The sequence below is a fragment of the Tiliqua scincoides genome, chromosome 1 (genome assembly GCF_035046505.1).
Source record: "Tiliqua scincoides isolate rTilSci1 chromosome 1, rTilSci1.hap2, whole genome shotgun sequence".
Lineage (NCBI taxonomy): Eukaryota > Metazoa > Chordata > Lepidosauria > Squamata > Scincidae > Tiliqua > Tiliqua scincoides.
The window spans coordinates 161,296-233,188 of NC_089821.1; the positions used below are offsets into that span (position 1 = coordinate 161,296).

At 46.4% G+C, this 71,893-nt stretch overlaps 1 protein-coding gene across 3 annotated transcripts; it reads right to left on the reverse strand.

The window, feature by feature from the left end:
• Positions 1-329: 329 nt before the first annotated feature.
• Positions 330-49,833, reverse strand: MIA2 (MIA SH3 domain ER export factor 2). 3 transcript variants are annotated; one of them, XM_066612992.1, is made up of 24 exons: positions 49,717-49,833; positions 49,546-49,626; positions 49,405-49,426; positions 49,248-49,336; positions 47,894-47,965; positions 46,809-46,892; positions 42,443-42,514; positions 40,578-40,682; positions 38,213-38,335; positions 35,833-35,956; positions 32,818-32,864; positions 32,221-32,311; positions 30,223-30,361; positions 21,855-21,956; positions 20,919-20,979; positions 19,684-19,719; positions 14,129-14,196; positions 11,785-11,867; positions 11,077-11,205; positions 8,163-8,321; positions 6,470-6,601; positions 2,669-2,742; positions 1,883-2,105; positions 330-842 (listed from the first exon to the last, which is right to left on the reverse strand). In XM_066612992.1, the coding sequence occupies exons 1-24, from the start codon at positions 49,828-49,830 to the stop codon at positions 679-681; spliced, it is 2,394 nt and encodes a 797-aa protein (XP_066469089.1). In that variant the 5' UTR covers positions 49,831-49,833; the 3' UTR covers positions 330-678. The 3 variants fall into 3 exon arrangements, with proteins under 3 accessions (XP_066469089.1, XP_066469084.1, XP_066469096.1); XM_066612987.1 differs by having other exon boundaries at positions 46,782-46,892; XM_066612999.1 differs by lacking the exon at positions 11,077-11,205 and having other exon boundaries at positions 46,782-46,892.
• Positions 49,834-71,893: the final 22,060 nt, after the last annotated feature.

Consider the following 71,893-nt stretch of genomic DNA (forward strand, 5'->3'; position numbering starts at 1 on the left):
ATATATGCAGTATTATCTTCATTTTAGATGTCAAAAGGGTTTTGTGGCTCCTGAGGTTTTTTTTCCTCCAGAAAATGGGTCCAAACAGCTCTTTGAGTGTTTAAGGTTGCCGACCCCTGGTATATACCCTCGCCAGAGCCCAATGTCTTCCTAAGTATTTCCTTTCCCAGAAAGATTCAGAAACCTGGTGTGTGGAGTACAGAGGCACATTTGGATTTCAGGTTGTCTACACACATATCACACTAAGCAGGCCATGAGAAAATGTAGAACCACTGCCATGAGGTCTACTTCTTGACTTGATAGAAAAGAGGCATTCAATATAGTCAACATTTCACAAGTTATTAAATCTTTTAATTTTTCCACATCTACCTTATTTAGAAATGTTCTCTTCACATGCAATGACTTTCTATGAGATTGGATGTGGCCAAACACATCTCAATAGTTCTTACATGGGATAAATTCTTACATCTCCCAGATACGCAAATTAAAAATAATTTAAAATTGTTACTATACAATGAAAATCAATTTATTCACAGTTAAACCATTATTTACAAAGCACTCTCCTGAGAATTATTTTATGAAGCTTCAATTTGAGCAATAATACAGAGTTACTTAAGTAACAAGTTACTTCACAGCAAATAATTCAGCTGAGACTGAAAGAATTACTTCAAGAGAGCCTCAAGTTTCTTCCTGGGATTCTTCATTATCTGCGGAGGACACTGTTGATGGCTGTGTTAACTCAACAGGCAGTTCATTTCTGTTATCAAATAGTGGAGGTGGAAAAAATCCAGCCCTTGGAGGTGGATATTGAGAAAAAGACCTCACTGGAATTGGACCTCTCACTGTTCAAGGAAAGATTAAAAGTCAAACTTCAATTCAGAACAAAAGAGATTTTTTTAAACAAACAAAACAAAACTCCTTACATGCTACTACTACCACTACCACCACCATCACCACCACAACTACAATTGATTTCCACTGAAATCAATAGCAGTTATAAACAGAAATAAGAGAGGAATGACATTTTAGCACCTGAGCCCAACAGACATGTGGTGTAAAGTTCAGTTAAATCTTCCACAAAAAATAGCTTCATTTTTGTAATGCTTTGAATAATGGAAATAATGTGCCTCTTAATAGCTATGGGATGACAATCAGCAAACGACTTGGGACTAAGTCCTACTGAAAGCAACTGAACGGGCCTTGAGCAGCATTCCCTCTAAGTCAGTGGTCACCAAACTCGCGATCACTGAATAACGAAAAGGCGGTCCCTGTTCAGACCTGGCTGCGCATGACTTCTACCGAGATCAAAGGACAGTGACATACTGGGCAGTTGTGTCCCAGCAGGCTGTGCAACAGGACGTCCAGAAAGACGTGGCTGCCCAGAGCATCCCTGTCCCCCGATCTCAGTAGAGTCATGTGGTGGCCTGATGGAATGGTAAGCTCCAGTCACGGGGCAGAAGGGTTACGCCCTGCTCTAAGTGGCGTGGCTGAGCAGCTCACAAGGGAGCCCCAGGCAGCTTCCGTCACACACTGAAGTCTGATGTCAATGTCAACCTCATCACCAAGTGTTCCAGAACTGCCCTCCCACAGCTCCATGCAGTGCCCGTCCCCCGTCCCCCCAAAAAGGTACAGGAAACATTAAGAACATCAGCCTACATGATCAGGCCAAGGACGTCCCACTTAGCCCAGCTTCCTGCCTCTCACCCAAGTCTGCCAGATGCCTCAAGGGGAACGCAAGACAACAAGACTGAACAGAAGTGCAACTGAGTTCCACTGAAATCACTGCCCACCTCCAAGTTATTCATGTTTCCACACCTATTTCTCTGAACGTATGTAGTGACTTGTTTAGGGGGAAAACAACATGCGCAGATGACATGCATACCTGGCAGAGGAAAACGTGGCGTGCTGTCAAAGTCTCTTGGGAAATATTCACGAGGTCCATATATCATACGAGGAGGCACTGGTGGGAAGGGAGAGCCTCGCCTCAGGAACGGCCCTCTCGGGTCCACTGGCATCAGAGGAGCTCTCAGCAAGGGGAGCGGAGGAGGCGCAATCCCGGGTCCAAAGCTCTCGCTTTCAGCTGGAAGAGGCTGGTCTGACACATTCTGTGGAATGGGGAGATTATTTTTCTACAAGCTACTAAGGTACACTAGACCTTTTCAGCCACACTAGATGCTGTTCCAGAACCACCTCTCAGAGCGCGATACCAGAGTCTTTCGAGACTGAAGGTTGCCAACATGTAAGGTACCACTTTCAAACGGGCAGATCAAAGCAGTAGCCTAATCCAAACCAAACCAGGAATGTGAGCCAACAGGAATGAGCTGGACCCTGCACACAGGTGAGTGAAAACCAGAAAGGACTGCATTAAGGCAAGAGACAGCGTCGTTCCTGTGCTTCAAATACAGCTCTGAGAGTCATTCAAGACAAAAAGTCCCTTCACTTTGAATGCTCTTTCAAGTCTGCAGACTCAGCCAGTTATAGGATTTCTTAACATTCAGTATATGGAAATACCTACAAGGTACTAAAGCAACAGTAAAATACAGTGTAGTAAAACAGATATGAATCATTTTAAGAACGTCAGTACGAATTTCATAATATCTGATTTTGCAATAGAAGGAATTCAATAGAGGTCATTTTTTTCAGTCTTTTCATTTCATCAACTACTCACACTCTCATTCAGATGATCTTTTATTCCATTTCCGCTCAAGTCCATTCTTGAGTTATTCTCAGATACTGGTCCATCTAAGAGTGAGGAAAAAGCCCAATTTACATTTTAGGATAAGGAAACCTCCTTTTCTCCAAGGAACAGGTAGGTGTAGAAATAAACAATGGTTATGAGAAAACTCCCCCCCCCCCATTTTATTGTATTTCTGGTCATGCTACTTTTATATCAAGAAACAATTCACAGGCCTTCATATATGGATGCCAGCATGCAAGATGTTCTTCCCTACAGGCTTTATTTCAACTGTGGTCAAGTCTCAGACTCTTTTTTTGGTATACGAGTACATTCTATCACCAGTCACACATCCCAGAAGGAAAATTATAATCTTACTTTGTTTCTCTAAAATAATTCAGTTTGGTAATCTTGTCAGGCATGTTTCCATTGAATCTAAAGTTTGTGTTTGTTCTCTTGAATGCAATCCAGCAACTTCTGTATTTTGTACCGAAACACTGAATTACCTATATATTACATTAATTTATGTAAACCTCATTTTAAGTTGCCAGACATCCTCTGGTGTCAGGGGGTTAATCTGTACTTTAGCTGACACTGGTGTCCCTGTTTGCATTTGATTTATTGTATTGTGCACATATCCACTGTAAAGTGCCTCCTTCAGGATGCCAGCTATCAACCCCCTGATGACATTTGCATTTTAAGCTGATACCTACATCCTGATCCTCATTCAAACTTCAGGTACACATCTACACATGAAACCAGAATCCCTCAAGCTCTGTTTAGCACCCAGCAATCACAGATACCCATGCTTACTTCCAACTCTGCACCTAGTCAACTCTCCTAAACCAATACAGAGTATTTTTCACTAGAATTTTGTCCAATGGTCACTCCCTGAGTGTTTACTCACTGCTCACAGAAACTGCTGCTCACGAACCAGACAGCCAAACTTTGTGCTTTGAAATTTCACTTCTCTCACCCCCCATTTTTCTACCTTTCCCCATCTTTAGCTAGCAGCTGAGGTTGGCAGAGCAGGGAAACCTTACAACCTCCCTTTTTTTCTGATTCCTTCAGATGCACCAAATACACTTGCACTACACACCATTATACGCCACTCAGGTTAGGGTATTACAACAGTTCTCTATTAATTATTGTGGGTATCTATTTTGTGTCCCTTTTAATAAAGCTGTAATCATTTATTGAAAGATTTCTCTCAGTCTCTTCTTTAAATAAAAGAAATTTCTACAGAATGCTGGTTTACATCCAGTCTTAAGATCCCAATATTCCAATAGGGCTGTGTAATAATTTCTGGACACAATCTGGTAACACAACGTGGTAAAATGCCATATTTTCCTACATTTTATTAACATAACTGCTGAGTGAGTATGAACTGATACTTCCGCGTGCTTTGAAAACAGTTGCATCCCTGATCAGATTCCATTTGAATTGTTGCCTTCCTACTGGAACTAAATAAGTTTTAAGGTCACACAAAGCTACTTTAGAAAACATGAACGGCTACGTTCCAAGGCGTTCCTTCTTTCGAATAACCAGGACCGGCCATACTGTTTAGGCGCCATGGTGGCTGCCAAGCAGAAAGGACATTTATAGTTTCCTGTTCTCTGCGGAGCCCAGGTGGTGCACGTGGGGGGAGGGGTTCCCAGCAGTCTTCCATCCGGGGCTGACCAGACCGAGGCTGCTTAGTTTAGCAAGGCTCCTCTGCTACAGACCTCACCTGGGGCCATTCGAGTTAGTGAGCTTTGCTTTCCAGCCTGACTCAATCTTTAGACCCACATGCAAGAGGAAGATGTGGCTTCTGCGACAGAACGAGCCTGGTCGAGCCACAGCCTCCCATGCACTCCCCTCTACTGTGCACAACAGGGTGACTGGACGCTTCTGCTTTCACATTAGGAACGAAAGGCAGTGTCAAGTTATCTCCAATTCTGGGGTAACTGCACTTTGTGAACAAGTGCTATGACATTCCAGGATACCAAACAACAACAGATGATCACAAGGATGGAGCCATAGCTCCAAGACAGAGGTCCTCCTGGTGCAGAAATCCACAATGCGGGTGCTGGACTATCGCCCTGCTCTGAATGGGGTTGCACTCCCCCTGAACGAGCAGGTTCACAGCTTGGGGGTTCTCCTGGACTCGCAGCTCCTCCTGGATGTCCAGGTGTTGGCTGTGGCCAGGAGTGCCTTTGCCCAGTTTGGGCTGGTGCACCAGCCGCACCGTACCTGTCTGGGGCAGATCTGGCCACAGTGGTCCATGCCATGGTGACATCAAGATTAGATGGTAACACGCACTACGTGGGGCTGCCCCTGAAGACAGTCCGGAAGCTACAGCTAGTGCAGAATGCAGCGGTTTGTGTCATTATTGGAGGTCATCGGTTTGACTCTGTCATGCTGGTGCTCTGGCGACTGCACTGGCTGCCCATTCGTTTCTGAGTTGAATTCAAGGTGCTGGTTTTGACCTTTAAAAGCCCTAAACAGCTTGGGACCAGCGTATTTGAGAGACCACCTTCTTCCGTATTGTCCGGTCCATTCTCTGAGGTCATCAGAAGGGGCCCTGTTGGTTGTGCTGTCATTGAGAGTGGTGAAGGGGGCGGCAGCCAGAAACAAGGCCTTTTCGGTGGTGGCGCCTGCACTGTGCAATTCACTCCCCTTTGAGTTGAGAACAGCTTCTTCGTTACTGACGTTCCAGCGGGGTCTGAAGACTTTTTTTATTTAGGAATGCCTTTGAGGCCCTATAAGGGCTGCTTTTATAAACTATGTCTTTTACTATGTGTATTTATCTGCTGACTGCATTTTATCTTGTTTTAATTGTTCTGTTTGAATGTTCATTTGTATTTTGTTTTGCTTTGTATTTTAAGCTTGATTGTTAGCACTGAACATCCCTGTGCCTGCAGGAGGCTCCAGCTTCAATCCTTGACATCCCCAGACGGCCTGGAAAGACTCCACTCTGAAATGCCCAACAGCATCTGCCAGTCACTACAGACCACAGAAACCTGGGCAGACCACTTAGTCTTGCCTGGCATATAAGCCAGCTTCACACTTCTCCCTCTCGCAACTAGAGGGGTGATAGGAGTGGAAGGATCTGCAGTTCTTGGAGGATTCTTCCTGTGGTGTGAAACTGGCTCCTGTGACATGTGGACAGACCAACATTTCATGCATTTTGAGTCAAGAGTCTTGGCTAAAGGGATTTTGTTGCATAAATGCAGGTTAAGAACATTTTCCTTAAAGTGTGACCACAGCAGATGTACAGGTAAGTTAATGGTGTTACCTACATTAAGTACAGGATACAAGTTTGATTAAAATACAAAAAGGACAGAACTTTCTTAATAGTATTTTTCTTTCTATTTTTTCTTTCCAATATAATACTTTCATAATAATTTTCTAAACTTCTCATGTGGCTTGGGGGGGGGAGTGTCATGAGCATGGATTACAGCTATTATTATTATTATTATTTTATTAATTTATACCCTGCCTTTTTGCCCAACGGGCACACAAGGCGGCTTACAAACAATTTAAAATATAACATTAAAAACAATCATTAAAACAACTTATAATAATTAGAAATCTAAAAGCAAACAAACCCCGAATGACATAGAACATTCCTAGCAAAAATGCTACCGTTCTGCTGGCACTGGTCGATATGCTGCTAACCAGGGAACAAAGTCCTTGAATGTCTGGATTTCAAGTTCTCTGCGTTTTAGCCCTGACAAATCTGAAAGATTACTTACTGCTGCAGCCAATTTCACAATGAATGCCTTCAAACACTAAAAAGGCAGCCATTCCTACCTGCTTTGTCAAAAGAATACATGCTGTAACTTCCAAGGTCTGCTGGTCCTGAAAGCCTGCCAGTGTTTGGAGGAGCAGAATAAAATCTTTCTGGTCTTCGAAAAGGAAGTGACGGCTCATTATACAGCTGACCTACCATTTAACAAAAAGTGCAATTCAGTAGATATCCTTATTAACTATGCAAATTAGTCACTTTCACCTTGTATTCCTCACGTCATGTCACTCGTGTCTTAACTGACACAGATGACCCCCAGGACCCACGGATCCCTGTCCCATTACCTTTGGTTATGTTGAGTACATTCCCCTGAAGTGATAATCATTAATCATTAATAAGAACTATAAAACCATTGGGGGAGGGCAACTATTAAACTAAAACAGGCACAGATTGATTACATTCTTCCTAAGTTATAAGGTGTCTTGCTTGAACAAAAGCTATAACCAAAAGCAGGGGTGCTCAATAGGTGGATCGCAATCTACCAGTAGATCATGAGGCAAAATGAGTAGATCGCGGAGCCCTGTCTCTCCAAACTGTTAATATGTCAGTTTGTCTAGTGACTAGACGAAACTGACATATTTAGCTGACACTAAACTGAAACTGACACTTTAGCTGCTCTTCAGGCATGCAGCAACAAAACTGATGAAACTGACTAGACTCCAGCAGGGGCTCCATATATTAAAGGGGGTGTCTGTCAGACGCTTCCTTCCCCCCTGGTAGATCTCCGGGCCTTGCTGGGTTTCAAAGTAGCTCTCGAGCCAAAAAAGTGTGAGCACCCCTGACCAAAAGGCTTTCAGACAGAGGAGCAGGCAAGCTAGCGGCCTAGAAACGAGACTAACAGCAGCACAAAGTGAATGTTTGCTTTTAGTCTCCCTTCTAGGCTGCAGGCTGCTTGCCTGCTCATCTGACTGGAAGCCTTGTGTTTATAACATTTGTTCAAGCAAGACACCTTATAACTTAGGAAGAATGTAATCAATCTGTGCCTGTTTTAGTTTAATAGTTGCCCTCCCCCAATGGTTTTATAGTTATTAATGATTTTATTTATTTAGATTGTATATTTTAGTGTAACCCTAACCCTTATCCATAGTGTCCACTATCTGCAGCAAGGGGCAGGAATGTATCCCCCCCAAGGATACTGGGGGACATCAACCTAGAGTGCCTACCCTAATTGGATAAGAGAAATCCATCTAACTTCCATTTATGGAAAACTTGCACCATGGCACACCATGGCACAGGAGTCTTGAAGTAGAGTTACTGAAATAGGCTGTGATCCCGAACAAGTGGAAAGGATTTCCACTCACCCACCCACTCCCCTCTTCTGCCAATTCCACCCTCCTCCTGCAGCAGCTCCCTACAGCACATTCCATACTTGTGGGTCTTCCAGCAATCAAGAGTACCTTTTCAGAGACTGCAGCAGTTGAGGGAGGGAGGAGGAAAGTCCTAGCATGTGAGCAGATTCCCACCTGCACTGCTCTGGGTCCATCCCATTACAATACACACATACTTTTATTTCTCCCAGTATCTGTCATATTCTGCACTTGAACTGAAACACAGCTGGCAGAGAGGTCAACGACCCTCTCTAGATTTACCAGTAAAATCCATGAAACATAAATGAAACAGGGCAAACTTCATTTAGTAACTACAATTTCATAAAACAAAACCATGTTTGCCAAACAAAGATGGATCACGTTCAGATACCTGCAGGAGGGGGAATTATCCTGCGATCTCTATCCCAGGGAGGTGACAAAGACCCAGTGTCAGAAGGTGGTCGGTGGGGATCAGGCAACCTGTCAGAATTCAACTCGCCTCTTGGATTACCAGCTTCATTAATGCCAGAACTCCCTGGTCCTCTGGACCCTAATGGAACAAGCCAGCAATGAATTCAGTCAGTGGAGACATTTCCTGGAGCACTTTTCACTGTACCTGCAAGTATCAAAGCCGGGACAGTCCAACACTTTGAGGGGGAAAGATCACCACATGCGGCCTCAGAAGCCCCTTCCCTGGGGGCCTCACTGCAAAATGGTGCTCTTTCCAGGAGGGAGGCAGCTGCTCCATCACTCACAACATGTATTGTGAGCACTGATTTGGAAGAAAAAGAAGAACAGAACAGAACTAGCCCTGCAACAGAATCCATATTATATTCTGATTCCTTTCACTGAAAAAGAACGAATGGACACGCGTCAAATGCACCCTGATCAGTGCTGGCAACGGGCTGGTAAAAGGATCATTTCCTCCAAGCCTTCCTGCTCTGTTCCCAGCAGCTTATTCAACCACTGGGGATGCAGTCATTTTCTCAACCATTTTCGCCCCTAAATCAGTATTTTGTTTCATTGTAGCGAAAGAAGATAGCTGAAAGAGATAAGAGGAATTTCTCCTTCCTCTTTTCAAAAACACATTTTGAAGAAGAGCACAAGAATTTAAAGAAACCTGGCAAAGAAGGTGACAGGGTGACACCTGAAGGCACTTTTTAAAAAACCAATGATTCAGGCCAGGTGGTCCAACACACACCCCATGGACCACATGTGGCCCATAAAGCCTCTTTTGGCAGCCTTCAAGAAACCCTACCGTACCCACTGCTTGCTTCTCCTGCTGCTCAGCAGCTCTCCTCGGTAGCTCAGAACCTGGACGTGCCTGCTGCTGATGTCATGTCACCACCAATTACTTCCGCATTTGCACCGGGTGGCCCCAGGGTACTGCGGCCCCCTCAGCAGCAAAAGTTGGACAGCCCTGAGGCTGTTGGCTCATTCTTTAGCTCCCAAGCAAGAGTAGGTCTCACTTATTTGGTTATACAGTTTGGGCATCCTTTATCCAAAGTGCTTGGGACCAGTTTAGATATCTGATTTTTCCGTATTTTGGAATACTTCCATATACATAATGAGAGATCTTGGGGGTGGGACCCAAGTCTAAACACAAAATTCATTTATGTTTCATATATCCCTTAAACACATAGACTGAAGGTAGTTTTATACAATATTTTTAAACAAATTTGTGTATGAAACAAGGCAAAAAAGAGAAAAAAGAATCATGCTGGTGCTCAGAGAAGTTCCATATTTCAGCATATTCTGTATTTTGGCATTACGGGTAAGGGATGCTCAACTGTACCAAGTCAGACACTGAACCACAGCAATATTAGAATACAGTTGCACTTCAAAGCTCCCATCTACCTTCACCAACAAAAGCCAGGAAAAAATGGAATCACCCCTCATACATCATATGGCCAATTTTCACTTATTAAAACCAAAACACTTCCTCTTGGTCTTCTGCTGAGGTCCACAAGCCAAGGTTCAAAGAGAGTCAGGCATTCCTATGACAAAAGGGGTGGCAAGACCTGTGCTGCTGCTTCTCCCGCCTTCCCAGATTTTAGGAAGTGCCATGGGATTCATTTTTAATTAACAAAGGGAATAGTCAGTGCTGGCTTTTAAAAACTGAGTCAAAGCACCTTTGGCTTTTTTTCTTGTTTTGTTTTGATTTAGCTGCCTGTCAAATGTGCTTTTGTTCTTAAATTCTAAGACCTTAAAGCCACCATTACTGAAATAAGCTTTATAAATTTATCCAGTTAGTAATCATCATAAACTAGCCACTAAAACCATTAAAACAAAAGAAAACCGCTAGTGTACACAGTCAACCCTCTGAATCCATGGAGGTTCCATTGCTGGAACCCCTGCAGATGCCAAAACCTGTGGATCTCTAAATCAGCAGGTCAGGACGCTCCCTTGACCTCAGAAAGTAAGCAGAAGCGCCTTCTGGTTGTGTCCAGAGGTGCTCTGAGGCTCCCCTCGTAGGTGTGCCTTTCTGACACCTCTGGGAGAAGTCAATTCCAGTTACATCCGGGAGGTCAAGCGGGACCCCCCAGTGCAGGTTCAGAACCCAGGCCGAGTCAAATTGGCAGGTTCTGAACCTGTGGATAAAAAGGGCCCACCTGTAGGCTGCACACGGTTTATTCATTCAGAAATGAATGGAAAGGTGTAAAGCCAAAGTATCACAAGCAGAAGAAAAACAGCTACTAGCGCTGGTCCACAAATGCTTGCACTAGTGGAAGAGATTGCCCAATACCATTAACAGGCAAGTTCAGCTGTCTTCTGCTTCTACAAGTACTCACACCAGTGGAAGAACCCCTTGGGACTTTGTTTCACTTTTCTCACAAAAAATTCTAGCACAAGGGGGAAATATGCCTGTCCATGAGCAGAGGACATCACCTACACACAGAAGGCATCTCAATCTCAAAATCACTAATCAGCATGAAGCATTTATTGATTTACTTTGTTGAATAAACCACTTTGTGAACTACTTTTTGTTGAAAAGCAGTATATAAAAATTCTTAATTTTAGCATAAAACCCTCAGACAGTATACTATTGCCAATATTACCCCTAACAGCCTAATCCTTTGCATTTCTACTCAGAAGTAGGTTCCATTGTGTTCAATGGGGCTTACTCCCAGGAAAGTGAATATAGGATTGCAACCCAATTTATACATTGGACAGCAAAAGATTAAATTTAAACTTTGAAGGGATCTTTTTAAGAACACTTTCACAGGTCATTAACAAGAAAGGAGGGATAGACGAAGAGGAGAGAGAATGTGTGATAGTTAAGGTTTCAAACTTAAGAGTTGTACCTCTTCCTCCTTCACCTGGAAGCACAGGTGAGAGTCTTAAGGGCCCCTCCAATAAGGTTGGGGGGGAAAGAAAAGCTCTCGTTTCAGATGAAGGTCTGCCCATTGGCGAGGGTCCATATGGGGAATGCTCTGGAATAATTAAAACAAAATACTAAAATTCACAAGATCCGTGTTAGCTGGCATCAATGAAGAACACAGTTTACTCATGGGCTGTGTTTAATACTAACTTGGAACACAACAAAGTCGATCTGTTGACTTTATTATCCATTCTACAACAAGATAGCTACACAAGTCATCTTTAGGAATCTTTAAATAATCCTTCATTTTTTAGAAATTTGAAAATAAAAAAGAAAATTTTTACTAAGTATCAAATGTATAGTTTTGGTGCTACAATTGCACTGAAGTGCAAATGCAAAAAGAGCCAGCTAAGTAATTCTGGAAATTAAGATGCATGTGGAAGTGGAGTCAAGTGGAGCGTGGGAGGCGAAGGGTCAGAGAGAGGCCAAACCCGGAAGGAATCCAGCTGGAACTAGGAGTTCTATGAAAGACTAGAACTATTCAATTGTAAAAATCCCTGCGGGGGTTTAGAACTGCCTGCCTATGTAAACCGCCTGGGATTAAAGTCTGAGGAGAAATCTGACGACCAAAGAAAGGCGGTATATAAATACCTGTATAAATAAATAATAAATATGTAAAAAGGTACTGTACCTCTGACGAACGGTCTAATTGGAACATCAAGAGCATAAGGGTCTTTTTCCAAAAGACTGTATTTAAATTCTGCTTCTGTCAGTCTAAAAGAACAGGTAAAATGTCGTCAATTCTTAAAATGCAACCTTCATCATGAATACCAACTGCCATACAGCATGGCTTTTCCTATAACTCAACTTTCAACTTTAGAAACATGCAAAATCTAATGAACCAGATTTACAAATATTAGTTGTTAATTATAAGTGGTCTGTTTAAATAGAACACTGATCTCATCCTGTGGATCAAGTAATACCATAAGTACTGGCGATACAATGTAGTTTCCCAAACCAGGACATCTTTAGGCTAGAGCAGTGATTTTCAACCTTTATCGTCTCATCTCATGGCACAACAACAAGGTACTAAATTTGTCAAGGCACACCATCAGTTTTTGGACAATTGTCAAGGCACACCTTTCTGTTGGTGGGAGGCTCATATCCCCAATGGCCCTATTAATAAATGACCCTCCACCAAACTCCCGTGGCACACCTGGAGACCATTTGCAGCACACCAGTGTGCCACGGCACAGTGACTGAAAATGGCTGGGCTAGAGAAAAGACCTGCAGGTTGTGTTCCACTCATGCCACAGGGACTTCCTCTTCCACCCTCTCTCTCTCCCAGCCCGGTGAACCTCCCCAGAAGCTGCTCCGCCAGGTCAAGGAACTGCCAGACCGACACGAGATGTGAAGCACAAAGGGTTGCCCCACATTCTCTTGGAATGGGGCGGGGGGCTTGCAGGAGTGCAAGTGCCTCCACTCACAGGCAGGACTGTTCTGAATCCTAGTCATGCCTATGCTACAGATACATCGGGTTTATGTTTAGAAAGGCAGGTGGGAATTTTAACATTAGTTCATGTTCTCACACATGCTATCAATTCAACAATCTATGAGCAGGACTATGAGCTTCAGATAAATCAAGGGATGTTTACTTAAGGTTTCACTGAAGCATAAGACTTACCATCCAATCCTAAACACATTTACTTGGACACTCATCCCATGAATTAGCAGAACGTACAGTGGGCCCTCCAACAGCAGATGCCTCCCTGGGCCTCAGAACACCTTCTGGATGCAAATGGAAGTCACTTCTGGGCAGGCCCTGAGGCGGTGGGAAGGTTAATGAAGTGGACTTCAGGCCCAGTGTGACCTATGAATGTTACTGCAGCACAACAACCCTGCCCCCACCTCAGGACTCCAGCATCTGTGGATTATGGTATCCATGGGGGTTTGTGGAGCCAATCCCCTATGGATACCGAGGCCCTCTGTACTTCATATTAACTGTGCTTACTACTATGAGAGCCAGGATGGTGTAGTGGTTCTAGTGCTGGACTTAGACCTGGAAGATCAAGGTTCAAATTCCCACTCAACCACAAAGCTTCCTGGGTGACCTTGGGCCAGTCATTCTCAGCCTCACCAACCTCACAGGGTTGTAGTGAGAACAAAAAGAAGGGGAGAAATCATGTACACCACCCTGAGCTCCTTGGAGGTAGGGCAATATAAAAATGAGAAAAATAAAAATAAATAAAATACTGCCACATAAATCATGTTTTCAGGCAATTTGATCCTATAGACCAGTGGTTCTCAAACTGGTGGGTCACGACCCACCAGTTCATATAAAGGTTCCCCTGTCCCTTTAAGGGGAAGGGGAGATCCCCAGGATCGCGTCCCTATGGGGGGCGAGGGGGGTGCTTTTGACATGTTACGTAGGCAGGGCTGCAGCAGGCTGCAGGAGACGTGGGGAGCCCTGCGCAGCCCTCTGTTTGCAGGAGGTGCTTTGCTCCTGCTGTTTCTGAACGTTCCAAGCCTTGGGAAGCATTGTGGAGGACTGCGCAGGGATCCCCATGTCTCCTGCAGCCTGCTGAAGCCCTGCCTACATAATGTAAGTCAAAAGCACCCCCTTCATCTCCCCTTAGCGACAAGATCCTGGGGACTGCATCACTGCCCTGGCCCCTCCCCCACAAAGACTTGCTGAGGGAGTAAAACTCCCTCAGCATTTGAGAACCACTGCTACAGACACACAGAAACAGGCAAACTGCCAACACACAATGGTTTCTTCCACAGTGGAGTCTGTGGCATCCCAGGATAAGATCCCATCCTGCAATTGTTAGTCAATCCCATCAGAACCTGCTACTATCATTTTAACTGGGCAAAGCCGAACCCAGATTGCTGCTTTGGTGATGGCCAAGAAGTCATCAGGGTAGCATAAGGGGGCATGACAACCTGAACCCTGATTCCAGGTAGTGACAATACAACACATTATGTAGCCATCAACCAAGTCATTTTTTTTCCAGTTTGAGCACTATGATACTTACTTTTGCCTATTGTTTGAATTTTCCTTTTTCATATCATTGAGGAATCTTTCAGCTGCCCGGGCTGCTAGCTTTAAAAGTAAAATCCAGGTTGAATACCAAAATTCCTTAAAATACAAAACCTTTACATTTACAGCCTAACAAAGTAGAAGCCTCCTACAGTAGTTTAAATGGCACCAAGCATGACTGGCACATTTCTAGACTGTGGGTAAGGTACACACATAACACAACACTCTGTAAACCGCAGCATAAGCCTGTTCCTGTGGCTGAATTTAGGGTCTTAAGCATTCTCTTATCTGCTCTTTTGAAAATATATGAATCGAGAGGGAGGGGCCAGCCAACAGCTGAGCAGATGTGTCTTTCTCGAACTCTTGAAAGGCACTCTGTTTTTTCCCAAAAACTGCGGATCTGAGGAGATCCGAGGATTGTTTGTCAGGAGAGAAACTCCTTCACATGATGGCACGATTCCTGAGGTGATAAGGCCTGGCCAGGGGCTTTCCCAGGAGATCCCGCCGTCTTGGCAGCAATGGTGGAGAATTCATGCTGAATTCAAGCTGAAGGCCCCAGCAGGGAAAGATGTTGAAAGCCTTAAGTAAGTGTTATTCAGTTTGTGTATGCCTGGTGTGGACTGAGTAATTGATTGCCTGATTTGTTTTCTTGCCATGAGAAGAGAAGAAGGGGGGAAGGTTCCCCCCCCAGTTGTATATCGGTGTGAGGAGAAATCGTAGAAGAGATTTACCAAGCTTGTTATGGATATATGAAAATATACAACTTTGAATTTCGGTGGATTGCAAATTAACTGTCCTTGGAAAGTTTGTGGATTGTTTGTTGCCTTGGTTCGATGCTGTTGTTTGGGATTGCTTGAAAGAGCGGCTGGATTGCCTGAAAGAGCTGGCTGAAAAATCTGACATTCCTGTGGATTGAGGAATGGCATTGCCAAGGCTACAACTATAAACAAGATAAGAGAAATGTAAACAAAATAAGAACAGTGCTCTAGTGACATCTAGTGGATTTAAAAAGACATTGCAAGAATTGGATTTGTGTCTATATTGAAGGAAGCTGAGGACATCTAGTGGCCTTAAAGAACATTGCAAGCAGGCTTTATAACTTTTTTCTGTTATTGTTGATGAGTGACTAGAGGATTGATTGTTGATGTGATGCAATGTGATGTATGGATAATTGAAAGAGAAAGTGAAAGTGATTTGTTTGATAACAAATATTTGAGCTTTACAGGAAGGAAGAACAAAGATGGTGGGCAAAACAGTGAAAGTCCGAGGCTCACCAGCGTCTGAGACGGGACTTGGAAAATTAGCACAAGAGGATCCGAAAGGGAAAGACTGGAAACAGACTGTGCAAGACAAAATAAAAAAACTGTTGGTAATGGTACAGTAACTAACAAACCAATCTGTACCAGCTCAAGTTAGTGTGGATGCTTTAACCAAACAATCAGATGAACTTAGTGGACAACTGATGGAGATGAAAATTACATCAGAAGAAAATAAACAAAAGATTGAAAGATTGGGAAAAAAGATCAGAAAAGATCAAGTTAAATATCGTAGATAGAAAAAAATCAGCATGACGCGGAGACACCATAAATGGAAATTCAAATGGATAGTGCAGCTCAAGTGGTGAGGATACAAAATATACCAGAAGAGAAAGGAGAAGATAGGTCACGACAGATTGTCAGATTAATATCAGAATGGACTGATACACCGATGGAGGAGATATCTAAAGAATTGGACTCAGTGAGAAGAGTGAGCACTTTTTATCTGAGAAAACACAAATTACCAAGAGAAATCCATGTGAAATTCATCAGAACCTTTTACAGAGATAATTACTGAAGGCCTCACAGGAAAAGGAATGGACAATTGATGATAACAAAGTCAACATTTTGAAACATGTTCCATGGAGAATGAGGAAGAAGAGAAAAGAATATGAAAACCTGACAAAATTCTTAAGAGAAAAGCAAATAGCATACAGATGGCTTTCTCCGGAAGGTATGTTTTTTCAATATCAGACACAGAGATATAATATAAATTCAATAATGAAAGCAGAAAACTTCTTTAGTACAGTGATGAAAGACGAGATAAGAAAGAAAGAAAAGGAGGAAGAGAAATCGAGAAGAAAAGAATTAGAAGAATATAGACCAGAAATGGAATCGGATGAAAAGAAATCAGATGATTTAGGAATAACAGATGAATCAGAGAGGGAAGAGCCTAGAGGAGCGAGTAAGAGGCGCTCACCAATAGCAGAAAGAAAAAGACAAAAAGAGAGGAAGACTAGTAAAAAGAAACGTGATGTCTAATGAATAGGGCTTAGTTGGTGAATAAAAAATTAGAAGTTTTTGTGGCTTCAGATGAAAAAAAGAGGTGTTGCCATTTAAGTTAAAGAAAGTATGAGATGAAAATAAACATATGCATTACAAGATGGATTATTGCATTTTGAGATGCAAGAAGAAACAGTAAAACAATGCATGATAAAATGGGCACAAAATATAGGTAATAATATCACAATAGATCAATGGATCTCCTCTATGATCCCAAAGGATCTCCTCTATGGAGAACTCGTGCAAGGAAAGCGCCCTACAGGTAGGCCACAGCTGCAATACAAGGACATCTGCAAGAGGGATCTGAAGGCCTTAGGAGTGGACCTCAACAAGTGGGAAACCCTGGCCTCTGAGCGGCCTGCTTGGAGGCAGGCTGTGCAGCATGGCCTTTTCCAGTTTGAAGAGACACTTGACCAACAGTCTGAGGCTAAGAGGCAAAGAAGGAAGGCCCATAGCCAGGGAGACAGACCAGGGACAGACTGCACTTGCTCCCGGTGTGGAAGGGATTGTCACTCCCGGATTGGCCTTTTCAGCCACACTAGACGCTGTTCCAGAACCACCTTTCAGAGCGCGATACCATAGTCTTTTGAGACTGAAGGTTGCCAACTACTAGATCAATGGGAACAGATCAGGAAGCATAACAATAAATTTATTAGAGTAGCAAATTTTATATTATTTTAGATATTATAGATAAAGAAAACGATGTATACCTAGTTATTACGATTTTAACTGTAGCAAGGATTTTATGTTAGACATTTGAAGGATTTTAAAATACCAATGAAAAATGAATTAATAGAGAAAGTGATGAATGTGGCAGAGATGGACAGGCTTTCAGAAATTTTGGTTTGAGTAATGGAAAAACCCTTTTATACTTGGTTGAAAATGAAGTTTTAGAAATATATGATAGGGCATTTAGATGATTGTATTACATATAAATTTGATATGATATGATACATAAATTATGGATGAAAAATGATTTTGAGAGGTAAATTTATAAGAGGAAATTGATTAAGATATGTAATAATTAATTAGTTTTAGTGATATACGATGGTGATGTATGATTTCCTGCACCCTTTGTTTTTTTGTGTGTGTGTGCAGTGATTTCTTTTGTTGTGTGTTACATATTGTGTTTTTGTTTGTAGCTGTTTTTGGAAAATTAAAAAAATTTAAAAAATGTATGAATCAGTACATTAAAACTGATGCAGCTCTCCTCAGCATTCTGGTTCAGAGACTATTTATAAGCAAGGGAGATCTCACCCTGTCCTCCTAAAAACTTTTCTATCTATTTTGGTGGAAGAATCCAAACTGCAAATTCAGGCACAACTATGTCCTCTGCACCAAAACGAGGACGGACCACAGACACAGGTGGCCATCATAAAGAAGGATCTCTAGATCAGGGCAACAACTCTTGCAATGTAGCATTAGAACTGCCCTTGGGCACTGCAACAAATCAAATTTCAAAGTTCTATATAGGATCACATCTGAAGCATATTTCAACAGGCAAATAATAAATGCACTAGAAATATGAGTGCCCTGTCTGGGTGTTTGCAGGTGGAGCAGTTACTGAATGTCAGCACTGCACAATACCTGCAAATCACGCAGGAACTATGTTGCTGCTATGAAAACAGACTGCTCAGGTCCATCAGGTGGTGCAGTTCACAAAAGGGTCAGCTGCATAGGACATCTGCATAGGATCCCTTCATGGCCACAATAAACTAAGTTGCATCTACTGTTTGTGTTACTTGCAATATAAACAACAAACCTTCTCTAATGCTGCAGGGGCTTTGTCTGGACTGAAACACTTGTGCTGCAAGAACATTTTGTTCCACTGACTGCCAGCCATGTCATCCCAGGACAAAATGTTTTATTGTGAAATGAAAGCAACAGAGAAGATGAACTGATGAAAGCGGCATTGAAACAAGGCCAGAAAGAGACTTGTAAAGTCTGGGTTAAAGGCCTTATTTTTAGAAGACAATGACCATTATTCAGAAAGATTTTGAGAGTGTCACAGTTAAAAAAATGTGTACAGCATCTGCACGCACGAACTCATTTGGAGCCTGTTCACTGCACAGTGTGCACCTGGAACAGCTCTCTCTTGGACACAAATGAGGCAGAGATGTGGAGGTCTACCGCTTTCTGTTTCTGGCACCAGAAAAAGGGCTACTTCCTACAGTCCTCCATCTGCACTGATGGGAAACCTGAGCTCCCTCTCCATCTCCCCCACCTAATGCCATCCCTTCTGCACCACGCCTGTATGGCAGTCATCTCTGGCGAAAGCCTACGTGCATCCCCCCAATACTTAGAGCACTGCAGCGTATCTTCCGCCTAGCTACATACAGGGCATGGAAGACATGGGCTGCATCTATTACAGGAGAACTCTTACAGATGGTTGGATTAAACACAACGGATCAAAATTTCTAGGAACCAATAATGGCTCAGCAAATGGTCAAGACCAAAAGTCAGAGGGGTGGATAACATCCATGTGCACATCTAGGTTTTCAGCAGGTTCCAGAGAACCTTCAAACTATTTTTTAAATTATTTTGTCACAAAAGCTAAAATTTGTCATTTATAGGATCAATGCAAGAGCTGTTTGAGACACACAAAATTATGCATGATTGAGACATACAAAATTATGCAGGGGATGGACAGAGTGGATAGAGAGATGCTCTTTACACTCTCACATAACACCAGAACCAGGGGACATCCACTAAAATTGAGTGTTGGGAGAATTAGAACAGACAAAAGAAAATATTTCTTTACTCAGTGTGTGGTTGGTCTGTGGAACTCCTTGCCACAGGATGTGGTGCTGGCGACTGGCCTGGACGCCTTTAAAAGGGGATTGGACAAGTTTCTGGAGGAAAAATCCATTACGGGTTACAAGCCATGATGTACATGTGTAACCTCCTGATTTTAGAAATGGGCTATGTCAGAATGCCAGATGCAAGGGAGGGCACCAGAATGAGGTCTCTTGTAATCTGGTGTGCTCCCCGGGGCATTTGGTGGGCCGCTGTGAGATACAGGAAGCTGGACTAGATGGGCCTTTGGCCTGATCCAGTGGGGCTGTTCTTATGTTCTGTTTGGGGACAGCATATTCGCCTCTCTGGTCAGCGACATCTCAGAACTAAGTCTAGATGCACACAGAGATTGTCCTTACCCTGACAGAATGCACCTTGTGAACGTTCGCACAACCTTCCTCTGAAAGACAGAAGAGCTCTGGTGCTTGCAACTTACCCAATTATCATGTGCTTTCTTCTCATGTGACATAATCTGTTAGAGACAATAACCCAGTAGATCAGACTTGTACAGTTTAAATCACTCCAAGGACCATTTGACCTTTGTATTATATCAGGAGGACAAATGCCTACATTAACCACGGAAAATCTTAAACCACAGAAATCTTAACCATGGAAAATCTTGTCAGATCTTAAACTGTTTTTTGTTTTTTTAAACTAACTCAGTCTCTCTGCCTCTGGTATATTCACTCCAATCTGAATCCTGTTCTCTTAACCATCTACTCCAGGAAGCTCCAGGAAGGCCTCTCTCTCTCCAGTTCACTTGTCACCAACCTCCTAGTTCTCCACCCAACCTCCATAGCCTCTCCCCTACCTGTCGCAGAGCTCTAAGCAGCCTCCATTATTGCTTCCCTTTGCCTCAGGACCCCAGCAGAGTGTCCCACGTCTTCCTGAACCACAAGAGGTCTGCCTGCACTCCCCCCTCCGCACATCTCCCACTTTTGCTTCTACGCTCCTCCAGTTCTTTCTTTTGCTCAATTTCTTCCCACCCACCTTATCTCTGCACCCCCACCCCCAAGCCAAGTGCTGCTGCAAAGGCACACAAGAGGTTTACTTTCCCAGGAACTCACACCAAGAAAAGAATCTCACATGACTGGAGAGATCCCTAGAACCTTCTCAGGCTAAGAGGGACTAAGAGGAGCAGCAAAGCAGAGGTAACACCGCAGGCAGTCTCCTGCCCCTCCTGGTGGACGAGTGGGCTCTGGGTGTTCCTACAAAGAGCTAGGAAAGGGCTCCGAACCATGGGTGCCCGGAGGTCTCTGACAGGGCTGCAGTAAGCCTGATGCTGGACATCCACAGCAGGCTTTGATCTACTTCAAGCACTACAAAGTCAATGAGCCCTTAAAACTGTGTGAGGTGTTGTATAATTAATCTGGACTGTGCTCTTTGTAACAGTGATTTAAAAAGGACTAAGATTGTAATCTTGTGTAACATTCCTGGGAGTAAGTGCAATTAAATTCTACAGGACCTACTTTGGAGTATACATGCTTAGAATCATGCTGCAACCTCAAGCCTGCGCAACTTGAAGCAAGTCCAACTGAAATTCATGGGAGCAAACATGGTTCAGGCAGGGCTGCGAGGGCCGTTCTTCCAGGCTTGCTACTTCTCCAAAGGCAAACCCACTGTTAAGCCCAGATACATGAAGTGACCATCAAGCCAAGAGAACAGGTGTACCTGACTCTGGTAAGAGCGAACAGTTCTTTCCAGCTCCTCTTCTAGATCTTTTGCCCGTTGTCTGTAAAAGGATCATTGCATACATTGGGTAATTTTGTATGAGGGCTTGGTGAAGAAGAATATTATTACCAAGGCTCATCAGTGAACCTCAGTGGTAAACCAGTTAATTCAAAAATAACAGCCTAATAGGGCAGGAGGTCTGGTCTAGAGGGTAGAGCCTCCATTTGCCTGAAGATAACATCCGCAGGTCACCAGTTCGAGGCCACTGGCACCGTGCGACCTGGAAGCAGCTGACAAGCTGAGCCGAGTTATTCCATCTGCTCTGAGCGTGGGAGGATGGAGGCCAGAATGTGAAACCAGATCAGAAAGAAACATCTGAATGTTGTGGTTCTTGAAAGAAAGAACCTTCTTTCAATTGTAAAAATCGCTATGGGGATTTAAATAGCCTGCCTATGTAAACCGCCTTGATTAAAGTCTTGAATAAAGACCAAGAAGGCGGTATATAAATACCGGTATAAATAAATAAATAGCAAACCCTGCCGATGGAGCAGCGGCAAGTCACATGAGCTGCAGCCATCAGTAGAGCCCTACAAGTCTGCAGTCATGTCTGCTTCAGAGTTTCAACTACTAAATACAAAAACACCAGGATGTCTACAACAATCTCTTCTTTTGTTGTTATACTCTGCTAACATTTTGTCTCACAGAATTGGAAGGGGTCTTCAAGATCAAATCTCTGTAAATGCAGGCAGCCCACAAATACTGTATCCTGGTAGGTGGCTATACCACCTCTGCTTAAAGGTCTCTCTCTGATGGAAAGTCCATTCTCTGCCGAGGCATGCTGGGATGATTTCACAGGGTTGCAAGCTGATTGGCCTAATTTGCTGTTGAAATTTTGTGTATTAAATAGAAGAATATTGATACAAAACCCATCATTACCGATAAGTGTTCAGTTCTTCAGCAGCATGATTAATTTTTTCATCCACTTTAGAAAGCTTTTCTTCTTTCTGCAAACGTTCTTTTTCTTCTACAGTTAACTTCCTTTAAGAACAATCATTTAATCAGTCGCAATTCAATTTGTTTTCTTGTGAAAACCATAAAAAATGAAGTTACTTTTCCAAACACTGCACAATTTACAATATTTTACAGATATTCATATAATCAACAGCAACCAATGGGGGCAATAGTGTTAAAATTCTCAGTCCAAGCGTCTCTTTCATATTCAGTAGGTTGAGCACTACAGAAAACCAGGAATAGTGAAAAAGTGGAACCCAGTCTATTTTTAGTTTGCAAATGCATTTTTAAAGCCAAAACACATAAATAGCTCAATATAAATTACTTGTGAATGCATGCAAAAGCTGAACACACTATATACACACAAAAGTACAGTAAAATGAAGAAGCAGAGCAGGTTGCAGAAGCACGCAGAAGGTCATGGAAACCTGACAAAAGAGGTTGGAAGAGTGGAGCATGCATCAAATGTATGGCTTCCACTTAAAAATAAAAAGTGTTGGAAGAACAGTGTCACACACACCACCTGCCCATCAGCTGAAACAGGGTGGGTCTGAGGATCTTATGCTCTCGTGCATTAACCAATGTCTGTTTCACCACCCTAGGTATTAGCCAGCCCAACTTAGCCCAGGCATCTAATGGCTGTTAACCAATCCTCACAGCTCCTGGGGCCATCCTCTTTGAGATCCAGGCCCCAAGGGAACACAGGCAGCATGCTAGCAGCCAGTCTGGATTTCATGAACCTGAAGTCCTCCAACAACACACAATCCTAATGACAGGTGTATAGTTTATTTAAATAAGGTATTCTTGGTTACACAGATTAAGAAGGCAGAACTGTAAGAACAGGCATGCAACATAAACACTAACAGAATAAAACAACAAAACTCATAAGAACAGCCCCACTGGATCAGGCCATAGGCCCATCTAGTCCAGCTTCCTGTATCTCACAGTGGCCCACCAAATGCCCCAGGGAGCACACCAGATAACAAGAGACCTCATCCTGGTGCCCTCCCCTACATCTGGCATTCTGACTTAACCCATTTCTAAAATCAGGAGGTTGCGCATACACATCATGGCTTGTACCCCATAATGGATTTTTCCTCCAGAAACTTGTCCAATCCCCTTTTAAAGGTGTCTAGGCTAGACGCCAGCACCACATCCTGTGGCAAGGAGTTCCACAGACCGACCACACGCTGAGTAAAGAAATATTTTCTTTTGTCTGTCCTAACCCGCCCTTGTCTGTCCTAACCCGCCCCTAAAACTCCTAAAAACTAGTAATCACAGCCACGGAGCAGCTCTTTTAGCCCAGTATGCTGTATCCAGCAGGCAAGTGTCCTGATAAAGCCTGACCAGCAACTGACAAGAAAATCCAGCAAGTCCATAGAGCAGTGATTTTCAACCCTTTTAATCTCACGGACACTGACAAGGCACTAAAATGGTCAAGGCACACCACCAGGCTTTTGACAATTGACAAGGCACACCACACTGCCAGTGGGGGCTCACATCTCCCATTGGCCCTTTTAATAAATGACCTTCCCCCAAATTCCTGTGGCACACCTGAGGACCACTCGCGGCACACCAGTGTGCCAGGTACAGTGGTTGAAAATGACTGCCATAGAGGCTGCCTGCTCCCTCACTAACAGAGGGAGACTTCATGGATGGATGAACTCACTCAGCCAATGAGAAGCCCCACCACCTGGAAACTTCCCAAAGGATCATATAACGTTCAGGCACTCACTCCTACTCCCTCCCAGCATAAAGCTCACATGTTTTAAATTCCCAATCACTGGCATGGCCATAACCAGTCTCACAGCTGGAAAGTTGTTCCCCTTGAAACAGCCCACAGAACTTCTATTTCTTCAGATCTTCAATTTAGTATCAAAGCAGATCTGAATATCACTTTTCCATGATAAAGCAAACTGCCAAAGAGCAGGGGATACCAGTATGTTAAAAGCTGCAACGTATTTAGGAATGAGTACTTTTCTGCAAGTAAACATGCAGAAAAGTGACCAGGGCTATAAGAGGCCTTGCCATTGGCAACTGTCCATTTTAAAAGGAATGGATTTAGCCAGTGGTTTCCAGACCCACCAGCCTGGGAAGCACTTGCTGCTGGCCCTGTAAGGGGCAGGGAGGGGGAGAAAGCAGTGGCGCGATCCCCAGGATTGCGCTGCTGCCAGAGACAGAGGGGTTTTCAACTTACCTTCCCCTGTGCCAGCCTTTGAAGGGCTCCCCAAGCCTTAGAGATGTAAAAAATAACGATTGACTTAGCTAGGGTAAAATAGTTAAAATATGTTAAAATGTTAAAAAGCCTTAGATATGTTAGAAATACTGATCAGTAATAACGTTTCTAAGGCTTGGGGAGTCTTGCAGAGGCATCTGCGGGGCTCCCCACACCATCTGGAGGCCGGCACAGGGGGAGGCAAGTTGAAACTCCCGTCCTCGTCAGCAGCGTGATCCTGGGGGTCGCATCACTATCTTCTCCGCATCCCCACAAAGACTTGGTGCTTCCCAAACGTCTGAGAATTTAGCAATTCTGAAAAATACGTAGGTAAATTTTATTTGCAAAGTTCTTTTGTTTGAAAGTGGTCTACACACTCCCTCTCCCCCAACACTGGTGACTAGGACTGAATCCCAACCTCCACTACCCACTCTCAATGCCTGCAAGGGGCGATTGGGGTAAGCAGAACTTGCTAGCACAGCCATCTGATCAGCAGGCATGTTCAGACTTGCACCCAGAGCCTCACTGGCTAAGAAGGATCTTTGGGTTAAGCCACTGATTTACCAAAGGCTACACAACAAATGCATGCTGGGAGACGAAGACAGCAAGCAGCAGCTGCTGGGGCTGGGAGGATGCTGCCTCCCTCCCTCCACGTACTGGAGCCTGTGGCGTGCCAAAGGGCGAGAGTCAAAGGGCTCTTAGCGAAGGGGATCTTGTCCGGAAGATGGGAGCCCTTCCTGGCACCCGGACCCTACAATATCCTGATCATTTTCCCCCTTATCACTCAGTCAGGGGAGAGAAGAGCAGACGAGCAGCTGAAGCAGCAACTAGGACAACTGCACACAATTCTGACGGTTGGGGGGTGGCGAGGGTGCACCATCCTACTTCCTGCAGCTCTGGTGAGAGGGGGTGGGGGGAAGCTGGGCGAGGGGGGCTGGCCCTTGTTTGTATTCTGAGTAAGAAGGGTGAGAGCTGACTTAAGGCTGATTTTGGTTGTGCTCGTGTCGGAGAATTGTTGCAATTGTGAAGGGGTCCTGGAGAGTTATCTCGTTTTAATTATCCTCGCTCCTCCCCCCACTGGTGGTGGTAATAATAATAATAATAATAATAATAGTATTTATATACTGCTTCTCAACAAAAAGTTCCCAAAGCGGTTTACAGAGAAAATCAAATATCTAATGGCTCCCTGTCCCCAAAGGGCTCACAATCTAAAAAGATGCAACGCCAGCAGGCAGCCACTAGAAAAGACACTGCTGCGGTGAGGTGGACCAGTTACTCTCCCCCTGCTAAATAAAAGAGGACAATAAAACAGTTGTACCATGTGTTTTGATTTCAGGGGTGGAGCCACAATTTACGGGGTGGGGGCAAAGGGAGATATGGCAATGGTGGTAGGGCAGGCCGTTACAGGAGGAGGAGGGTTGGTCAAAGGCAGACCATCCCTTTTTCTGGCCCTTCCTCCTCCCTTGGGCCAAAGTGGCAGCCCCACGAGCTTGAAGCTGCTGCTGCTGCTGCTGAATGCCAGGTCAGTAAACAACAAGACTAGCCTGACTCATGACCTGATCGTGGAGGAGGGTGCCAATCTGGCTTGCATCACGGAGATTTGGTTGGCTGAAGTTGGGGGATTAATCTCACCCAGTTGTGCCCACCAGGTTTCTGTGTATTGCAGCAGCCACGGTAGAAGGGACAGGGTGGTGGTGTCGCTTTGGTCTACCAGGAGACCATTTCCCTTACTAGGCAACCTGCCCAGCAGTGTGTGGGGGTCGGGTGCCTGGGCAGGGCACTGAGAAGGCTGGACAGAACAGGGATCCTGCTAATCTAGCAATCTCCTAGCTGAACAGCGTATTCCCTGCCTGAGCTGGCCAGGGTGGTCTTGGCACTGGCGATGGAATTCGCATAGCAGATTGTGCTGGGGGATTTCAACATCCGTGTTGAGGCTCCCAGAGTAGGTCCAACTCAGGACTTCCTGCCTACCATGTCAGTCATTGTCCTGTTCCACATTGTGTCTTATAAAAAAGACACCAGGCCAGTCTTATAAAAAGGGGAGACGTGATTGAGACATACAAAATTATGCAGGGAATGGACAGAGAGATGCTTTTTTCCCTCTCACATCACACCAGAACAAGGGAACATCCACAAAAATTGAGTGTTGTGAGAGTTAGGACAGACAAAAGAAAATATTTCTTTACTCAGCGTGTAGTTAGTCTGTGGAACTCCTTGCCACAGGATGTGGTGATGGCATCTGGCCTAGATGACTTTAAAAGGGGATTGGACAAATTTTTGGAGGAAGAGTCCATCACAGGTTAGAAGTCCTTATGTATTTGCAACCTCCTGCAAAGGGATGGCACCAGAATGCCAGTCTCGTTTTGTCTTGTGTACTTCCTGAGACATTTGGGGTTCACTGTGACATACAGGAAGCTGGACTAGATGGGCCTATGGCCTGATCCAGTGGGGCTGTTATGTTCTTTACTACAATTCCCAGGAAGCCTTGCAGGTCTCGTTATCAGGTGTGCTCCCTGGGGCATTTGGTGGGTCCCTGTGAGATACAGGAAGCTGGACTAGATGGGCCTATGGCCTGATCCAGTGGGGCTGTTCTTATGTTCTTAACTACAATTCCCAGGAAGCCTTGCAGGTCTCTTGTTATCTGGTGTGCTCCCTGAAGCATTTGGTGGGCCCCTGTGAGATGCAGGAAGCTGGACTAGATGGGCCTATGGCCTGATCCAGCAGCGCTGTTCTTACGTCCTTAGTGGAGGTCCAAATACATGTGGATGGGCGCACATTGGACCTCAACTTCACTGCTGGGCAGAGGGAGGATGACCTGGCGGCAGAGGAGATTAGGGTTTCACCCCTGTCCTGGGCATATGTAAAGTGTAGGCTTATGGTCCTTTACTGGGTCCTAGTAAAGTGTAGGCTTATGGTGGATGGTTTCTGAGGGCTTTGAGGGATTTCCCTGCCACTAAGGCTGGTGATTCACCCACTGGTCTGACTGACCTCTGGAATGAGGAAATGGCCAGAGCAGAGGATGAAGTTGCACCTCTGCAACCTCAGCTGGGTTGTAGAGCCTGGTCGACTCCTTGGTTTTCTGACAAGCTTAGGGCAATGAAGCAACTCAACAGACATCTAGAGAGGTGCTGGAGAAAGACTCGGGACAAATCTGACCGAACCCAGGCAAATTTACAACTTAATGCTTATTCTGTGGCAATGATGGCGGCAAACAAGGATTTCCTCTCGGCTGCCATTGCCAGCGGAGCTCTCTCATATTGTCTGGGACTCGTTGCATGGAACACCACAGGAGAATCAGGCAGGTTCTCCTCATGCCCGCTATGACGCTTTCGCAACGCGCTTTGCAAATAGGATTGCTCAGAATCAACTCAACTTGGACTCCATTCTGACAGTTTATAGATGTCCCTCAGCCAACTGTCTGTCCAGTTATTTGGGATTTTTTTTCGGTTTATACAGCCTGAGGATGTGGACAGGAGTCTCTGGAGTGTGAGACCTGCTGCTTGTCCTCTTGACCCTTGCCCACCATGGCTATTATGTTCTGCCCACGGTGGGTTGGTGGACTGGGTGGGGAAGATGGCAAATTCATCTCTCAGGGAGGAGAAGTGCTGCCAAAAGCCTTAAAGGCAGTGGACGTTCGCCCTCTTCTAAAGAAATTCTTCCTAGACCCAATGATGTTGGACAATTTCCAACCTGTGTCCAACCTTCCAATTTTGGGCAAGGAGACTGAGTGGGTGGTGGCATCTCAGCTCTAGGGAATTCTGGAGGAAGTCGATTACCCAGACCCCTTTCAGTCTAGACCCCTTTTAGGCCGGGCCACGGGATGAAGACAACCTTGGTTGACGACGTGCGCTGGGGACTAGACAGGGCAGTGCGTTCCTGTTGGTCTTGCTGGACCTCAGTGGCCTTTGACACCATCGACCATGGTGTCCTGAACTGGCTGACTGGGTGGGAGGTCCTGCTTTGTAGTGGTTCCGCTCCTTACTGACAGATCGGACCCAGATTGTGAGACTGGGGGACACCTGTTCGACACCCTGGCCCCTAACTTGTGAGGTACCCTCAGAGATCCATCTTCTCCCCCATGTTGTTTAAAATCTACATGAAGCCACTAGGGAAAGTCATTTGGGGATTTGGAGTTGGGTGCCACCAATATGCGAATGACACCTAGCTCTATCTCTCTTTTCCAACAAATTCCAAGGGGGCTGTTGAAGTTCTGGGGCACTGTCTGGAAGCAGTTGAGGCCTGGATGAGGGCTAATAAATTAAATTAAATTTGGACAAGATAGAGGTTCTCCTGATCCAGAAGGCGCCTACACAGGTATTAGACCTATAACTTGCTCTGGATGGGGCGGTGCTCCCTCTGAAAGGACAGCCTGGGAGTCCTCCTAGACATGCAGCTGTCCCTAGATGCTCAGGTGGCCTCTGTAGGCAGGTGGGCTCCTGCCCAGCTTCAAATGGAACACCAGCTGCAGCCATACCTGTGTCAGTCGGATCTGGTGATGGTGGTCCACGCCCTAGTGACATCTCAGCTAGACAACTGCAATACATTCTATGTGGAGCTACAGTCCTGTATGCCGTATAAGGGCAGGGTTTTTGTGAGGATCCTGTGACTCCAGTGGTCCCTGAAAATGGTTCAGAAGTTGCAGTTGCTGCAGAACGTGGCAGATTGGTTGGTCACTGGGGCTCAGCATGCAGAATCCACTACACCATTGCTCCGGCGACTACACTGGCTGCCCTTTCCTTTCCAAGCCCAATTCAAGGTGGATATGACCTTTAAAGGCCTATATGGCATATGACCGTGATACCTCAAGGACCGCCTTCTCCCATATATTCCTGCATGACCCCTGCGGTCATCAGAGAGGGCCCTTCTTAGGGAACCTCCACCATCTGAAGCCAGGGGGATGGCAGTGAGGTGTAGGGCCTCCTCAGTTGTGGCACCATGCCTCTGGAATCAGCTGCCAGAACATCTGAGGGCAGCCTCTACAGTATACGGCTTCCAGTGGAGTTTGAAGACCCACCTATTTCGCCTGGCCTTTGGGGAGGGAGACACTCCTTAACCATGGTGTCTGAAGGACCAACTACTCCCATATAATCTGGCCCATTCTCTTAAATCAGTGGTTCCCAAACTGTGAGCTGTGGCTCCCCAGGGAGCTAGGGAAACCACCCACTGGAGTCACAGAATCCTCACGAAAAACCTCCACCTTATACAATATATAGGACTGTAGCTCTAATGGGGAGCCTAATGTGGACCAATGGCCCAGTAGGTCAAGGGAGCTGCCAGTTAAGAAAATGATTCACAAACTTTTTCAGGTCATCTTCTCTGATTGCTGAAAGCTCCGTCTCTCAGGCCCTGTTGAGAGCTCATCGCCAGTAGAAGTTAACAGTGCAGCACCAAGGAACAGGACCTTCTCAGTTGTGGCACCACTTTTATGCAATTCATTACCTGAAAGTTTAAAATCTGCCTCCTCAGTAAAGATTAAAAACATTTTTATTTCTATTGGTGTTTGGGGTGGGTGAGGGTGCAATATCCGACTGCCTTCATTTGTCCGTTCTTTTTAATTGTATAGGCCTTTTTATGCTCTTGCTGCTTCAATTTTTTTTTTCAGCTGGTAATGAGTTTTTACCTATCACTACCTATGGGCTTTTACTTAAACACTGCTGTAATTTTCCTGATCTGGTTTATGCTTCAGATTTTAAATTTTGAATTTATATACTTTGTAAATTCTTTGAATGTGTATACTTCAAGCTTACTTTTTACATATTTACTAATTTTATTTACTGTAAGCCGCCTTGAGCTTCTGGAAAGAAAGGTATGAATGCTTTAATAAGCAAAAAGTATTCAACGTGTGTCTCTTGAAAATAATATATAGGCTAATTGCACAAGATGGTTCTGGATAAGCAGGGCAGCTCAGAGGATTTGGCAGCAGGATTCCTGTGCCAGCAGAAGGGCACACTGGCTAGAACAATATGGCAGGTTTGAGTCGCATATAAAATTCTAACACAAATATTCTTGGTGTTTGAACCAGAAATCTAGTCACCAGAAAGAGTTCAGCATTAAGAAAAGCATCCAGGGCCACCAATACCTGTGCAGGTTCACTTCGTTTTCTTGATACAGCTCCGTCATGACTTTCAGCTTTTGCTGAAGCTTCTGAACTTCACTTTCAAAGTGTGCATTTTCAGACTGAAGCATCACATGTTCCTTCTGCAGACTTTCAACGCGTTCTACCAGGATAAGAGAGTTAACACAGTTAAAGCCATACCAAAAAACCCATTATACCTGAACATGCTAATCCTGAAAAGAAAAAGACTTGATTTTGAATTATTTCAGCATTTGTGGGAAACTTCATGGCATTCCTGCATCATACAACCCCAAAGCTGGTTGTTTTTTCAAATTATCAAGCCCCACTGAATTATACATTACTACTTTAAATGCACTCCTCTCTCCATGGCATAGCAGCTATCTTTGTCTATTTATCTATTTGGACATTATGTCAAGCTACAGTTAGTGCAAACCATGGCACAGGAAGGAGAAAACACCTTCCTGAGGCATCAGATTGAAATAAGGTTGCAGTCCTCTCCAACAGGAGTACTTTCTACTGAACATAAATTGAGATTTGTTTGGTTTCTTTGCGAGCAAATAATTCAGAACATTCTTACATTAGTGAATAATCTCAGCTCACAGAATGAAAACAAAATCAGTAGTTCCCACCACTGATTTTTTTTTTAACTAGGACCCCTTTTAGATGTGACAGCCTATCAAGACCCCCAGAAGTGATGTTATTAAGCAAGAAACAGAAGTGACGCCATTGTGCTGGCAGGGCCAGAAGCAACAACATCAAGCGGGAACTGAAATCCTTGTTTCTAACCAACCACAATTTTGGAAAAGAATCACATTTTTAAAGTTGTGCTCATAAGCAGCCCCGTTTGCACAAATGGATGGGTGTGTGTGAGAGAGAGAGAGAGACAGAGGGGGGGCACCCTCACCAATGCATATTATTGTGTCTCCGTCCCGCAGCCGGGCAGTGGAGGCACAGCGACAGCCACTTGCGTGAGCTTCTGCAGCTAAGGAGTGGAGGCTCACAACCCCAACCTGACACTTCTGTTGCCAACCCATATCAGGCAATCAGTGGTAAGCAAAACACCCCACCACCTGTGCGCACGCACAAGGCTATGCAGAATGAGGCAGAGAGATAGGAATGGGGAAGGGATACAGTGAAAAAGACACTGCAGCTATACACAGCACCAAACTGATTTCAGGATGGAGGGGAAGACTGCACGAACGGAATGAAAATTAGGCAGATGATCAGGCTGCAAGGGCACACAAGAAGGAAGAAAGGAGTTGGAATGAAGGTCTAGCAATAGCCTACTCCAAAAGCCCTCTCTACCACCATCTTTAAATACAGAACTTGACTCTCACTCCTAGCCTTGCCCCTCCCCCAATATTTAAACTTCAAGGCCCAGACCTTCCAGATCAAGGCTGCTGCTAACATTTATGCCTGCAATCCCGTACCTCTTCCCTCCCCATGCCCCCTCAGCATCCCGAGCCCTTCCTCTTCCCTGCATGCTGTGAATCACCTCGACATGTATAGAGAAGGTGCGACACGCCTGCTTGGCGAGGGACCCGGGAGAGACTACACCACCCGCCCACGCACGTATGCTCAGGGTCACTGTGTTCTCTCTCTCCCACCTCACATTCTCAAGCTCTGCCTTTCAAGATAGCGGTGCCAAGCTCTCCACGATCCCCTTGAGGTCGTGACACCAAGGCTGGGAACCAATGTACTAGATACAACACAACTGCTCTAAATTCTGAATACGTAACTTATGCAACTTTACATCATTTTTCGGTCTGTGGATCACCCCCCCCCCCAAAAAAAAAATCTTGTTCCATTTTGCTTTCCCCTGTCTTATGTCATGCTGTTCTGATTTTGGTTACTAGCTCTGTTTAATTATTAGATATTTTGTTACAGTTTACTAAAGTTATACTGAATGCTGCAAGGCACTCTGATAACCCCTTGAAAGGTGACGTAGAAGTTTTTTAAATTAATAAATATTGTTTTGTCAATAATCATTTTAAGGTTTACCTGCAAGCTCCTCTTTTGCTTTGTTTTCATCAGTTAGCTTTGAATATACTTGACTCCTTTCTGCTTCCAAGGATTTTAGGCGAGCACTCAGCTATATGAAAGAGAAAAGAAACAACACTGTTTAAAGCCAGTCACTGTGAGAGACACTCCTGATGTATGGCTTCCCTGGTATAATAAATCCTCATTTGGTCTTGAATCATCTGCTGGCTGGAGCAGTAGTCAACTCATGGCAAAGGAAAGCCAGACAGCATCCTACAACTGAAGGATAGCCACCCACCCACCCCCCTTTTTGAGATACATGCCACTTCAAAAAACAAACACCACCATGTGTAGTGCAGTCTGAGACACATTTGTTCAGAAGGAGCTCAGTGGGACTTCTGGTGTAGGACACTACAGCTGCACTGTATCTTTAGAAAGTGGCTTGTAGAAGTAAGCACAAAGTTACTTATGTAAAAATGCACCATATGAATAGAGTCCCATCACTCCCATAACATACACAAGGTGGCAAGACTGCATACACTAAACACTTTCTCAGGTTTATCTCCCCTAAAAGGTTTCTAAAACTTTTTTTTAAAAATCATAGTATTGTTCCATTACCTTAGCAGCACATATCAGCTCCCTTATAATTTGCTTTTCCTGATCATCTGGTTAAAGGGATAGAGGGGAAAACACAGTAGGTCACTGGAAAAAATAAGCAATCTCGATTTCATAAAAAACTACTTCTAGCAGGTTTCAAAACTAACAAACAGAAAGCAAAAATTTTAACAAAAAATATGAGTACACAAGATCAGCTAGGGTTGATGAATAAGACAGGTTTTATGGTTGAAAAGAAAGTTACGTATTTAGGTATTAATTTGACAAGTAATAACTGTATGCTATTTCAAAATAATTATGTTAAAATATGGAACGAAATTAAGAAGGACTTTACAAGATGGGAAAGATTGAAATTACCGTATTTATCGGCGTATAACACGCACTTTTTCCCCCTGAAAATAGGGGGCAAATGATGTATGCGTGTTATACGCCGATGTCCAGGGAACGGAATCCTCTTTAAGGGATCCCGTTCCCAATAGTGCCTAGCGGCGGCGCAGCGTCGTGACGTGATGTCAGCGCTGCGCCCGCCGCATATTATCACAGCCGCTGGCAGCTGATGAATATGGTAAGTGGAGACCCTTTCTTTGGGGAGGGGAGGGGGAGGGATTGAGGTGAGGTGAGGTGGGGTGGGGGAAGAGATGGAGGTGAGGTGGGGTGGGGGCAAAGAAATACTGACGTTTGGGAAATGCCTCACTACTTATGATTGGCGTTGTACAGAATGCAAATTTACACCCCCTCTTAAAATGAAGATGCGTGTTATACGCCTGTGCGTGTTATACGCCGATAAATACGGTATCTTTGATGGGAAGAATTTCTGTAATTAAGATGAATGTCCTTCCAAAAATGTTTTTATTTCAGACAACACCGGGTATATTATCTGATGCTCCATTTACGCAATGGCAGAGAGATATTTCAAAACATATATGTCAAGAGAAAAAGCCTAGAGTCAAATTTAAGATTTTGCAAGATGCGAAGGAGAGAGGAGGATTAGCCTTGCCTGATCCGACTTATTATGCAGCATGTGTCTTTGTTTGGTTAAAAGAATAGTTGTTACGAAATGAGAGATTGTTGGATCTAGAAGGTTCAGACATAAGGTTTGACTGGCATGGATTTTTATGGTATGATAAATTAAAAGCAAATCAAAAATTTGAAAATCACTCTGTTAGATATGCTTTGTTGAGAGTATGGAGTAAATACAAAAATAGATTTTATACAAAAATACCATTATGGATCTCTCCGCAAGAAGCTTCTTTTGGACGTCATATAGGTTCTACAGAAATTTGGATATCATATAGAAATTTAATAATTTTTACACAAACTGAATATAGAATGGACAAGAGAGGAGCTTTTAGGGGAGGGATATAGTTTTCAGTTGTTTCAGTATATACAACTTTTGGAGAAATTCAGAGTGGATAAGAAAATGTATGGTTTTGAAGATTGTATATCTCTATTGGAGAGTCAGTTACGTCTGATAGAAGAACAAGTCATTACTAAAATGTATAAGTTATTGTTAAAATATGAAACAGGAGGAACAGGTTAAGGAGTATATAATACAATGGGCAAGAAATGTTGGTCATGAGATATCCATGGAGCAATGGGAGAGCTTGTGGATTAAAAGACTGAAATTTATTTTGAATGTAAACCTTAAAGAGAACTTTTATAAAATGATATATAGATGGTATCTAACTCCAGGTAGATTGGCAAAAATGTATGAAAATGTACCGAACAGATGTTGGAAGTGTAAAAGACAAGAAGGAATGTTCTATCATATGTGGTGGACCTGTACAAAAACGAAAAAATATTGGACTTTGATATACCAGCAGTTGATATTGAAGGTAAATTTACAAATGAAACCAGAAACTTTTTTGTTGGGAACACTGGATGACTCGATTCAGAAAGACTATGAAACTATATTTTTATGTATGACAACTGCTGCAAAAATACTGTACGCAAAACACTGGAAAGTTCCCGAAATACCAGTATTGGAACAATGGTTAAAGGTATTGGATTTGGCAGAAAGGACAAACTTACAATTCTTCTTAAAGGCAAGTCAGTAAAATCTTTTATGGACAACTGGAAACCATTCATGGACTACCTGCATGTTGAGGGGAAAGTGGGCCAAGTGATCTATGGATTTGATGAGTAGATAGGAGTTAACTTTTATGCTTTTTTATTTTTCTATTTGTGTGGAAAATGTACTATATAATAGGTGTAGACTGTTTAAGATTTGATAATTTTTGTATGATTTTGTAGTAGAACAAAGAAATGTAGTTCAAGATCTCCACACTTGCCACACCTTGTAACATTTTTTAAAAAATTTTTTTTGTGTGTGTGTGTGTGTTTGCTTTTAATAAAACTAAAAAGTAAAAAAAAACTGAAGGCTGAAAAAACTACTACTTCTAGGTACTAAAAATCTATTTTTCCAATTAAATATTAGCTCTTTTCTGCGGTTTAAGAAGAAAGTAGGGAGTGCGGAAGAAGAGATAGAAAGAGGACTCCTTTGACTAAACTTGATATCAACAGTGGCATTTCTGAAACAGGTTTGGCAGGTTTAATCCATTAAATGAATAGGCATTGCTGCCAAAGTTTAATTCTCCAGACACTTTCTTCTGGCCTGCTTATCCGCAAGCTAAGGACAAGAGTGAGTTCTGGCTGTTTTGCCCATCTGCATTTTGACAAGTGATATACAGAAAGGGGTGAGGGGTGGGTCTCAAAGATTCAATATATTTAAATGTTGGTGGCCTGTGGTGGGAACCATTATGAACTCTAACGGGCACTTCTGTTAATGTCCAGGGTGCACCAACACAAGGTGAGGTGAAAATCTGCCTTTTGCGTTGAACGGAAGTGGCTGCTGCCCTCTCAATGTACTCATACTCATCCAGAGTATGATGCAGTACAAGTTGACAGGCTTCCCCCATTCTTTTTTGCCAACAAACTAACATTTACAGAGTTATAAAACCTGAAAATAAAACGATTCCTCCTTTCTTTTCCCTCTGCCTAGAAGAGATATCAGCTCACCTGAGTACTCCCCATTTTCTGTTTCTGCATTTCTATCATTACTGAAATGGTTGCCTTCAGCAGCATCATGCTCCCCTGTGGCACGGCTCCAGTCTGTCATCTTCAACAAGCACTCGGTCAGTGACTACACAGGATTTAAAAACACACACACGGCAGGTATGACCCTTGGACTCCATCCAAGTAAGCTGAAAAGTTCATTCAGGGAATACGCAAAGCCAATCAGCAGCCATCATATCAAGTATTTTATAGACAACTTTCCTCCCCAGAGGCATCGTGGGGAGACTGGGAGGGCCGCCCCAGACGCAGTGCTCCAGATGGGTGACTGGAATGGGCTGCCTGAGTCTCGCATACTTACCGCGGTGCCAGCAAATGGAGTTCTGTAATCTGTTTAGTGGCCCTCCCAGCTGCCCACGCCTCCAACTGGCTGCAAAATCACGTTACTCCAGAAAGAACTGGCAGTGACATGATGATGCAATGACGCCCAATGGCATACAAACACAGGGGCTGAGGAGGTCCCCAACCCTGGGAACCACGCTGCAGGGCGGCAGAAGGGGTGGTAGTCTGCCCCCGCTCCCAATACAGCGGCCACGACTGGGGTGATATGGTGGCAGCAGTGGGCAACCCTGGCTTGCCTAGATGCCTTTAAGAGGAGATTGGACAAATTTCTAGAGAAAAAGTCCATCACTGGTTAGAAGCCAAGATAAGGTACGAGCAAGCTCCTGATTGTAGAAGTGGGTTACCTCAGAGTATCCCCCAACAAGTTTCTGCCTCTGCACAAAGACAGCATCCCCCAGATTAGCAGCCCCCCCAACACATATTCCACTGCTTTTGTTGCGGTTTCTCCCCACTCCTCCTCGGGCCCCCCATCTCTGTTTCACAATCACTGAACTGAACATATGCAGGCAGCCTGAGTGACTTTAAGCAGTAAGAGGACTGACTCCCTTGTTGTTGTTCCTCGTAACGAAAGAGTCCAAAAACAAACAGTGTGTCCTGGTACTAAGAAGTGCCATTCTATCCTGTCTTATTGATTGTACCACACGTGACAAAACGGGTTTAGTACTCGCAGGAGATGCACTCTGCACACACTCAGAGACAACTCCATTTTACTACTGCATCCAAATTAGTCATTCCCCAACAGATCAGAGCATCCCCCAACACTAGCAGCCCCCAGCAGCTACCTAGATTGGAAAAGGAAGACAGGGATGGAGCAAAATATGTCTCCCTGCAATATAACCCTTGCAAAATAAGTCCTCCATCCATGTACACACGCCCCAGCTATCATGAGGTCAGGCATTTTGACAGTGAAATAATAAAGGCCACATGGCTAAACCTCCATCACTAGCCTCTCTGCACACTTTCTTAAAAAAAATGAATGAAATCACATGACCATTACAACAGCTCCTCTAAAGTCCACATGACGTCAGATGCAAACAGTCAAAATAAGAGGCACAGAGACATCGCAGTTTGTTGTGTCACGATGCCCCAGCCTGAGAGCCCTGGTCTCTTTCTCCTTAAGGGGCGGGGACAGCCAAGAGGCAGGGAGGAGGCAGTAATGCAACCCCAGGATTGCGCCACTCAGGGGCCTGCAGGGGCTTGGCTGCACTTACCAGAGCCTCCTGCAGCCTCCCATGGGTGCGGGGAGCCCTGCACGAGTGTCTGCAGGGCTCCCCAATGCAGTAGAAGTTAAAGTGGAGTGATCACGCCCCACCTCCGCTAAACCGGAAGTGGAGCGTGATTGTTCCACTTTCGTAGCATCAGGGAGCCCTGCAGACAGTCGCGCAGGACTCCCTGCACCCCCAGGAGGATGCAGGAGGCTCTGGTAAGTGCAACCAAGCCCCTGCAGCCCCCTGAGTGACATCACTGCCTCCCCCCTCCCCCGCAATGACTTAGAGCAGTTCAAACTCTCCTAGAGAGTTTGAAAACCGCTGCTTTAAGGGAATTTGGCAACAGCCCTGTCTCACAATCTTCAAGACTCCAAAACTTTTAGAAATGTAAGTAGTTCTCTTACGGTTCTTAAAAAGTCAGTAAAATTCATTTGCCCAAAACTTTAAAAAAAGCCACCAGTATATTAGCATCCTTAACAACTCCTACTGCACCTACATGAGCCCATGTTCCCTCACGTAAAGCCAGTCAAGAGGAAAAACTAGAAAAAACCGCAGTAGCTTCCTTGATTTTGCCCCTCCTCCTCAAGAGAACTTGCTGAAGCACCTCAGGCCCAATGTGAGAACTTGGGGGTGGGGGGGCCACACTCAGAATTAATAAGAGACTAATGGAATTCCATGGCCCTTCTTGCCTGGGAGTTTCGTCTATTCACAGGGAGAGCAGACCGATGAAAGGAAGAGTGGAGGGCACCCACACAGTCACCACACGCACCACTGACCTTGACTTGGCTCTCCTTGTTCTTGAGCACTTCCTCCATATCCGCTTTGGAAGAGTCCAACATTTTTGTCTGTTCGCTCAGTTCACCAAATCGCTCCCCCCACCCTTCCACTTCCTGTAACAGCTGAAAGGAAGAAGTTGTAAGATTAATAATTAAACGTACAACAAGCAGTTACTAAGGCAACATTAACTGTAAAAGGTCTCATCTGTATCCTTAAGGCCAGGTCAGTTGCATCGCAACAACAGCCACCCTGAACATCCAATAATTTTATCTTTTATTGACATCCTTTATGCGATGCTTGGGAAATCTGGAAGACACGACCTTTAAAGTCAAAGTTTTTTGAGCATTTTAAGTCAGCGAACAGAGTGTTATGACTACTAAAAACTGAGAACGCTGGACCAGAAAAGGCATCAGAGGATGATCTTTGGAACTGCTGAAATGGGGGGGGGAATAGCAGTACATGCGCAGGAGACAACGTGGACACATGATGCGCACTGCTGCGAGCAGCTTCAAAGAATGAATACATCTAATGAAATACTAACAGAGCAGCTCTGAGGAAAAATGTTTGCTGGGCTGTATTCATTTCAGACTGCAGGTGAGGAAGTTAAATGTTTGAATATTCCCACTGCTCATTCACTTGGCTGCACAAATGGAACTAGCAAGTCACGGAAAACAGGTTGCAGCATTAACTTTTCTTCCACACACCAACATTGTCTACACAGGTATTTTTTAGATGGGAGAAGGGGTGTATTACAATTGTAGAACCAGTAACCTCCATCACACAACTGAAAAGCAAAAGGGGGGGCTAAAGAAGAGCTTTAATCAAATAGAATTATGCAAATACTATCAAAGGGCAAAAAAATAAGAACCTAAGAACATCAGAAGAGCCCTGCTGGATCAGGCCAAAGGACCATCTAGTCCAGCTTCCTGTATCACAGCGGCCCACCAGGTGCCTCAGGGAACACACAAGACAACAAGAGACCTGCATCCTGGTGCTCTCCCTTGCACCAGGCATTCTGAGGTAGCCTGCTTCTAAAATCAGGAGGCTGCACCCTTCATGGCTTGTAGCATGCGACAGACATTTCCTCGAGATGCCTCCTGGTAGCGAAAATGCCAGGCCTGACCTTTCTCTTACGCCCAGGCAAAACATCTGTTCTGCCACTGAACTGCAGGCAGTTTTCAACGACACGTGAAGCCTGTCTTGTCCACTCAGCCCATCACTCCTACTGAGGCCACCAGCAGCTCTCCAGACAGGAAAGGGCCTTTCCCAGCTCCACCAAGCAAGATCCCCCCTTACTAGAGATGCCGGAAACAGAGCCTGGGAGCTCCTGCATACAAAGCACCATTAAGCTGTGGGAGCACAGCAGGGATGTACAGTGAGTGGGGAGGCAGGTGAGGCACAGCCTCCCCACTGGAGTTCTTCAAAAAGCACTGCTACCCTGTGCGGTGTGCAAGCACTCACAATCCACACACAGAGTGGCACCTTTCGTAGGACTCTGGTGGGGAGGCTCTGCACCGCCTGCCTCCCCACCCTGTGCCTCACATGTGGTGGGTGGGGAGGCAGGTGAGGCAGAGCCTCTCCACTGGAGACCTTTGAAAAGCGCCACTGCCATGTAAGGTGAGGCAGACAAAAGCTGGGTAGGATCGTGCCCCTGGGAGCAGGGACATGGGGAGGCAGGTGAGGCAGAGGCTCCCCACCGGAGCCCCCTGAAAAGCACCACCGCCTGAGGTGCTCAAGCACACTCAACCCACAGACTACGTGCAAAGGTCAAATACTGGAGTGCCTCAGATGGCGGTGGCGCTTTCCAAAGGGCTCAAGTGAGGAGGCTCTGCCTCCCACCCACTCTTGTCTCTGAAGCAGAGGTGCTCCCTGCTCCACACGGTGGGCGCCATGGAGGGCAGGGAGCCTCTGGCCAGAGCCCCAGGGAGCGACGGCCCAGGGCCTTGCCTGCCTCCTCAGAGGGAAGCTCCATCAGGTCAAGGGCTACTCCCAGGCAGTGGTGTAGCTGGAGGGGGGCGGAGCGCCCAGCATGGCAGGGAGGATCAGCGGGGCGGGCAAGCGGCAAAACAAACAGGTAAGAAGTAATGGATGCCCGAAGACACTTTGAAGCTTGAAGCCTCACACCCAGACAGGAAGAAATGCTGAACCGAGTCATCCACCAGAACTCACACAGCTGAGCTACTTGCAGCAGCAGCAGCCTGTGCTCAGTCATGCTGTTGTATAGCTTGCCACTGCTCTGCACAATAATTTAAACATAAACAGTACCAAAAAGCATTTAAAATTGTATACACTGTGGAAGACCAGAATACAAACATTCCTAAAAGAACAAACATTCTGCAATTCCACACACTGAAAAGAATGTACCTGTTTTTCACTTTCACGAAGGTGGCCATTCTCTGCTCTGGCATCTTGAATAGATTTCTCCGCTCTCTCTCTGCTAATTTCATACACTTTTAATGTGGTCTTAGCCTACAAAATGGGAAAAAGTAAAGCCACTTATCTAATTGGTGTGAAGCTACTTATCTAATATGACCATGTTTACAGCCTGCTCAGCTCAGACACTTTTCTGTTGCACATCTATTGGCTGTTCCTTAGTTCCCAGTACTTCGCTCCATTACATGCATAACTTTGTATGTCTCAATCATGTTCCCCCTCAGGCACCTTTTTTCTAGACTGAAGAACCCCATATGCTGTAGCCTTTCCTTATAAGGAGGGTGCCCCAGCCCAGAAATCATTTTGTTTGCTGTCTTCTGCATCTTCTCCAGTTCCACTATATTATTTTTGAGGTGTGGCAACCATAACTGGATGCAGTACTCCAGATGTAGCATTACCCATCAGCATATAAGTGAAGTTTTGATTTTTTGCCCAAATGTGCGTTACTGTACACTTATATTGAAGTGCATCTGCCATTTTGCTGCCCATTCTCTCAGTTTGGAAAGATCCTTCTGGAGCTCTTCACAATACCTTTTGCTCTTCATCACACAGAAAAAGTTAATGTCATCCACAAACCTGGTCACCTTGCTGCTTATCCCCGACTCGAGGTTATTTATGAACAAGTTGAAAAGCACGGGTCCCAAACAGATCCTTGGGGCCCAACACTTTTCACCTCTCTCCATTGTGAGAACTGGAGAAAGGCAAAAAGCAGTGTGTCGTATTTACTGGTGGAAGAGCCCTCCTGTATGTAGTGTGCCATGCAGCTCAGTCTCCATCGAAAGGTTTGCGTGCGTAGATTGCTTGATGTATGTAATGCTATTTCATGTACGCTAATTTCATATGGTGCTACAGGAGGCAAATCCCCCGCCTCCAGCCTCTGCGACTGAATGCACTGTTTCTCAAATCTGCAGTTTGAGCCCAAGAGCTCCCTCTGTTTGGGTGGGGGAACAGGGCAGTGGTTTCCAGACTGTGAGCATGGCTCCTTGGGGAGCTGTGGAAACCAGCCAGGGGAGCTGCTGAATCCTCTTGAAAAAACCTGCCGCCCTGTATAACATATAGCATCGTGTCCCTAATGGGGAGCCCTGACCAACTGCCCTGTAGGCCAAGGCTTGAGAACCCACTTGAAAAGCTTGGAGAACCATTAGAATAGGGGCTCTGTGAGCACCGCTGCATTTGGTGGGTTTATGGGCCAAGCCACAGAAGGATGCTTTCGAGTGCATATTGCTCAACATTGCAAAACTGTACCACGTGAGATTAGGGCTGTGTTGCAACACAGCTAATGTGCAAAAACAGTCAACAGAGCGTCGCCACAAAATGGAAGCAGCTGACTGCTGTAGTAGGGAAAAATGACCCAGATCTATAATTGTGGTTATCTTTGTATACGAATTAGTAATAAGTCATGCCCAGAACAATGAAATACTTTGATCAAGAGGTCCAAAACATTACTACAGTGCAGGCTGTTTATGTAAGACATTTACATCCCATCTATCTTGCCTATATGCAACTCAATGCTGCTCAGGATCAACAAAATACAAAATAAGCAAGATGATCCAAAAACAAAAAAGCAGCTCAGTCAAGTCTCAATCCACAACATAAAAACCACAGAGATGTCACCCAACCACTGACTCCCAGAACCAACCATGGCCATCCACTGAAAGCAACACAACCAAGTCAGATCTGTTTGAAGGACCATGGGGGGGGGGGGGCTGGAGTGTTCTGCAAAGTCAGCAGCACCACCAGGAAGATGAAACACTTTCACAAAGATATTTGCATAACTGATCTGAATGTCGGCTTACTTCAGCTCCTTGCAGTTCGACAGAGTGTACTTCATTCTCCAAAAATTCCATTCTTTTCTGTAGTTCAGCCATCTACAAAAGCAGTAATAACTTTTATATAGCTGTTACTTGAAGGCTGATAGAAACCACTTCATCAAAATAACTGCAGACAAAGATTCCAGAGACAAATAAAATATAGGTTATCAACCTGATCTTTCTCAAGAGATCATTTTCACAAGATACTATTTTAAACCATCATTTCAGTTGTTAGCATATAAGTTCGCATAAACACTCCTGCAGCCATGCTCTTGATGCCTCTCCAGTTTACTTTGTTAATTGTAAACCCCTGCTAACTGGGGTAAGAGGCACTTTTTCAAGTGGGTGCTCCTCTTTTTAGCAGGCGGAGAGTAACTGGCCCTCCTCACCCCAGAACTGTCTGTTCTAGTGGCTGTCTGCTGGTGTTCTTTTGCATCTTTTTACACTGTGAGCCCTTTTGGGACAGGAAGCCATTAGCTATTGAATTTTTCTCTGTTAACCGCTTTGTGAGCTTTTAGTTGAAAAGCAGTATATAAGTACTGTTGTTGTTCTTGTTAATAATAATAATAATAACAACATGTACTTCATTTTACATGTATAAACAATACAATTGGCTTTACAGGTAGCCAGCTGACCATTGATCTGGGTCAAAGAAAAATTCCTTCCAACCACAGAACAGTGTTCAAGCCACCCTGCAACACAAAAGCACAAAATGGGTATTTTGACAAATTGATATAGCATTTTATGAGTGAGTGTGTTTTTTATTTTCTGAAACACTCAATAAAAACTGGGGTCCATTTTCGAATTGCAGAGAGGCAGTTTAAGAGACTAAAAGCAAAATGGAGCGCCCCAAATATGGCAATGGTTTTTTTATATCTGAGGGACTTGCTAGGTGCACAAGAGAAGAGGACCTGTAGAACAGAGGGGGGGAGGAAGCCAGACCGACACAGGCTTAGCCTGCACTGCAATCCCCAGGAGCTGTGGAGAGGGCAAAGTCTCTAAGCCCTAGAAGAGAGTCCAGCTGGAGCCTCTGAGCAAGAATTGGGCACAGAGAGCCTCCTGGGAATGGTGCACAGACCGACTCGACACACGCTTGGAGGACTTCTCCCTATCTTGGTCAGGGAAAGGGGTTTGGCTTTAGGCCACACAGCACAGAAGGTGCTGTGGGCTGCAGCTCTAGGGAGGAATAGCTGATTTTCCACATGTGTGTTCCTTGGGCACATGTGTCTGTGGATACAAGCCAAGCAGTATCATCCAGTTACACAGGCAGAAGGAGCACCAGCTGTCAAAAATGTCTTCAAGGGCTTCAGTAGATAGATAGATATTTATTGTTACGGTCAAAGACCAGCAAAAACAAACATACAATACCACCCTACAACAGACAGAATTTAAGATTTCAACATTAAAATACATTCAGCATTAAAATACAACATTAAAATACAATAAAATAGCCATCAAATAAGAGGGAATAGCAATTAAAATTTCCTTTCATTATTAATAATGCCCTCCCGGGTTTTGTAAGCAGCAGCCAAAAAACTTGCAGTTGGTCTTAAAAGCTGAGAATTAGCCCCTGAAAGAAGTTTCTTGGCCATTTCTGTTTGTGACAAGCCCAAAACTTTTCTGCTCAGGGGAATAATAAACTTATCTTGGATCCCCTGATAAAATGGACAACAGAACATGACATGTTCAAGTGTCTCAACCTCCCCTGAACCACAGGGACACAGTCTTTCGGAGATGGGGATCTTTCTGAAACAGCCCTCAATAAATGCTGAAGGAAGAGCTCTCCACCTAGCTAGGAAGAAAGTTCTCCTCTGTCCAGGAAGCTCTAATAATGAAAGATAAGTGGCCCGGGCAGCTATAAACCTTGTGTCATCAGAGGCAAGAAAATCTGGAGACCTGCTGACATCTTCTTGTCGTTCGATGTCCCTCAGTCTCTGTTTTATAGTCACTCTTGCCTGAATCAAATCCATTGCCAGAACAATCTCTGGTGAAAATCCCTAGTGTCTCAGCTTCGTGTGTACCACCTTGAGCCAGGTAGATTGAAAATTATCAATTAAAACCAAAGATGTTAGGCCTTGGGTGTTAAAATTTAGATTGAGCCACAAATGAATGGATGCTAAGGCAATCCTGGCCTCGACCTTTAACAGACCAGAATCAAGATGTAAGCTTGCATTAGACACACAGCTAGACACTGGAAATATAGATCTTAAAAATTTGGATTGGACACGTTCAAGTGAGACAAAGGAAGTAGAAGAGGAACCAAGAATTGTTCCATACAAAAGTTGGGACAAGACCTTTGCAAGATATAATCTAATTGCTGCCAGAATATAATGGCCACCTTTAACATGAAAGAGTGCTTCAGTAGAGAGCTCTCACATCATCACACAAACTTAATGTGAGACGCTACCAAAGAGCACGTGAACTTGCACAGGATTAACGACGCCAGAGGTGGGCAAAGTAAGGTGGGGGAGAGGCGGAACTGTCCCAGATCTCTTCCCATACTTGGGCCCTACTGCTGTGCCCACACACAGACACTGGGGTTGCCCATCCCAATGAAGCAGCCTCCCTCAGGATGCATACACACAGGAGAACGGCATATTCAAACGTCAATCAGCCATGCTTGGAGCGAGCCTGAGCAAGCACAGGCTGAAAGGAACAGGCCATTAGCCAAAGAGAGGCTGCCAGGAAGGAAACACTCCTATATGCCTCCACAGAACGTCTCTGTTCACAACAGCAAGCAGCACAAATTCCCATGTGCCAAGCAAAACATCTGCCTGTCTTCCGGACAAATGCTGCTGCGTTACTTGCAAAATCAGAGGACTGCTTTGAAGATCTATCCCTACTCAAAACCTTGCAGTGCTGTTCTTCTTCTTACATCACTTTGAGTGTTCTATAAGTGGGGATGCTCACCATAACCTTTTCCTTTTGATACTTTATTTCTTTTAAAAGTGGAAAACCTATTTTGTCTTACAAATTCGACAGAAATTAAGTTTTAAGATACCTGCAGGTATGTGGGGTGTGGCATTGGGGGCTGCTGAGGGACAAGAAAATGGCTAGAAATCGTGCGGAAGTTCCTCCCTTGAGCAGAGGTGCACTCAGAAAAGCCACCCTTTGTCCAATCTTTAGTCTCTCCCAAAACAGCCTCCTGTGCCTCAGCTCACGCAATACCCAAGGGCCCCTGACCCCTGGGAGCTATTTTTAGGGTGTTCAGAAGTGGGTCATAGGGAGGAGGAGGTTGGGAAAGACCTTTATTCTTCAAAATACAACCCCATGTAGAGAATGCTACTGTAATTGCTGTAATACACGGCAAGGTCAGCAATCCTAAAGAAAAAAAAGAGACTGCCATGGAAACACAAAGCTGCAACTAAACAGACTCTCTTGGTAGTCTGCTACACTGAACTCAAGAGAATGTACTTTGCATAGAATAAGCTAGAAGTTAAGATGGGATTAGACTTGGAGCGCAATCCTAACTGGCCTAGCATCAGCGGAACATGCATGCACACTGTTGCAAACATGCCAGAAAGCACACTGCAACAGCAAAGATGCCCTGGCATCAGCACCAAAACCTCCACCAGCCTCCCAGTGCCAGATCCAAGTGGAGCAACTAACACAAAAGTCATCCAGGCAGCAGAGAGGCAGGAGGCGGCAGGAACAGTGGCAGGGGCTCCCACTGTATTCTATCCCTCTTCAGCTGCCTGATTTCCTGACATGGGACTGCTCAGACCTGCACCAGCGATTTTGCTGTTGCAAGCATGAGTAACTCCGTGTCAGCTGATGGAACTTACTCCTGGAGAAGGGGACAAATGTCCCCTTATCTCAGGGTGACCTCCCTTGCCTCAGGGAAACCTCCAGCAGCCTCTCTTCCTGCACTGAATGCAGCAGAGGCCATTTCAGTACCGTTGCATCACAACACGGAAAGTTAGTTAGGAATACAAAGCAAACAACAAACTAATGCATACCCAAAAACTTGCATAAGAACAAATACTCTTTTTACTAACAGCTTTTTCCATACCATTAAATTAAAATAATTCTTCTACCTGTGTATTTTGAACATAGCTCAATACACTGAAAGTTCAAAAAATCAGTTACGCTAAATATCACTCCCTTTGAAAAACGCATACTGTGTTTTTGAATAAAAATTTTTAAGTGGGAATAACTGACCCTTCATACCCTGATATTGTCCACTTTAAAAAACTGTGAGAACATAGTGCCCCCCAATTTAATACAACAAAGGCCTTGTAAAGGGTTTGGAGATTGTCAATTTAACAAGTATATTTTTAGAAGATACTTTTTCGCATTATATAGCTTGAAATGGAAAACAAACCAAATCATCCTGTTCCGATTGTTTCACCTTCTCCTCTTCCAATTCTTTTTCTAAACATTCTATTTCACTCTTGAGTGCAGAGTTGGAGCTAATCAGTTCTTCATGCACTGTCTAAAATAAGCACATTGCAAAATATTACCTGAAGGCATTTATGACTACAGCACAGCTACAGTCACTGATGACCTTAATTTTAATTATGAGTTGCAGAAGCATAAAAAGCAGCTTTTCAGGTAAGACTACACTGGAAGGTTGCACACCAGCTACCCACCCCAATCCACCCCCAAAATCCAGGACACAAGTTTTGTACCATCCAAAACTAAATTCTGAAACCTGAGCAAATCACGCCAGTTCAAGATGGCATCACTCGCTCCATTTGGTGGACTGGACTCCACTTGGCTTCCACTGGGGGGCAAGAAAAAGAGTCCGTGCAGAATCGGAACCTCTCATTTTCTGACCACTCAAGCCTTCCTTCAGGCCCCACCCACTTCTTCTGATGTGTCACAAGGCATTTCTACATCTTATCTAGCTTACTTGCACAGGTAACATAAGAGTTGGGACTATTAAAGAATGTTCATCCTGTACTTGCATGACAAAAATCGTTAACTTTACTACTGCATCAAATCTTAAAAAAGGCATTAAGTTTCGTGAGAAATTCAATTTTAATTGTTACCAAAGTTCATGTTAATTGACGTTCACGTAAGATTAACTTAGTGTAATAAACATCTACGGTACTGACAAAGTCTAAATGTTTAGCAAATATGTGCTTAATTAAAAAAGAAATCAGCTATAAGCCAGAGAAAGGGACCTGTCAATTTTCCTTTGCTGACTGACAGCCCAATCCCATCCAACTTTCCAGCACAACCGAAATGCAGCCCTGGGGTAAGGGAACAAATGTCCTCAAACCTTAGGGAGGCCTCTGTGACTACACCCCCAACACAGGAAGCAGTGCATACTCCATAGACACAGCAGCACCAGCACTGGAAAACTGGATAGGATTGGGCTGTGAATCTATAACAACGTTAGGCACCTGATAGATGAATAATTTTAAAAACCATTTTACATGACATAATGATAGAAAAGTACTTTCCCCCAAACCTTATTCAGATTTTTACCTTAATGTCCAATGTAGTAGTTAACCCTCTCAGAAGAGTGGCGTCTTTCAGAGAGCTTTCTGACTCTTCATACTAAAAAGGAAATTCCACATTAAAATTAAGACAAAAAAAGGAACAAAGAAAACCTATTGTTAAGTTGTTGCGCAAGCACAAACGCCACCCATTCCTGCTTTTTGATGATCAGACTGGTCAAGAACAGGGGCATTATGAGACAAGTCTCACGCTTTGACAGAGAAGAGGAGAAGGAGCCAAGTCAGCCAGGAAGGCCCACAAGATATGAGCTGCAGTAGAGCTGCCCAGGTCCCAAGTCTAAGCCAAAGGCCAAGATGAACAGACAGAGGCCCCCAGGCCAGAATACCAGCAGCAGCTCCCCATCACAAGACATACCTCCTCCAGCAAACTGGACACTAACATACCTGGAGTGGGGTCAAGGGGTACAAACGTCCCAGGGTGACACTGCAACCCCCCCACCACCCATTTTCCCGCAATGCCTTCCCAAGGAAAAAGGATGTCTTTCAAGAGCTGCCCATGGCCTCTCCAGTCACCAAAAGGCCCCAAAACACCCAATGGATCCCCTTGTGGCCTCTGCGCTCCCTGCAGGTGTTTGCCTTCCACTGAGACCACGCAGCAGGCAGGTGTTTATGGAGAAGCACCTGGTGAGAACCACCACAATGCCAGGAAGGGGCGGAGCCTGGAATGGGGAGCTGGGCCAGAGAAGCATTCAAGGGCTCAGCTGCACTCCAACTGGTGCTGGAGCCACTCACCTGCTGGAAGCTGCCCCAGAAGGTCCTGCAGCTCCAGCCTGATCCCATCCGTTGCCCACTTCCAGTGAGCTCATAGCCATGATCAGGACCAAAGCAGAACAAAAACTACGAGCAGGTTGGAAGAGCGACAGCTCCCAAGCACGTTCTCCGAAGAGCAGGACGCGAAGGGACAGCTCTCTTTCCATAAGCAAGGCTGCCACTTGTTTGCTGGGCAAGGTCTAGATCTCTCCACCTGCCCCGTCAGCGCATCTGCGCAAGGGGAGCTGCACTTTCCAGTCCCCTTACTCCACACGTGCTATTCTGCGCACGTGACACAAACCGGATCCCAGTCCTGCATCTGGCGACTGCTCTGCAGCCACGGCTCACAGGGCGCCTGTCAGCAGTGGCCCCTTGCAGGGACTGTGGCTCTGTCACCGCCCGCAGGCAGCAGGACCCTCATGCTCCCGACTGCTGTGCAGGACACAGACCTGCCACTCCGCAAGCAGCGCCGGTGCCCGCCACAGCCGCAGGGCGACCACAGAGGCCCCCTGAGCAGGGCGGGCGGCCCTCCCTCCGCCCCAGCTGCGCCACAAGGAAGAAGCGGCAGTCACCTGCTGCTTGCAGAGGCTGAGCTGGTCCAGCAGGCGGCTCTTCTCCTCCAGCAGCCGGGCGACCTCCGCGGCCAGGCGCCGCTCTCTTCCTGGGGGAGGGAGACGGTGAGACAGACCCCCGCCCGCCCCCCCGCCAGGCCCGAGAGGCGGAACTTACCTGCGTCCAGCCTGCTCCGCACCTGCAAGAGAGCACAAGCGCGGTTGGCTCGTCTGGGCGTCGCAGCGTCCCAGGACCGCCAGCGGGAGCGAGGCCCGCGCGGCAGAAGGCCGGAGGCGCCCGAGGGCCCCGCGTACTCACCGAGCGGCAGCCCCTGCAGGCGAGCAGGAGGAGGCCGAGCAGGGCCAGGGCCGCCGCGCCCGCCGTCGCCGTCGCCGCCGCCTGCGGGCAGAGAAGAGGAGACGTGTCGCCGCCGAGCCCGCGCCAGGCCAGGCCCGGCCCTGCGGAGCCCGCCCGCCCGCCCGCACTCACGCTGCCGGCGCCCTCCCAGGGCGGCGCGCGGGCCCTCCAGCCCAGCCAGAGCCCCCCGCCGCCCGCCTCCTCCGCCGGGGCCGAGTCCGCGTCACCGGCAGCGCCCGCCGCCATCTTGTGCGCAGCCGGAAGGCAGCTGCGCCGCGGAAGTCCCGCCCACGACACGCCCCTTCCGGCCGGGCGCCGCGTGCGCCTCTTTCCTTCCAGCTGCGTGCGCATGCGCGGCGCCCGGAAGACGAGGCCCCCGTGCTCGTCCGCCGGCCTCCCGCGAAGCGCTGCGCCCGGCCGCGGCAGCAGGACTCGCCCGCTCGCCGGCAGCGTCGCGGCTCCGGGGAGAGAGGTGGGCCTGCGGCGGGGCCCGGCCCGGCCCGCCCGGACTGCAGTGCGCCGCTGGCCCGGGAGCCGCGCGGGCCCGACGCCCTCTCAGCCTCGGCCGGAGCTGCGCTGCGCTGCGCTGCGCGGGCAGAGGAAAGGCGGCCCTGCGCGCGGGGCCTGAGCCGCTGCCGGACCGCAGTCCCTCGCGGCAGCTGGAGCGAGCGCGTCCGAGCGCGAAGGGCTCCTCCTCCAGGGGCCTTCGGGGCGCCCCTCCGCGGCCGCTGCGCTCCCTGCTTCTGGGCTGCCCGCTGGCGAGGAAGCGCAGCCGCCGCATCCGACCGGCCTGGCGGCTCTCTGCCCCAGGTGCCCCTCCCCCGCAGAACGCGGCTCTGGCTGCCCGAGGCCCACTCACCGGCGCTGGCGGCTGCGGCGCGGCTCCCCGGAGCGGCTCCCTCGAGTCCCGCTGCCGCTTCCGTGCAGAAGTGCTTGCCTCTCCCGCGGGAGTTCTGCGCGCTGCGGAACGCAGGCCCTGGCCGGGCTCCGGAGGACGTTTCTCGCGAGCGGCGCTGACGGGCGCGGCCGCCTTCCTGCGCCCACCTGCAACAGTCAAGGTGTCTCGTTATTGCCAGTTTCTGCAGCCAACTGGCCACGTCCTGATTGCCCCTCCGCCCTTTGCTTGCCAGTTGTCGTTTGGGAAACTGCAGATGAGGAGAATGTCTGTTTTCTCCACACTGCAGTTGGCGCAAAAACTAAAGCAGGAGCTGTGGGCAGATGCAGTGTCTCTCCCAGGACAGGAACAGCCAGGCAGCCGTTCAGTATGACCCCCCCCCCCCCAATCCCACAGCACACCTGCTAACAGCTTATGGAACACCAGCGTGTCATGAAAATCACTGCTTGAAAAAATCACAATGTCTAACTAAGCGCAATCCTCATTATTGTGAACGTGCTGTGAAGCATGTTCACGACTGCTCCGGAGTTGGGAGGGCTGGTGCAAAGCTTCCTCCAAGGATGTTGGGGGTGTACATAGTTCCTCCCCTCCTTTTGTCCTCACCGCAACCTCATGAGGTTGGTGAGGTTGAGAGTGGCTGGACCAAGGTCACCTAGGAGGCTTTGTGTCTGAGAAGCGATTTGGACTGGCTCTTCCAGGTCTCAGTCCAACTCCTGAACCGCAACACCACCCTGGCTTTTTCTTTTTTTTCTACTTCTTTGTTCCTCAGTAGTAATTCAGCATTTCAACTGGTTCTTTTCATCCTTAGAGCTCATTTCCTCAGGTGCTTTACAAATACTTTCCTACATATGTTTTGCATATGTCATAAATATGTCATACATATGACATACATATGTCATACATATGTTTTGGCTACATAGCTTTGAAAACAAAGCCCTGGTTGATAGTGGCAGGAAGAAAGACTGAGGTTTTTCAACCTCTTTGACCTTCTCTTCTTCTGAATTCAGATCTTCTATTTATATTTTGACAGGAGTAGGAAATAGATATGAACTGGTCTAAGTTTTGTGAGAAATAACAGTGTCCTCTTTTTGATCACAAAAAGATTATGATCACCTTCACTAGAAATATTTCCATAATTATCTGCCTGGCTAGTTATCTCTTTTACTACATTGTTTTCTGTTCTTTCAACTCTGATAAAATTTAGCATACATTCTGAAGCTTTTGTGGCCAGCTCCCGAATCGGCCTTTTCAGCCACACTAGACGCTGTGCCAGAACCACCATTCAGAGCGTGATACCATAATCTTTTGAGACTGAACGCTGCCAACTACTGTGGCCAGTGTTGCTATTAATAAAGTTATGCGAGTTTAATGGCCGTGGTCTAGTAAATTGATAAAATTTGTTTTTTGGCCCCTTGTATAACTAATTTATCTGATTTATCAAGAATCCCCTAATCTTCAGCTGGGGTGTCCTTCAATTGTGGAAAAATGATCTGAATATTCTTTAAAATCCGTTTTCTGTGTTTCCCAGTTACTTTCTTTTTCATCCTCTATTCTTTCAGTCATGATTTCTTTTGATACCCCCACTACATATATTTCAGTGGCTTGGAAAAGTGAATTCTCTTTTTTTCAATCTGATCTTTTACTTGTATTGGCAACCTTCAGTCTCGAAAGACTATGGTATCACACTCTGAAAGGTGGTTCTGGCACAGCGTCTAGTGTGGCTGAAAAGGCCAATCCGGGAGTGACAATCCCTTCCACACTGGGAGCAAGTGCAGTCTGTCCCTGGTCTTTCACCCTGGCTATGGGCCTTCCTTCTTTGCCTCTTTGCCTCAGACTGCTGGCAAAGTGTCTCTTCAAACTGGGAAAGGCCATGCTGCACAGCCTGTCTCCAAGCGGACCGCTCAGAGGCCAGGGTTTCCCACTTGTTGAGGTCCACTCCTAAGGCCTTCAGATCCCTCTTGCAGATGTCCTTGTGTCGCAGCTGTGGTCTACCTATAGGGCGCTTTACTTGCACGAGTTCTCCATAGAGGAGATCCTTTGGGATCTGGCCATCATCCATTCTCACGACATGACCGAGCCAACGCAGGCGTCTCTGTTTCAGAAGTGCATACATGCTAGGGATTCCAGCTCGTTCCAGGACTGCGTTGTTAGGAACTTTGTCCTGCCAGGTGATGCCGAGAATGCGCCGGAGGCAGCGCATGTGGAAAGCGTTCAGTTTCCTCTCCTGTTGTGAGCGGAGAGTCCATGACTCACTGCAGTACAGAAATGTACTCAGGACGCAAGCTCTGTAGACCTGGATCTTGGTATGTTCTGTCAGCTTCTTGTTGGACCAGACTCTCTTTGTGAGTCTGGAAAACGTGGTAGCTGCTTTACCGATGCATTTGTTTAGCTCAGTATCGAAAGAGTGTCGGAGATCGTTGAGCCAAGGTACACAAAGTCATGGACAACCTCCAGTTAATGCGCAGAGATTGTAATGCAGGGAGGTAAGTCCACATCCTGAACCATGACCTGTGTTTAGGAGTATCTGATCTATAGTCCAATCTAAACAAGGGCCCACACCGTTAAAATGCATGTTCAGCTGGTGCACTGTCACAAAGGTGCCATAAAGCACTTTGTGACAGCACAAAACTAGAGCCTTCCCACTGGCATTGGTGGTTGTTGAGAGGCTTGCTAGAACAAGATCTACCATCTGGGTAGATGGGACTCGTCAGCCTGGAAAGGCAGCTCATCTAAAAGAAAGAAACTCTGACCTCAAACCTCCACTGCCTTGTCACTATATCCAGTTGTGGAATAGGCTTCAGGAGTCAACCTCGAGGCAAAATCAGGAGCTGGAGTCCCTGAGGCAGTTCGCGGCTGTATACAATCACGCTCTGGCAACTCCTGCAACGCCGCTGGAACTAACCATATTGGCTTCTGCCTATCCATTGGACCATTCCAGCAACGTGGAGAGGGGAGATTTGCTATATGGGTAACAGCCTATCCTCCATAACTTCTTTACCCAGGCTTCGCGCATTGGAGAGGACACATTGGAGAGGACAACTTTGCCTTACAACGTTGGCACAACACGGGAAGCAGCAGTTTATCGGTTATAAGTCTTCGCTCGATTGGCATAGAGTGTGATGCCAGGGGCTGCTACCAACGGTGGGAGAGATCATTGCATCTCATTGGGCAGCTACCACCCTCCTTAAGCTGGACAGTCACCAGCCAGTAAGGAGTTGCCTCGCCACGGCCCGTAAACCTCACAGGGTGCATGGGGTTTAGGGTTAAAACCGACAAGCAGATCGACAACTCTGCACCATGCAACAGAAAACGCCTGCCCTAAAGCTGGGCACCTGAAACGTAAAGACAATGACACCTGGCTTCTGTGACGACTTGCCTGAAATAGACGACACATGCAAAATAGCTGTCATCGACATGGAGCTGAGCAGACTGCAGATGGACATCGTCGCCCTTCAAGAGACGAGGCTGCTGGATTCCGGATCTGACAAGGAGAGAAATTTATCATTTCTCTGGCAGGGAAAACCACCAAACGAAACCAGGGAACATGGAGTTGGCTTGGCGGTCAAAAATCCCCTGCTGGAATCCATCATCCCACCTACTGTGGGAAGTGAAAGAATTTTGTTCCTGCAGCTCCAGTCATCAGCAGGACCTGTCACTCTCATCAGTGCTTATGCACTGACTCTGTCGTCTCCAGCAGAAGCCAAAGACAAATTCTACCATGACCTGGCCACCACTATCAAGAAGATCCCCGTAAAAGAGCCATTGTTCATCCTCAGCGATTTCAGTGCTAGAGTTGGTGCTGATCACAGTTCGTGGCGCACTTGCTTAGGCCAGTTTGGCATTGGGAAGATGAACGACAATGGCCAACGCCTGCTAGAGCTTTGCTGTCATCATGGTCTCTGCGTCAGCAACACGAAGCCCCAACATAGAGTCTCTTTGGTTTCGAAATGGAAAAGGTGCAAAAGAGAGCAGCTAATATGATTACTAGGCTGGGGCACCTTCCTTATGAGGAAAGGCTATGGCATTTGGGCCTCTTCAGCCTAGAAAAGAGACTCCTGAGGAGGGACATAAGAACAGCCCCACTGGATCAGGCCATAGGCCCATCTAGTCCAGCTTCCTGTATCTCACAGCAGCCCACCAAATGCCCCAGGGAGCACACCAGATAACAAGAGACCTCATCCTGGTGCCCTCTCTTGCACCTGACATTCTGACATAGCCCATTTCAAAAATCAGGAGGTTGCGCATACACATCATGGCTTGTACCCTGTAATGGATTTTTCCTCCAGAAACTTGTCCAATCCCCTTTTAAATGCGTACAGGCCAGTCGCCATCACCACATCCTGCGGCAAGGAGTTCCACAGACCAACCACAAGCTGAGTAAAGAAATATTTTCTTTTCTCTGTTCTAACTCTTCCAACACTCAATTTTAGTGGATGTCCCTTGGTTCTGGTGTTATGTGAGAGTGTAAAGAGCATCTCCCTATACACTCTGTCCATCCCCTGCATAATTTTGTATGTCTCAATCATGTCCCCCCTCAGGTGCCTCTTTTCTAGGCTGAAGAGGTCCAAACGTCATAGCCTTTCCTCCTAAGGGAGGTGCCCCAGCCCCGTAATCATCTTAGTCGCTCTCTTTTGCACCTTTTCCATTTCCACTGTCTTTTTTGAGATGCAGCGACCAGAATTGGACACAATACTCCAGGTGTGGCTTTGCCATAGTTTTGTACAACAGCATTATAATATGGACAAGGAACATTTCAAGAATACCGTTTACAACACCGCCTTGTCCATATTTGGCAAGAAGACCAAAAAGACGGCAGACTGGTTTGAAGCCCACTCTGAGGAGTTGACACCAGTCATTGAGGAAAAGAGGAGAGCTCAAGCAGCATACAAGGCCTGTCCCAGTGAGTGCAACCTGCAGGTCCTCCGAGCTGCTCGCAGCAAAGTCCAGCAGACTGCCAGGAGATGTGCTAACAACTACTGGCTCCAGCTCTGCTCCCAGATACAGATAGCAGCAGACATGGGCAACTTCAAGGGGATGTATGATGGTATCAAGCAGGCCCTAGGTCCAACACAAAAGAAAATTGCTCCTCTGAAGTCTGCAGCAGGCGAGGTCATTCAGGATCGGGTGCAGCAGATGGAACGCTGGGTGCAGCACTACTCTGAACTATATTCCAGAGAAAATGTAGTCACCGAAGAAGTGCTGAACAACACTGAGTTCTTTCCTGTGTTGGAGGAGCTTGACAGTGAACCAACCCTAGAAGAACTTCACGTGGCCCTGGACTCCCTTGCCTTCGGCAAGGCACCAGGAAAAGACAGCGTCCCTGCTGAAGTCTTAAAGTGCTGCAAAGAGATCATTGTCACTGAGCTGCATGAAATCCTCTGTCTCTGCTGGAGAGAAGGTGGAGTACCTCAAGACATGAGGGATGCAAACATCATCACGCTGTACAAGAACAAAGGCGACAGAGGTGACTGCAACAACTACCGAGGCATCTCTCTCCTTAGCGTTGTAGGAAAGCTGTTTGCCCGAGTTGCACTAAAAAGGCTCCAGGTACTTGCAGAGAGCGTCTATCCAGAATCACAGTGCGGATTCCGAGCCAACAGGTCCACCACTGATGTGGTATTCTCCCTTAGACAACTGCAGGAGAAATGCAGGGAACAACAACAGCCACTCTTTATAGCCTTCATAGATCTCACGAAGGCTTTCGAGCTGGTCAGCAGGGACGGCCTCTTCAAGATTCTCCCCAAGAGTGGATGTCCACCCAGGCTCGTCAGCATCATCAGATCTTTCCACAAGGACATGAAGGGCACTGTTGTCTTCGATGGCTCCACATCAGACCCCTTTGACATCCGAAGCGGAGTGAAGCAGGGCTGTGTTCTTGCGCCAACCTTGTTTGAGATTTTCTTCGCTGTCCTGCTGAAGCATGCCTTTGGAACTGCAACAGAAGGCATCTATCTCTGGACCAGATCAGAAGGAAAGCTCTTCAACCTCTCCAGACTGAGAGCAAAGTCCAAAGTTCAGCTGAAATGTCTGCATGACTTCCTCTTTGCCAACGATGCAGCTGTCACTACCCACTCTGCCAAAGATCTCCAGCAGCTCATGGATCGTTTTAGCAAGGCCTGCCAAGATTTTGGACTGACGATCAGCCTGAAGAAAACACAGGTCATGGTTCAGGATGTGGACTCACCTGCCTGCATTACAATCTCTGGACATGAACTGCAGGTTGTCCATGACTTTGTGTACCTTGGCTCAACGATCTCCGACACTCTTTCGATACCGAGCTAAACAAGCACATTGGTAAAGCAGCTACCACGTTTTCTAGGCTCACAAAGAGAAAGTGGTCCAACAAGAAGCTGATGGAACATACCAAGATCCAGGTCTACAGCGCTTGCGTCTTGAGTACACTTCTGTACTGCAGCGAGTCATGGACTCTTTGCTCACAACAGGAGAGGAAACTGAATGCTTTCCACATGTGCTGCCTCCGACGTATTCTCGGCATCACCTGGCAGGACAAAGTTCCAAACATCACAGTCCTGGAACGAGCTGGAATCCCTAGCATGTATGCACTTCTGAAACAGAGACGCCTGCGTTGGCTTGGTCATGTTGTGAGAATGGATGATGGCCGGATCCCAAAGGATCTCCTCTATGGAGAACTCGTGCAAGGAAAGCGCCCTACAGGTAGACCACAGCTGCGATACAAGGACATCTGCAAGAGGGAACTGAAGGCCTTAGGAGTAGACCTCAACAGGTGGGAAACCCTGGCCTCTGAGCGGCCCGCTTGGAGGCAGGCTGTGCAGCATGGCCTTTCCCAGTTTGAAGAGACACTTGGCCAACAGACTGAGGCAAAGAGGCAAAGAAGGAAGGCCCATAGCCAGGGAGACAGACCAGGGACAGACTGCACTTGCTCCCAGTGTGGAAGGGATTGTCACTCCCGAATCGGCTTTTTCAGCCACACTAGACGCTGTGCCAGAACCACCATCCAGAGCGTGATACCATAGTCTTTTGAGACTGAAGGTTGCCAACAACGATTATAATATTAGCCATTTTGTTCTCAATACCTTTCCTAATGATCCCAAGCATAGAATTGGCCTTCTTTACTGCCGCCGCACATTGGGTCGACACTTTCATCGACCTGTCCACCACCACCCCAAGATCTCTCTCCTGATCTGTCACAGACAGCACAGGACTCATCAGCCCATATCTAAAGTTTTGATTTTTTTGCCCCAATGTGCATGACTTGATTTAGACATACAAAATTATACAGGGGATGGACAGAGTGGATAGAGAGGTGCTCTTTACAATCTCACATAACACCAGAACCAGGGGACATCCACTAAAATTGAGTGTTGGGAGAGTTAGAACAGACAAAAAAAAATATTTCTTTACTCGGCATGTGGTTGGTCTGTGGAACTCCTTGTCACCGGATGTGGTGATGGCACCTGGCCTGGATGCCTTTAAAAGGGGATGGGACAAGTTTCTGGAGGAAAAATCCATTATGGATTACAAGCCATGATGTGTATGTGCAACCTCCTGATTTTTGAAATGGGCTATGTCAAAATGCCAGGATGAGGTCTCTTGTTATCTGGTGTGCTCCCTGGGGCATTTGGTGGGCCGCTGTGAGATACAGGAAGCTGGACTAGATGGGCCTATGGCCTGATCCAGTGGGGCTGTTCTTACGTTCTTGGAGACACCCAAGATCCAAGCACTGGAACCAGCTCGACCTGATTGTCACCGGACACTCCAGCCTTCCCAGCATCAAGATCACACGCAGTTATCAGGGTGCTGCCTGTGACACTGACCACTCCCTGGTGTGCAGCAGAGTGAAACTGCGAACAAAGTGACTGTATCACACAAAAAAGGAAGGAAGACTTCGCATTGATACCAGCAAGATCCGGAATCGGAGAAAAGTGGAGGAATTTGCACGAGCGCTTGAGGAATCTCTTTCAGGCCCAGCCAACGCAAACGCATCCCACAGATGGGAACATTTCAAGAATGCCGTTTACAACACTTCCTTGTCAATATTCGGCAAGAAGACCAACAAGGCGGCAGACTGGTTTGAAGCCCACTCTGAGGAGTTGACACCAGTCACTGAGGAAAAGAGGAGAGCTCAAATAGCATACAAGGCCTGTCCAAGTAAGCGCAACCTGCAGGTCTTCCAAGCTGCTCGCAGCAAAGTCCAGCAGACTGCCAGGAGATGTGCTAACGACTACTGGCTCCAGCTCTGCTCCCAGATACAGATAGCAGCAGACATGGGCAACTTCAAGGGGATGTATGATGGTATCAAGCAGGCCCTAGGTCCAACACAGAAAAAAATTGCCCCTCTGAAGTCTGCCACAGGCAAGGTCATTCAGGATCGGGCGCAGCAGATGGAACGCTGGGTGCAGCACTACTCTGAGCTATATTCCAGAGAAAATGTAGTCACCGAAGAAGCACTCAACAACATTGAGCGTCTGCCTGTGTTGGAGGAGCTTGACAGTGAACCAACCCTAGAAGAACTTCACGTGGCCCTGTACTCCTTTGCCTTTGGCAAGGCACCTGGAAAAGACAGCATCCCTGCTGAAGTCCTAAAGTGCTGCAAAGAGATCATCGTCACTGAGCTGCATGAAATCCTGTCTCTGCTGGAGAGAAGGTGGAGTATCTCAGTACATGAGGGATGCAAACATCATCACGCTGTATAAAAACAAAGGCGACAGGGGTGACCGCAAGAACTACTGCGGCATCTCTCCTTAGCGTTGTAGGAAAGTTGTTTGCCTGAGTTGCATTAAAGAGGCTCCAGGAACTTGCAGAGAGTGTCTATGCAGAATTGCAGTGTGGATTCTGAGCCAACAGGTCCACCACTGATATGGTATTCTCCCTTAGAAAGCTGCAGGAGAAATGCAGGGAACAACAACAGCCACTCTTTATAGCCTTCATAGATCTCACGAAGGCTTTCGACCTGGTCAGCAGGGACAGCCCCTTCAAGATTCTCCCCAAGATTGGATGTCCACCCAGGCTCCTCAGCATCATCAGGTTTTTCCACAAGGACATGAAGGGCACTGTTGTCTTTGATGGCTCCACATCAGACCCCTTTGACATCCGAAGCGGAGTGAAGCAGGGCTGTGTTCTTGTGCTGACCTTGTTTGGGATTTTCTTCGCTGTCCTGCTGAATAATAATAATAATAATAACTTTATTTTTACCCCGCCTTTGTCCCCGAAGGGACTCAAGGCAGCTTACAACAGATTAAAAACTTAATTTAAAAACAAATAAAAACATATTAACACATCATAAAAAACAGCAGTCAGAATAAAAAAAATAGGTAAAAAGAGCAGTAGAGCAGTAGCAAGTCATAAAAGAATCAGGCCTGTAAAAAATATTAAAAGATGTTTTAAAGATGTTAAAAAGGCCGAGAACTCAGAAGGCTTGTTTAAACAGAAGGGTCTTCAGGCCTCGCCGAAAGGTCTCAAGAGAGGGAGCCATTCTCAAATCAAGGGGAAGGGAGTTCCATAGCGTTGGTGCCACTACTGAGAAGGCCCTATTTCTTGCTGCCGCCCCACGTACCTCCCTAGGCGGCGACACTTGTAAAAAGGTCTTCTCTGATGACCTAAGAGGATGAGCCGGATTGTACGGGAGTAGGCGATCTCTAAGATACCCTGGCCCAGAGCAGTATAGGGCTTTAAAGGTCAATACCAGCACCTTGAATTGGGCCTGGAAACGAATGGGCAGCTGAAGCAGGCCTTTGCAACAGAAGGCATCTATCTCTGAACCAGATCAGACGGAAAGCTCTTCAACCTCTCCAGACTGAGAGCAAAGTCCAAAGTCCAGCTGAAATGTCTGTATGATTTCCTCTTTGCCGACGATGCAGCTGTCACCACCCACTCTGCCAAAGATCTCCAGCAGCTCATGGATCGTTTTAGCAAGGCCTGCCAAGATTTTGGACTGACGATCAGCCTGAAGAAAACACAGGTCATGGTTCAAGATGTGGACTCACCTCCCTGCATTACAGTCTCTGCGCATGAACTGCAGGTTGTCCATGACTTTGTGTACCTTGGCTCAACGATCTCCGACACTCTTTCGATACCGAGCTAAACAAGCGCATTGGTAAAGCAGCTACCACGTTTTCTAGGCTCACAAAGAGAAAGTGGTCCAACAAGAAGCTGATGGAACATACCAAGATCCAGGTCTACAGAGCTTGCGTCTTGAGTACACTTCTGTACTGCAGCGAGTCATGGACTCTTTGCTCACAACAGGAGAGGAAACTGAATGCTTTCCACATGCGCTGCCTCCGACGTATTCTCGGCATCACCTGGCAGGACAAAGTTCCAAACAACACAGTCCTGGAACGAGCTGGAATCCCTAGCATGTATGCACTGCTGAAACAGAAACGCCTGCATTGGCTCGGTCATGTCATGAGAATGGATGATGGCCGGATCCCAAAGGATCTCCTCTATGGAGAACTCTTGCAGGGAAAGCGCCCTACAGGTAGACCACAGCTGCGATACAAGGACATCTGCAAGAGGGATCTGAAGGCCTTAGGAATGGACTTCAACAAGTGGGAAACCCTGGCCTCTGAGCATTCTGCTGGGAGGCAGGCTGTGCAGCATGACCTCTTCCAGTTTGAAGAGACACTTGGCCAACAGACTGAGGCAAAGAAGGAAGGCCCATAGCCAGGGAGACAGACTAGGGACAGACTGCACTTGCTCCCGGTGTGGATGGATTGTCACTCCCGAATTGGCCTTTTCATCCACACTAGATGCTGTTCCAGAACTACCATCCAGAGCGTGATACCATAGTCTTTTGAGACTGAAGGTTGCCAACTGAGCTGCTGGAACAGGTAAGTCCTGCACAGGGGTGGCAGAGGGTGGAAGAAGTTGAACGGGGCGGGATGAGGGGAGGACGGAGTGGCAGCAGGAATGGGTGTGAGCAAATTGGGCTCAGGAAGGGGGTGGAATCAGAAGCACTAGTGCACGCTGTATCCAAATCCCCTTCCCAGGCTTAATCTGCCTGCACAGATCAACGGAGACTTGTGCAAGTGATATTGCTGGCACAGGTCCAAGTTGACCCATTGTGGCTGCAAGGGTACAAACATGTTTCCTAGCATGTTATGTTGGTGCAACTGGATTTACTAACTAAAGAAGATAGTGGTCTGGTCCCTGGGACAGGGACATCATTTTTACTTCTGTATAGGAATGATCCTATACGTATTTTCATACCCTCCAAACAATGGTTCTCAGGTTTTCCCTGCTTAATTTACGTGCAGATCATAAGAGAATCTGTGTTGTGATTTAGATTCTACAGGCAGAATATTCGGTGTGTTACGTCTCACTTTTTTTACTCTGCTGTCTTCATCGCTTTCTGCTGCTAAAAAAGACAACAGAACATTTTCCTGCAAACAGTTTTGTTTTCTGGCACCATTTTTGTTTTCTAACACCTTTTCAGTAGCTTTCTGATTCACAATTATTGTTTTACTGTCTTCACCTATGTGTACAGTAATACTTCATCACTATTTCTAGATTGGAGGTTTTCTTCACTAGACTAAATCAGGGGTGTCAAACTCGTTTCATTCAGAGGGCCGAAGTTAGCATTCAGGTTGCCTGCTGAGGGCTGGAAGTGACGTCATTAACCAGAAAGTGACATCATTAAGCAGCTGATGGCAGAAATCAGCACTTTGTTCTCATTAACTTCAAATGACAGAAGAGAAAATATGCAAATCTTGATCATATTTCAGGATATGGCTGAGCCCAATTTTCATGTGGGCTGCCCTTTCAGCAGTAACACCTCAGCACTGCTCAGTAGCTTAGAGCCTGAGGGCCTGATAAAAAGCTTCCGGGGGCTGTATTCGGCCGCCAGGCCTTATGTTTGCCACCCCTGCTTTAGGTCATCTTCTGTGTTTTATATATTCTCTTTTAGATATAAAACCCTGACAATGTAGTACATTTGTAAAATGAGCTGTTTGATTTATTTTACTATGTAAACTGCTTTTTGAACTGCTCTTGTTGAAAAGTGGTATATAAATATTCAGCAACATCATCATCATCATCATCAATGACTAAAGGAAAAAAGACATCTGATTTTTTTTTTTTTTTTGGTCCTTTACAGTTTTCTTCCCTTGCCGTTTGGATATCTATTTGATCAGAACCTTGACTGAAAAGGTAAAAACTGATCTTTAGCTGGTTCCTTTGTATTCTGAAGAGTTATGGACTGGCTTGGTTGATTATTAGATAAAGGGCCCGATCCTATCCAATTTTCCAGCACTGATGCAACTGCAATGCTGCCCAGAGGTGAAGGAACAAACATTCCCTTGCCTTCAGGAAGCCTCCGGGACTGCCTCCCCAGCACAGAATGCAGCGCGTGCCCCATTGGCACAGCTGCATCAGTACTGAAAAGTTGGATAGGATTGGACCCTTAATCTTAGTAAAATCATATTATGCTACTATAGATACTTTCATACCAACCTGACTGACCAGTGTTTCTTCCTGACTCCTTCATTATAGTTCTAACATGACTGTTTTGCATAATTTGATTGTCGGATATTGAATCCTGTTCTGCAGACTGAGACTGGAGTTGTTTGTCATCGGGTTCAGTGGGAAGTGATGTGTCTGCTGCAGTCTTGAAGTCTGTGTCCAGTTGATGTGCTGACTGCATCTCAGCATTTGCTTTTTCAGCCTCTGTGCCTGGAGCTTCTTGACTGTGGTTTGCTTTGTGTTGTTCTTCGTGCAGCATTGATTCAGTCGTGGGTTTTCTCGAGCCTTCGTCCGCTGATGTTTCAGTCAAGAGTGAACTTCCAGGTTGTGGTTCTTCTTTTGGATCTGCTGCTGTTTCACCTGCAGACTTTTCTCTTCTGACCTTATTTTCTGTAGAGTACCCAAAAGTTAACACATCATGCAAGTCAAAACGGAGCCAGTTGGGGGAGGGTTCTTCAGACCCCACGGGCCCTTCTTTCCTGGTTTCTGATGCTATAGCGCTGCAGTGTTCAGTGGTGATGGAGCTGTCTTGGAGCGGTGGAGCAGGATCATTTTCTTTGTGCAGCACACCAAGTCCTGACTTTCCACTGCCAAAGCTGAGGAAATCTGGCAGGCTGCTCGGAAACCAGCCAGGGTCCCTTGGCTCTGTTTCAGAATCCTCATTAGTCAGTTGTTTTAAATCACTGTCGTCAGTTACGGCTAATTTTCTGTGCCTGAATACAGTTGGTCCTGTCACCTCAAAGGTTTTCCAAGCAGCTTCTTCATTTTGCTTGTTTCCCAAACCAAGCCAGCCAGCAACGCTAGTAACAGTCCAGGCAGGTTGTGTCGGGACTGGTGTCTGACTCTGACTCCCTGGGTCTTCTTGCTGTATAGTCTCATCTTGCCCAGCCTTGCTAGATCCGAGCTCTGAGTCGCCATAACTTGCAATCTCCACAGTATGCCAGTCTTTGGATTTGCTGTCACCTTCACCACTGTCAGAAAAAGATTCTTTAAACTCCTTTCTGAAGGAAATCTCTCTCTGTTTCAGGGCCTCGGATTCTGAATCACCTTCATCTGTGTCAAGGGGCATATATTCAGTTTCTTCCTCATCGTGGTTAAATACGCCATCTTCATTTTCAAAAATGTACTGCTCTCCATCAAGGCAAAAGAAATCAGTTTCCTAAGAATAAGAACATGCATAAGTGTGCTGTCATCACACATGTAATAATGTATACTGTATACCAGTGGTTCTCACACATTTAGCACTAGGACCCACTTTTTCTCTTGTCAGAATCTGTCAGGAACCACTGGAAGTGATGTCATGACCAGAAGTGACGTCATCAAGCAGGAAAATTTGTAACAATCCTAGGCTGCAATCCTTCCCACACTTAGCCAGGAGCAAGTCCCATTTACTATCATTGTTAAAATTATTTACATAGTGACTTGTTAAAAGTACAGGCCTGTAACATTTCCCCAAATGCAGTCACATACCATGGTAGCATCAAGTCAAATATATTAAAAATAAAATATTGAAATGAATGGGGACCCACCTGAAATTGGCTCATGACTTACCTTCTGGGCCCAGACCCACAGTTTGAGAAACACTGCTGTATACAGTTTCGGTGAAGAGTCTTTGGTCCTACTTCTCTGTCACAAAGGGACTCATAAATGGGACAAGCTAATAAAGTCTTACTTCATGAAAGGTACATGGACAAACACTTGAGGCAATATTCACATTTGAGCAATTTGGCAGGCAGCCCAATCCTAACCTGTGCTGGCACAGCCAGGCCACATGGACTAGGTCAGAGGTGCCCAAACCCCGGCCCTGGGGCCACTTGCGGCCCTCAAGGACTGTCAATGCGGCCCTCAGGGAGCCCCCAGTCTCCAGTGAGCCTCTGGAGATTTGTTGGAGCCCACACTGGCCCAACGCAACTGCTTTCACCGTGAGGGTGACTGTTTGACCTCTTGCGTGAGCTGTGGGATGAGGGCTCTGTCCACTGTTTGCTGTTTCACGTCTGTGATCCAGTAGCAACAGCAAAGGAAAGGCTGGCCTTGCTTTGTGAAAGGCCTTTTGTAGGTCTTGAACTATTGCAAGACCTTCATTCATTCATATAAGTTCATCTTTAATATATTCATTTATGTAAACTTATGTAAATTTATTCAAATTTTAAATGTAAATGAATTTTTCCCCCCGGGCCCCCGACACAGTGTCAGAGAGATGATGTGGCCCTCCTGCCAAAAACTTTGGACACCCCTGGTCTAGGTGTTTGCAGAACAGGTAAAGAGCAGGCTGGAGACCTCTTGAGGTAAGGGGATGTTTTTCCCCCTACCCTGAGTAACATTCCAGCCTGCCCAGTGGAGCTATTCGGATCTGTGTCAGTTAAATCGCTTGCACAAGTCTGAGCAGCAAGTCTGAGCAATAGGGTGTTCAGGCCCAGGAGGGAGAATAAGATATGGCAGAGGCCTCCTCCACCGATCCGGCCTCCTTTCTTGACCCGATTCCCCCCCATTCTGCCGTCCGTTATCCAGAACACCCCTCCCTGCCTCTGTAGGGCTCTCCCCAAGCCCCTGCCTGCTCAGCGCTTTTCTTACCACTACTAGAGGTCAGGGGCTAGTTACAGTGCTGGTGGGCCAGCCAGGCCATCCTGCTGTCACTGCTGCCTCTAGATCAGTGTTTCTCAAACTTTGGGTCAGATAGAGGTTAAAAGAGAAGATATTTCAGACCTCATTGATAAATTAAAGATCAATAAGTCACCGGGCCCTGATGGCATCCACCCAAGAGTTATTAAGGAATTGAAGAATGAAGTTGCAGATCTCTTGACTAAGGTATGCAACTTGTCCCTCAAAACGGCCACGGTGCCAGAAGATTGGAGGATAGCAAATGTCACGCCTATTTTTAAAAAGGGAAAGAGGGGGGACCCGGGAGACTATAGGCCGGTCAGCCTAACATCCATACCGGGTAAGATGGTGGAATGCCTCATCAAAGATAGGATCTCAAAACACATAGACGAACAGGCCTTGCTGAGGGAGAGTCAGCATGGCTTCTGTAAGGGTAAGTCTTGCCTCACGAACCTTATAGAATTCTTTGAGAAGGTCAACAGGCATGTGGATGTGGGAGAACCCGTGGACATTATATATCTGGACTTTCAGAAGGCGTTTGACATGGTCCCTCACCAAAGGCTACTGAAAAAACTCCACAGTCAGGCAATTAGAGGACAGGTCCTCTCATGGATTGAGAACTGGTTGGAGGCCAGGAAGCAGAGAGTGGGTGTCAATGGGCAATTTTCACAATGGAGAGAGGTGAAAAGCGGTGTGCCCCAAGGATCACACCTTAGATCACACCTTAGATCAGCTAGTCACGGAGCCCACCAGAGGACAGGTGACTCTGGATTTAATTTTGTGCGGTACGCAGGACCTGGTTAGAGATGTAAACGTTACTGAGCCATTGGGGAACAGTGATCATGCTGCGATCCGTTTTGACGTGCACGTTGGGGGAAGAATACCAGGCAAATCTCTAACAAAAACCCTTGACTTCCGACGGGCGGACTTCCCTCAAATGAGGAGGCTGGTTAGAAGGAGGTTGAAAGGGAGGGTAAAAAGAGTCCAGTCTCTCCAGAGTGCATGGAGGCTGCTTAAAACAACAGTAATAGAGGCCCAGCAGAGGTGTATACCGCAAAGAAAGAAGGGTTCCACTAAATCCAGGAGAGTGCCCGCATGGCTAACCAGCCAAGTTAGAGAGGCTGTGAAGGGCAAGGAAGCTTCCTTCCGTAAATGGAAGTCTTGCCCTAATGAAGAGAATAAAAAGGAACATAAACTGTGGCAAAAGAAATGTAAGAAGGTGATAGGGGAGGCCAAGCGAGACTATGAGGAACGCATGGCCAGCAACATTAAGGGGAATAATAAAAGCTTCTTCAAATATGTTAGAAGCAGGAAACCCGCCAGAGAAGCGGTTGGCCCTCTGGATGGTGAGGGAGGGAAAGGGGAGATAAAAGGAGACTTAGAGATGGCAGAGAAATTAAATGAGTTCTTTGCATCTGTCTTCACGGCAGAAGACCTCGGGCAGATACCGCTGCCCGAACGGCCCCTCCTAACCGAGGAGATAAGTCAGATAGAGGTTAAAAGAGAAGATGTTTCAGACCTCATTGATAAATTAAAGATCAATAAGTCACCGGGCCCTGATGGCATACACCCAAGGGTTATTAAGGAATTGAAGAATGAAGTTGCAGATCTCTTGACTAAGGTATGCAACTTGTCCCTCAAAACGGCCACGGTACCAGAAGATTGGAGGATAGCAAATGTCACGCCTATTTTTAAAAAGGGAAAGAGGGGGGACCCGGGAAACTATAGGCCGGTCAGCCTAACATCTATACCGGGTAAGATGGTGGAATGCCTCATCAAAGATAGGATCTCAAAACACATAGACGAACAGGCCTTGCTGAGGGAGAGTCAGCATGGCTTCTGTAAGGGTAAGTCTTGCCTCACAAACCTTATAGAATTCTTTGAAAAGGTCAACAGGCATGTGGATGCGGGAGAACCCGTGGACATTATATATCTGGACTTTCAGAAGGCGTTTGACACTGTCCCTCACCAAAGGCTACTGAAAAAACTCCACAGTCAGGGAATTAGAGGACAGGTCCTCTCCTGGATTGAGAACTGGTTGGAGGCCAGGAAGCAGAGAGTGGGTGTCAATGGGCAATTTTCACAATGGAGAGAGGTGAAAAGCGGTGTGCCCCAAGGATCTGTCCTGGGACCGGTGCTTTTCAACCTCTTCATAAATGACCTGGAGACAGGGTTGAGCAGTGAAGTGGCTAAGTTTGCAGACGACACCAAACTTTTCCGAGTGGTAAAGACCAGAAGTGATTGTGAGGAGCTCCAGAAGGATCTCTCCAGACTGGCAGAATGGGCAGCAAAATGGCAGATGCGCTTCAATGTCGGTAAGTGTAAAGTCATGCACATTGGGGCAAAAAATCAAAACTTTAGATATAGGCTGATGGGTTCTGAGCTGTCTGTGACAGATCAGGAGAGAGATCTTGGGGTGGTGGTGGACAGGTCGATGAAAGTGTCGACCCAATGTGCGGCAGCAGTGAAGAAGGCCAATTCTATGCTTGGGATCATTAGGAAGGGTATTGAGAACAAAACGGTTAGTATTATAATGCCGTTGTACAAATCTATGGTAAGGCCACACCTGGAGTATTGTGTCCAGTTCTGGTCGCCGCATCTCAAAAAAGACATAGTGGAAATGGAAAAGGTGCAAAAGAGAGCGACTAAGATGATTACGGGGCTGGGGCACCTTCCTTATGAGGAAAGGCTACGGCGTTTGGGCCTCTTCAGCCTAGAAAAGAGACGCTTGAGGGGGGACATGATTGAGACATACAAAATTATGCAGGGGATGGACAGAGTGGATAGGGAGATGCTCTTTACACTCTCACATAATACCAGAACCAGGGGACATCCACTAAAATTGAGTGTTGGGCGGGTTAGGACAGACAAAAGAAAATATTTCTTTACTCAGCGCGTGGTCGGTCTGTGGAACTCCTTGCCACAGGATGTGGTGCTGGCGTCTAGCCTAGACGCCTTTAAAAGGGGATTGGACGAGTTTCTGGAGGAAAAATCCATTATGGGGTACAAGCCATGATGTGTATGCGCAACCTCCTGATTTTAGGAATGGGTTAAGTCAGAATGCCAGATGTAGGGGAGGGCACCAGGATGAGGTCTCTTGTTATCTGGTGTGCTCCCTGGGGCATTTGGTGGGCCGCTGTGAGATACAGGAAGCTGGACTAGATGGGCCTATGGCCTGATCCAGTGGGGCTGTTCTTATGTTCTTATGATCTGTCCTGGGACCAGTGCTTTTCAACCTCTTCATAAATGACCTGGAGACAGGGTTGAGCAGTGAAGTGGCTAAGTTTGCAGATGACACCAAACTTTTCCGAGTGGTGAAGACCAGAAGTGATTGTGAGGAGCTCCAGAAGGATCTCTCCAGACTGGCAGAATGGGCAGCAAAATGGCAGATGCGCTTCAATGTCAGTAAGTGTAAAGTCATGCACATTGGGGCAAAAAATCAAAACTTTAGATATAGGCCGATGGGTTCTGAGCTGTCTGTGACAGATCAGGAGAGAGATCTTGGGGTGGTGGTGGACAGGTCGATGAAAGTATCGACCCAATGTGTGGCAGCAGTGAAGAAGGCCAGTTCTATGCTTGGGATCATTAGGAAGGGTATTGAGAAAACGGCTAGTATTATAATGCCGTTGTACAAATCTATGGTAAGGCCACACCTGGAGTAATGTGTCCAGTTCTGGTCGCCGCATCTCAAAAAAGACATAGTGGAAATGGAAAAGGTGCAAAAGAGAGCGACTAAGATGATTACGGGGCTGGGGCACCTTCCTTATGAGGAAAGGCTACGGCGTTTGGGCCTCTTCAGCCTATAAAAGAGACCCCTGAGGGGGGACATGATTGAGACATACAAAATTATGCAGGGGATGGACAGAGTGGATAGGGAGAAGCTCTTTACGCTCTCACATAATACCAGAACCAGGGGACGTCCACTAAAATTGAGTGTTGGGTGGGTTAGGACAGACAAAAGAAAATATTTCTTTACTCAGCGTGTGGTCGGTCTGTGGAACTCCTTGCCACAGGATGTGGTGCTGGCGTCTAGCCTAGATGCCTTTAAAAGGGGATTGGACAAGTTTCTGGAGGAAAAATCCATTAAGGGGTACAAGCCATGATGTGTATGTGCAACCTCCTGATTTTAGAAATGGGTTATGTCAGAATGCCAGATGTAGGGGAGGGCACCAGGATGAGGTCTCTTGTTATGTGGTGTGCTCCCTGGGGCATTTGGTGGGCCGCTGTGAGATACAGGAAGCTGGACTAGATGGGCCTCTGGCCTGATCCAGTGGGGCTGTTCTTATGTTCCTATGGGTCGGGTCCCATTAGGTGGGTTGTGAGCCAATTTCAGGTGGGTTCACATTCATTTCAATATTTTATTTTTAATATCTGAGACTTGATGCTCCCATGGTATGCGACTGCATTTGGGAAATGTAACAGACTTGTACTTTTAACAAGATACCGCGTATATTCTTTTAACAGTGATTGTCATTGGGACTTACTCCTGGGTAAGTGTGGGTAGGATTGCAGCCTAGGATTGTTAAAAATTTTCCTGCTTAATGATGTCACTTCTGGTCATGACATCACTTCTGGTGGGTCCTGACAAGATTCTCATTCTAAAAAGTGGGTCCCAGTGCTAAATATGTGAGAACTAGAGTAAGCTCAAGTGTGCTTTATAGCATATTTGTGACACTCTCTTTTAGGGGTGTCAAACTCATTTCAAACAGAGAGCTGAATAGCATTAATGATGGCTGCTGAGGGCTGGAACTGATGTCATTAAACAGGTCATAATCAAAAAGTAAGCATTTTTCTCAGTTAGGAACTCATTAGCTGCTAAAGCAGAAGTGGAGTGCGATCACTCCGCTTTCACTTTCACAGCTGCAGGGAGCCATGCATAAGGGCTCCCCGTACCCGGGGGAGGGGCACAGGAGGCTTGGGTAAGTGCACGCAAGCCCCTGCAGCCCCCTGAGCAGCACGATCCTGGGGATCATGCTGCTGCCTCCCCCCTGCCTTCAGGCTGCCCCCCCACCCCTTAAGGGGGCAGATTACAGGGCCCACAGGCTGATGCGTCGCGACACCCCAGTCTGAAAAGCCCTGGGATGTGATGATGGCATCTGACCTAGATGCCTTTAAAAGGGGATAGGATAAATTTCTGGAGGAAAAATCCATCACGGGTTACAAGCCATGATGTGTATGTGTAACCTCCTGATTTTAGAAATGGGCTGTGTCAGATGAAAGGGAGGGCACCAGGATCCCTGGGGCATTCGTGGGCCTTGTGAGATACAGGGAGCTGGACTAGATGTGCATATGGCCTGGTCCAGCGGGGCTGTTCTTATGTTCTTACCTTGGTTGGCACTTCTACTTCTGTTGTGGTTAACAGTTCTTCGACCCGGATAGCATCCACTGGGAAATATCCAAAATCTTGACCTTTCTATAAAAGCGGGACAGTCAGTTTTCAATTACATGCAGCTAAAGTGTTTCTGTACTTGACAGCCGCGGTTCAAGACCTGCTGCAGTGAGCAGAACTGGGCGCCTGTCGAGTCTGGCTAGCAAAATCTCTGATCTGTCCTCGGAAAATTCCCTCCCTTTCCATGACTAATAGAAGAAGTTAATAAGAGCAGCATTTGCAAGATGTTTTTGAGTGTTCAGAATTATTTCCAGGAATTATCTTGATGCTGTTTTTACAACAACCCCGTAAAGTAACAGCCCAGCCCAGTCCAGCATAGGAGCACCAGCACCAAGCAGCAGTTGCTGCAGCCTATGCTGAATGCGAGCAGGCTGGAGGTCTCCTCAGAGTAAGGGGGCATTTGTCTACTTACCCTGAGTAACATCCCAACCTGTTCAATAGGGCTTCTTGGATCTGTGCCAGCTATTTAGGCGGTACAGACTCGAGAAGCCCATGCTGGGCTTTTGTGCCCAGGAGGGGGGAGAGAATTTGGCAGGGGAGTCCTCCACCAGTCCCATCTGTGTCCTGGAGCTGTCCCACCCCTGCTCCACCCTCTGCCCGCTCAGAAACACCTCTCCTATGCTCTTCCACTGCCCTCCTCACTCCCTGCGCCACTCAGCATTCACCTGCTCTCTGTTGGTGGCCAGGGCTCCAACTGTGGCATTGAGGGGGTGGTGCAGGCCCCCCACCAGCACTGGCTGCTTCCTGGATGGCACAAATGTGCCTTACAGCATGTTTGCAACACCCAGTGCCAGCCGCAGTGCTGGCACGAAGGCAGCATTGAACGGGGCTGTACGTATTCTTGCCCCCATGCTGCAGCTGGGAGTGGCTTGCTTACGGCCAGCCAGGGAGTTCGTGGCAGAGGCCAGGTCCGAGCCTCGTTCACAGCTCAGCCGTGCAGCCACTGTGCTGCACCAGGGCTCTTTGACCTCCCTTTGTATTGCTTTGCA

Bases quoted from the DNA above. Each gene is read 5' to 3' on its own strand.
- MIA2 (XM_066612987.1), bottom strand. From the start codon at position 49,830: ATGGCGGCGGGCGCTGCCGGTGACGCGGACTCGGCCCCGGCGGAGGAG. The intron at 6,602-8,162 runs GTATCTGAACGT...GTTAAATGGTAG, and splicing joins GATAATTCCCCCTCCTGCAG to GTCAGCTGTATAATGAGCCG. The intron at 2,106-2,668 runs GTGAGTAGTTGA...CCCATTCCACAG, and splicing joins AAGATCATCTGAATGAGAGT to AATGTGTCAGACCAGCCTCT.